Here is a 72,089-nt window from a genome sequence, read left to right on the forward strand (position 1 = left end):
TATATACTCTTTACATTGTTCATTGCTCTCACACATTGTACTGCATTGAATAGTTCTGAGAGTAGGTATTCTAAGGTAAGACATTATCACAACTTATCTGTAATTGTGTATTCATTTTGTTTTATTAGCCATATTCCATTACTATGATATTCCATTCCATTACCACTACCTTTCAGTGTGGATTTCTACTTTAAACCTTTCAGGGCTGTGAACCCATTGTGAAAGATGACCCATTGTGGAACAGGTTTAGCTATGTCAATAACAGTGTTACGGAGTTACTCCGAGTAGAAGCGGTCATTCCTGAGGACCATGCGTTCTACACCTGCACCATGACCTTTAACTTGGAAGGGCTCAGCGGCAGGATCTCAGAGACCATCAACGGTATGGTGGACGGTGAGTTTTGTTGGCACAGCTCATAAAGGTTGTCCCTAACCACAGATTATTACCATATACCCCCAATCCTTACCACAGCCATTACAGAGATACAGTGCCTTCAGAAAGTATTCACACCAGTTGACTTTCTCCACATCTTGTTGTGTTACATAGTGGGATTAAAAGGGATTTAATAGTCATTTTTTGTTAACAATCTACACAAAATACCCTGTAATGTCAAAGTGTAAGAAAAAGTCTAACATTAAAAAAAGAAAAAAATAGAAAAATAGAACACTAATATATCTGATTACATAAGTATTCAACTCCCTGAGTCAATATATGTTAGAATCACCTTTGGCAGAGATTACAGCTGTGAGTATTTCTGGGTAAGTGTCTAAGAGCTTTCCACACCTGGATTGTGCAACATTTCCCCATTATTCTTTTCAAAATTCTTCAAGGTCTGTCAAGTTGGTTGTTGATCATTGCTAGACAACCATTTTCAGGTCTTGCCATAGATTTTCAAGCAGATTTAAGTCTAAACTGTAACTCGGCCACTCAGGAACATTCACTGTATTCTTCGTAAGCAACTTCAGTGTAGATTTGGCCTTGTGTTTAAGGTTATTGACCTGCTGAATGGTGAATTCATCTCCCAGTACCTGGTGGAAAGCAGACGGAACCAGGTTTTCCTCCCTGGGTTCGTTGTTGAATCTGTGTTTGAAATTCACTGCTTGACTTAGGGACCTTACATATAATTGTACTGTATGTGTGGGGTACAGACATGAGGTAGTCATTCAAAAATCATTTGAAACACTGTTATTGCACACAGAGTGTCACGATCGTCAAAAGGAGCGGACCAAGGTGCAGCGTGGAATGCGAACATACTTTATTTATATTCACCACACGAACAAAAACAACAAAACGATACGTGAAGTCCTTGGTAACAAACACAAACCAACACGGAACAAGATCCCACAAAACACAACTGCCAAACGTCTGCCTAAGTATGGTTCCCAATCAGAGACAACAAGCAACAGCTGATTCTCGTTGCCTCTGATTGAGAACCACCCCGGCCATCACAGAAACACATGAACTAGATACTGAAATAATGAACACAAAACATAGACTCTACACACCCTGGCTCAACATAAAAGAGTCCTTAGAGCCAGGGCGTGACACAGAGTGAGTCCATGCAACTTATAATGTGACTTGTTAAGCAACATTTTACTCCTGAACTTCTTTAGGCCTGCCATTACTAAGGCATTGAATACTTCTTGACTCAAGACATTTCATCATTTTTAATTAATTTGTAAACATTTCTAAAAACATTCCACTTTGACATTATGGGGTATTGTGTGTAGGCCATTGATACAAAAATCTAAATTGCATCAATTTCAAATTCAAGCTGTAACACAACAAAACGTGGAAAAAGTCAAGGGGTGTGAATACTTTCTGAAGGCACCGTATATGACCCTGAATCAGAGGTTATGAGTTCATAGAGGCTGCTTTGAAACTTTGCTCTTTGAGAGCTTAGAAAGGGTTGTTTTCTATAGGGTCAGGTGACTGAATATTTCTGTGTCTTTCTATGATGTTTATGAATCATTGTCATAATTTCAGTGCAGTATTGCCTGGAGCCCAAAGTGGTTGTACCTGCCAATGAGATCATCAAAGCAGATCTGGGTGAGTAAACCACTAGAGAACGTGTGTGTGTGTGTGTGTGTGTGTGTGTGTGTGTGTGTGTGTGCGCGCGTGCGTGCGTGAGTTTATTATTTATTTTCATTCATGATCCAAATAAAGAATTCAATGTTTGCCCCCTAGGTTCTTCCTTCAGTAAGATGTGTCGGGTGTTTGTGCCGAGTGTGGGGAATAAATGTTGCACGGATTTGAATTGGAAAGCTAGCAATAACTCCATTTCCAAAATTGTCTCAGAGCGCATCTTTCAGGAATCACAAAGGTAGGTTGAGACAACACAACAGTATCGCAATACACACTGTAAGAATTCTACAAATGTGTTGCTTTTTAACCATTTTCATGTAGACTTGATTGTGTTTTTTTTTTTTTTTTTTTTTCCACCTTTATTTAACCAGGTAAACCAGTTGAGAACAAGTTCTCATTTACAACTGCGACCTGGCCAAGATAAAGCAAAGCAGTGCGATAAAAACAACAACACAGAGTTACATATGGGGTAAAACAAAACAAAGTCAAAAATACAACAGAAATAAATACATATACAGTGTGTGCAAATGTAGCAAGTTATGGAGGTAAGGCAATAAATAGGCTATAGTGCAAAATAATTACAATTAGTATTAACACTGGAATGATAGATGTGCAAGAGATGATGTGCAAATAGAGATACTGGGGTACAAATGAGCAAAATAAATAACAATATAGGGATGAGGTAGTTGGGCGGGCTAATTTCAGATGGGTTGTGTACAGGTGCAGTGATCGGTAAGGTGCTCTGACAACTGATGCTTAAAGTTAGTGAGGGAGATAAGTGTGTTTTGGATCATTGTCTTGCTGCATGACCCAGCTGCGCTTCAGCTTCAGCTCACAGACGGATGGCATGACATTCTCCTGTAGAATTCTCTGATACAGAGCAGAATTCATGGTTCCTTCTATTAAGTCAAGTCGTCCAGGTCCTGAGGCAGCAAAGCATCCCCAAACCATCACAATACCACCACCATGCTTGACTTACAGTATGAGGTTCTTACTGTGTAATGCAGTGTTTGCTTTTCGCCAGACATAATGGGACCCATCTCATCCAAAAAGTTGACTCAAGTTTGCCAAAAAGCACCTGAACCATCAAGACTCTTTGAAGAATGTTCTATGGACAGATGAGTCAAAAGTATAACTTTTTGGACGACATGGGTCCCATTACGTTCTACAGGAGAATGTAAGGCCATCTGTCTGTGAGCTGAAGCTGAAGCACAGCTGGGTCATGCAGCAAGACAATGATCCAAAACACATATTCAAGTTTACTTGAAAATGGTTAAAAAGCAACACATTTGAAGTTTTGTAATTTACTAGTCAAAGTCCAGACCTAATTCCAATTGAGATGTTGTGGTAGGACTTGAAACTAGCAGTTCATGCTTGAAAACCCAAAAATGTTGCATGCAAGAGTGGGCCAAATTCCTCCACAGTGATGTGAGAGACTGATCAACAACTACAGGAAGCATTTGGTTGCAGTCATTGCAGCTAAAGGTGGCACAACCAGTTATTGAGTGTAAGGGGGCAGTTACTTTTTCACACTTGCATAACTTTGTTAATTAAATAAATAAAATAAGTATAATTTTTGGGTTTGTTATTTGTACACTCAGGTTCCTTTATCTAATATTAGGTTTTGGTTGAAGATCTGATAACATTCAGTATAAAAAATATGCAAAAATAGAGAAAATCAGAAAGGAGAAAATACTTTTTCACGGCACTGTATATGCCTGTATTCTGTGTCATCCAGATGGATGTTCTACTGTATAGTATCTAAACTGTTGGTATCGTATCAGGTATACCACTGAGATTAAGATAGGCTCCATATACCTTAATACATAGTGCTTGCTTTGAAACTTTGGAACTTCACAAAATCAAATCAAATCACATTTTATTTGTCACATGCGTCGAATACAACAGGTGTAGACCTTACCGTGAAATGCTTACTTACAAGCCCTTAACCAACAATGCAGTTCAAGAAATAGAGTTAAGAAAATATTTACTGAATAAAATAAAGTAAAAAATCAAATAAAAAGTAACAATAAAATAACAATAACGAGGCTAAATACAGGGTGTACCGGTACCAGGTCAATCAGCGGGGGAACAGGTTAGTCGAAGTAATTTGTACATGTAGGTAGGGGTAAAGTGACTATGCATAGATAATAAACAGCGAGTAGCAGCAGTGTAAAAACAAAGGGAGGGCGGGGTGTCAATGTAGATAGTCCAGGTGGCCATTTGATTAATGTTGACACAAAGGAACTTGAAACTCTCGACCAGCTCCACTACAGCCCTGTCGATGTGAATAGGAGCGTGTTTGGCCCTCCTTTTCCTGTAGTCCACGATAGCTCCTTTGTCTTGATCACGTTGAGGGAGAGGTTGTTGTCCTGGCACCACACTGCCAGGTCTCTGACCTCCTCCCTTTAGGCTGTCTCATCGTTGTCGGTGATCAGGCCTACCACTGTTGTGTCGTCAGCAAACTTAATGATGGTGTTGGAGTCGTGCTTGGCCACGCAGTCATGGGTGAACAGGGAGTACAGGAGGGGACTAAGCATGCACCCCTGAGGGGCCCCAGTGTTGAGGATCAGCTTGGCAGATGTGTTGTTGCCTACCCTTACCACCTGGGGGCGGCCCGTCAGGAAGTCCAAGATCCAGTTGCAGAGGGAGGTGTTTAGTCCCAGGGTCCTTAGCTTAGTGATGAACTTTGTAGGCACTATGGTGTTGAACGCTGAACTGTAGTCAATGAACAGCATTCTCACATAGGTGTTCCTTTTGTCCAGGTGGGAAAGGGCAGTGTGGAGTGCGATTGAGATTGCGTCATCTGTTGATCCATGGGGGCGGTATGCAAATTGGAGTGGGTCTAGGGTTTCCGGGATGATGGTGTTGATGTGAGCCATGACCAGCCTTTCAAAGAACTTCATGGCTACCGACGTGCTACGGGACGGTAGTCATTTAGGCAGGTTACCTTCGCTTTTCTGGGCACAGGGACTATGGTGGCCTGCTTGAAACATGTAGGTGTTACAGACTTGCTCAGGGAAAGGTTGAAAATGTCAGTGAAGACACTTGCCAGTTTGTCCATGCAGGATCTGAGTACACGTCCTGGTAATCCGTCTGGCCCCGCGGCCTTGTGAATGTTGACCTGTTTAAAGGCTACGGAGAGCGTGATCACACAGTCGTCTGGAACAGCTGGTGCTCTCATGCATGCTTCAGTGTTGCTTGCCCCGAAGCGAGCATAAAAGGCATTTAGCCCATCTAATAGGCTCGCGTCACTGGGCAGCTCGCTGCTGGGTTTCCCTTTGTAATCCGTAATAGTTTGCAAGCCCTGCCACATCTGACGAGTATCAGAGCCGGTGTAGTAGGATTCAATCCTAGTCCTGTATTGACGCTTTGCCTGTTTGATGGTTAGTCTGATGGCATAGCGGGATTTCTTCCAGTCTGTGCTAGCAAAACAGTGACAGCCAGTGACTGATGTGGTGTACTCCTCAATGCCATCGGAAGAATCCCGGAAGACATTCCAGTCTGTGCTAGCAAAATAGTCCTGTAGCTTAGCATCTGCTTCATCTGACCACTTTTTTATTGACAGAGTCACTGGTGCTTCCTGCTTTAGTTTTTGCTTGAAAGCAGGAATCAGCAGGATAGAATTATGGTCAGATTTGCCAAATGGAGGGCGAAGGAGAGCTTTGTATGCGTCACTGTGTGTGGAGTAAAAGTGGTCTAGGGTTTTTTTCCCTCTGGTTGCAGATGTGATATGCTGGTAGAAATGAGGTAAAATGGATTTAAGTTTGCCTGCATTAAAGTTCCTGGCCACTAGGAGCGCCGCTTCTGTCCTGCCGATGCACGGAAATCCAGCCAACTGTATATTATCCGTGTCGTCGTTCAGCCACGACTTGGTGAAACATAAGCTATTACAGTTATTAATGTCCCGTTGGTAGGATAGTCTAGAACGGAGCTCATCCAGTTTATTCTCCAGTGATTGCACGTTGGCCAATAGAACGGATGGTAGAGGCGGGTTCCGAAAAATTCTCACAAGGCACCCGATCTCCGCCCCCTGTACCTCTGTCTTTTCTTCACACGAATGACGGGATTTGGGCCTGGTCTCGGAGAAACAGTATATCCCTTCTGTAAGACTCATTAAATAAAAAAATCTTTGTGCAGTTCGAGGTGAATAATCACTGTTCTGATATCCAGAAACTATTTTCGGTCATAAGAGACGGTAGCAGCAACATTATGTACAAAAAAGGTTACAAACAATGGAAAAAACCACACAAAATAGCACAGTTGGTTAGGAGCCTGTAAAACGGCACCCATCCCCTCAGGCGCCAATAACAGTGTATGTTATGTTAACTGTTGCCATGATGGTTTGATTGTGCGTTCACAAGGGGGAACTTGTCTGTCTCCCCCCCAGAGCAGGGAGTGGAGAGAAGAAGAGGAGGAGGGTGTATGGTTGGAGCGTCATTTGAATTTCTTGATGGTGGAAGAGGAAGACTTTTACATCAACTACACGTGTTTGGTTTCCAGTGACAGAGGCATTTCTTTAGCCTTCTTCATACTACAGCCTACAGGTTAGACAATACTGTCTGGAGGATAACATAAAGGTGTTTCAAAAGAGATCACACACATATTATCCTGTCCCTTTACCCTTGTTTTGATAGTGTATTATAACAACTGCAACCTCACCACTTTTGAAAAAACTGTTATAAATGCTATCTTCTCTCTTTTTCTGCACAGATCCAAACTACCTGCTCCCTATTGGGGTACTACTGACCAATGCTGTCGCTCAGGAGGATGTTCCCGCTTCTCTACACAAACACAGGTACGCAATGAGAGACACTTTACCGCACATATACTGCGCAAGCACACTCATGGAAACATTAATAGAAACATGCCTGAGCGCGCACACGCAGACATGCACACACTCATGCACACACACACACTATCTGCAGACTCATTGCATACTGTGCTTTCACGAAATGGAAACTCGCACTAACATAAATATACATTCCTACACCAGATAAAGACAGATATGCACATACAGCATGTCTCCCCACAAACCCCCAGGCCCACACTTAAACCCACACACACACGCATGTTGCATTGCTTGTGTTAGGTTCTGAACAAACTGAGTAAAAACTCAAACGGACAACTAGAAAAAGCTCAAACAAAGTTTATTCACCCACTGGGTCATACAGCTGCAAAGACAAAGATGTTTACACAATCACATATATTTATACCTTCCTACTAGGCGGAGTCAACCCCTTGCATATCTAGACAGCCAATACATCTCTGTTGCTAGTCAGGAACGTATTTGGTTCCTCTCATTGGTGTAGCCTCCTGCTAGAACCTTCATGGGCATGGAAATATACAGTTGAAGTTGGAAGTTTACATACAGTCATTAAAACTTGTTTTTCAACCACTCCACAAATTTCTTTTTAACAAACTATAGTTTTGGCAAGTCGGTTAGGACATCTACTTTGTGCATGACACAAGTAATTTTTCCAACAATTGTTTACAGACAGATTATTTCACATATAATTCACAGCAATTCCAGTGGGTCAGAAGTCTACATACACTAAGTTGACCGTGCCTTTAAAGTTGGCTTGCAAGCTGAAGAACACCATCCCAACTGTGAAGCACGGGGGTGGCAGCATCATGCTGTGAGGGTGCTTTGCTGCAGGAGGGACTGGTGCACTTCACAAAGTAGATAGCATCATGAGGAAGGAAAATTATGTGGATGTATTGAAGCAACATCTTAAGACATCAGTCAGGAAGTTTAAGCTTGGTCGCAAATGGGTCTTCCAAATGGACAATGACCCCAAGCATACTTCCAAAGTTGTGGCAAAATGGCTTAAGGACAACAACGTCAAGGTATTGGAGTGGCCACCACAAAGCCCTGACCTCAATCCTATAGAACATTATGGGCAGAACTGAAAAAGCGTGTGCGAGCAAGGAGGCCTCTTACACCAGCTCTGTCAGGAGGAATGGACCAAAAGTCATCCAACTTATTGTGGGAAGCTTGTGGAAGGCTACCCGAAACGTTTGACCCAAGTTAAACAATTTAAAGGCAATGCTACCAAATACTAATTGAGTGTATGTAAACTTCTGACCCACTGGGAATGTGATGAAATAAATAAAAGCTGAATAAATCATTCTCTTTACTATTATTCTGACATTTCACATTCTTAAAATAAAGTGGTGATCCTAACTGACCTAAAACAGGGAATTTTTACTAGGATTAAATGTCAGGAATTGTGAAAAACTGAGTTTAAATGTATTTGGCTAAGGGGTATGTAAACTTCCGACTTCAACTGTATGTGTGTGACAGGACTGACTGTTCCTCCTCACCAGTGGCGGCTCCTGAAAAAATTCTCAGGAGGGGCAATTTTTCTGATGATTTAGGTGACCTACACACGTGCACGAGTCCGTGCACGCGATTCCAGATATCTTTACCTCTGAATAAACTGCCTTTATTATACCATATCCACCCTGTCCAAAGTCTCTACTTGGTCTCAGTTCTCCAGTAAACTTGTGATTATCAACAGTACACAACGGTAACAAACAATTGGGGGAACTCACGGGGCAGATAGTAACCACTTAAAAGGAAGCGATTCCCAAACCTTCCATAACAAAGCCATCACCTACAGAGAGATGAACTTGGAGAAGAGTCCCCTAAGTAAGCTTGTCCTGGGCCTCTGTTCACAAACACAAACAGACCCCACACAGCCCCAGGACAACAACAACAACAACACAATTAGACCCAACCAAATCATGAGAAAACAAAAAGAGAATTACTTGACACATTGGAAAGAACAAACAAAAAAACAGAGCAAACTAGAATGCTATTTGGCCCTAAACAGAGAGTACACAGTGGCAGAATACCTGACCACTGTGACTGACCCAAACTTAAGGAAAGCTTTGACTATGTACAGACTCAGTGACCATAGCCTTGCTATTGAGAAAGGCCGCCGTAGGCAGACCTGGCTCTCAAGAGAAGACAGGCTATGTGCACACTGCCCACAAAATGAGGTGGAAACTGAGCTGCACTTCCTAACCTCCTGCCAAATGTATGACCATATTAGAGACACATATTTCCCTCAGATTACAGCGATCCACAAAGAATTCGAAAACAAACCCAATTTTGATAAACTCCCTTATCTACTGGGTGAAAAACCACAGTGTGCCATCACAGCTGCAAGATTTGTGACCTGTTGCCACAAGAAAAGGGCAACCAGTGAAGAACAAACACCATTGTAAATACAACCCATATTTATGTTCATTTATTTTCCCATTTGTACTTTAACTATTTGCACATTGTAACAACACTGTATATATACATAATATGACATTTGAAATGTCTTTATTCTTTTGAAACTTCTGAGTGTAATGTTTACTGTTAATATTTATTGTTTATTTCACTTTTGTTTACTATCTACTTCCCTTGCTTTGGCAATGTTAACACACGTTTCCCATGCCAATAAAGCCCTTAAATTGAATTGAATTGATAGTAAGGTCGCAATGACACAGAAAGCAGTTCAATGTCGGGGTACAGAGTCGCTCTCTTACCAGGATCGCGGTCCGCTCTGACCAGGGTGAAGGTGGCCGGCTCCACTTCTCTGTCCGGGACTCTGTCATCCAGCCAAGTCTCCCAGCTGTATTGGGATTCAGCTGCCAGCAGCGTTTTCATTATTTAGTCCGTTCGTAGCGGGTATGTACACGATCAACAAGATCAGTCCAAAACCAACCACTGGAAATCCATGGTTGGCAGAATGTTTGTAAACTAAGTCTACAAATTAAAAACATAAAATAACGCCGCACTGCAGGTCGCAACAGAGACGCTGCTGGCCGCCATTGTCTTAGTTACGTTCAACGTTACGTCACGTATGACGAAAGCGCGTAAGTGCAAGCCCACAGACACCCATAGAGAATGTATTGAAAGCTTTGAAATGTGAAAAAAATAGATTTTACATGACAGGCTATGAGAGACTTCTGGGCGATTTTCAACTTGACTGAAATCGCCCCAAAAACGGGCGGGGCCATTTGAAGCACGACTTTAGCCTGATTTGACATTTAGTGGCTGGCAGATCAGACGTGAACACTGATAACTGCTGTTGCCGTGATATAATTGATTAGAAAAAAAATCCCTTCCTTTTCCCGTTTGGAAGTGCGTCGCCCATATCGCCCTATTGAAGAAGCCGTCCCTGCTCCTCACTTCATCTGACCTGACCTCGGGCCGAATTCCTCACTCCTCCCTACTCCACGGCTGTCCTACCTTAGCAGTGACTGAAACCAGACTGTTGTCCTTTGCCTCTCTCTATAGGGTACATGAGATTTAAGAATAAAATTTTCCAACAGAATGTAAGCTCTGCACTCCCCTTTCTCACTCAGTAACTTTCCATACACCCGGTTCTAATATGGTAACATGAATAAGTATATTCCAAGCTAGAATCCAACACTTGTTTCCCACTCCCCACCTGACCACAAGTAAAATCAGTAGCAAGTGTAGCAATGTATTGTAGCACATCCCACAGCTATGCAAGCACAGCATTTTCCATGACTCAGAGGAAACAGAGAGGAAGTTTGATACAAGGCACTAAATAGGCCATGTAACCATAAAACACAAGCAACTATGGTGTCATAAATAACCAAGCCTCCTCTGTTAGGCAGGTTTGTGGAGGCTTTTGCTCTAGCCCAGCACTAACACATCTATTTTGTTTTACCTGTCCCTATCCTGCATGTGGCAGACTCTGATGGGAAGTTGTATGATGCGTACGTAGCATACACATGTTGCCCTCCACATGTTGCCCCAGGTTCTGGAGGGGAGGTGTGGCTACAGGCTGTTCATACTGGGCCGGGACAGCCTACCAGGGGAAGGTATGACATCTCAGCTCGACCCTGAGGCTCCAGGTTCCAGAAGACTAAGTTAGCCTTGGCATTAGTACATAAGTAGCATGATGATGAAATATGTGAAACCTTTCTGAAATCATAAAGACCTTCAGAAACCATTTCAATGGTAGAACAATGTTTTAATAACAATTTTCCCTGCTCCCTGACCCCCTCTTCTCCTCCCTCCTCCCTTTCCCCCTCTTCTCCTCCCTCCTCTCTCCTCCCTTTCCCCCTCTTCTCCTCCCTCCTCCCTTTCCCCCTCTTCTCCTCCCTCCTCCCTCTCTAGCCATAGTAGATGCAGTGGAGGAGAGCATGCTGGCAAGCCGGCGTCTCCTCCTGGTCTACTCTGGCTCTACGTTCTGCAGTGGAAGCCACAGTGACAGCAGCAGTGGTGTCCTGGAGGCCTGGCAGAGCTTCGAGAGGCAGACGGCCATGCACCGTGCCCTGTTGGAGGGCTCCCTTAAGGTGGTCCTTGTGGAGCTGGAGGAGGTCTCCCCCACACAGCTGACCCTCTTCCCTGAGTCGGTGCGCCACCTCCGGGAGCGCCAGGGCGCCGTCTGCTGGTGGAAGAGTAGCAGAGGGTTGAGGTGTGGGAGGTGGGGAGAAGAGGAGGAGGTGGAGGAGAAGAGAGGGGAGCTGGCTTCGTCCCCTCTCTCCTCACCCTCTCTTTCCTTGTCCTCATGCTTCTGGAAGGAACTGAGGTATTATATGCCAGTGAGGGGCACGAGGACGAGGTGACCAGAGAAGAACAGCCTGATGAAGTTGTGATGGGATGGATGGGCTTTGGAGAGGACAGTGTTAGACATAACGAGGAAATCTGTTGAATGAAAGGACTTCTGGTACCTGACTCTCTCAACACATTTTCATGAAAAATTATTGAATCCAGTTATTTATGTGTGACTGATACCGGTGTGGAACAGCTGGTCACTCTTAAAGGATTCTGAATGATTACCTTGCCAATAGGATGATTGAATATTATTGTCTTGCAGACAATTATTTTTTAGTGTGAGTTTCCTCCTAATACAGGATGTGGTAGGAATCCTAAGGGTCATCATCATCACACCTGTTAATACTTATTTTCTATAACTTCGTGTGAAATCTATTTCTTATTGCAACGGCAAGTAAAATATGCCCTTTGTGTTTTATAGAAACGCAAGGTGTTTAATGTGAATGATGTTTTGCTTACAGCTAATGTTTTTTATACTGTCTATGTTTTCATGTTTTCTATTGTTTTCTAAAAATACATTTTAATCTATTTTAGAATAAGGCTGTAATGTAACGAAATGTGGAAAAAGTCAAGTGATCTGAATACTTTACGAATGTACTGTATGTCATGAGGTCCACCTGGCTACCACAACACACTGTCTTCAGTAAGGTTTGTGGTCCCCACGGAGAAGCAACTCCACCATGGGGCTCATGTTGTCTCAATTGCACTGGCTCTTTAACTAGTCCCCACCATGCAGCTCTGCCTGGAGGCCCTCTAAAGCCTTGTTCACACTGCAGGCCTTAAATGGATACATCAGGATTTTGGCAATGAGGCCCTTTATCTACTTCCCCAGCGTCAGATGAACTTGTGGATATCATTTTTATGTGTCCAGTATGAAGGAAGTTAGAGGTAGTTTCGCAAGCCAATGCTAACTAGCGTTAGCGCAATGACTGGACGTCTATGGGTATCTGCTAGCATGCTTCTCTTCTGGGAAGGCTTTCCACTAGATGTTGGAACATTGCTGCAGGGACTTGATTCCATTCAGCCACAAGAGCATTAGTGAGGCTTGGCACTGATGTTGGGCGATTAGGCCTGGCTCTCAGTCAGTGTTCCAATTCATCCCAAAGGTGTTCGATGGGGTTGAGGTCAGGGCTCCGTGAATGCCACACCGATCTAGACAAAACATTTCTGTACGGACTTCGCTTTGTGCACGGTGGCATTGTCATGCTGAAACAGAAAAGGGCCTTCCCTAAACTGTTGCCACGAAGTTGGAAGCACAGAATCATCTAGAATGTCAATGTATGCTTTAGCGTTAAGATTTCTCTTCACTGGAACTAAGGGGCCTAGCCCGAATCATGAAAAACAGCCCCAGATCATTATTCCTCCTCCACCAAACTTTACAGTTGGCACTATGCATTGGGGCAGGTAGCGTTAGTCTGTCGGACTGCCAGATGGTGAAGCGTGACACATCACTCCAGAGAACACAATTCCACTGCTTCAGAGTCTAATGGCGGTGAGCTTTACACCACTCCAGCCGACTCTTGGCATTGTGCATGGTGATCTTAGGCTGCTCAGCCATGGAACCCATTTCATTAAGCTTCCGACGAACAGTTATTTTGCTGACGTTGCTTCCAGAGGCAGTTTGGAACTCAGTAGTTTCAGCTACGCATTTCAGCACTCGCCGGTCCCTTTCTGTGAGCTTGTGTGGCCTACCACTTCGCCGCTGAGCCGTTGTTGCTCCTAGACATTTCCACTTCACAATAACAGCACTTACAGTTGACCGGGGCAGCTCTAGCAGGACAGAAATTGGACTAACTGACTTGTTGGAAAGGTGGCATCCTATGATGGTGCCACGTTGAAAGTCACTGAGCTCTTCAGTAAGGCCATTCTACTGCCAATGTTTGTCTATGGAGATTGCATGGCTGTGTGCTTGATTTTATACACTAATACACTAATTTGAAGTATGATATTGTGCATATTGTGTCTGATATATCCTACCAGCTCTCACAGCCTCACATCAGAATTAGACGTTCATCCATGTTTCTCAAACATAGAATTTAGAAGTTGTTCCAAACGTCAAATTTCAAAGGTTAGGTTTAGGCGTTAACTCCAAATGTTTAACTCAGAATGTTTAAGGTAAGGGTTAAGGTTTGGGATAGGCTTAAAACAAAAATAAATAAAACAAAAACAACTTTCTATCGCTGGATTCAAATTTACAACCTTTGGAACAGAGGCAGATGCTTACACCCGTCCGCCATCCCTGTCCACAATGCTGTAGCAAAACCTGCTTGAAGGTAACAGCGCTCACTGTTGCCCCTAGTGGCCGGTTTCCACGTCATCTCCTGATGTCCTCAGACATGGAGGGACGTCAAATTCTGACTTGTATGACGGGTGACCAGGCTGGATTTATCACCACCTTCAAGAAAAGTAACTTTGAATATGTCAAGATAAGAGAATATTCTGCGTCATTGCCGCAACGGCTATAACTCATCTGGAATTGCTTCTATTTAAAAGAATATGTCTCAACATGTTGTGTTTGGAATTCATCAAATGATAACTGATCATATTATCCAAGTAAATTTGTTTTATATCTCTCCATGTACGTTATCATTAAACTCACTTACTGCACCTGTTTCCTGACTCCCTGCGTCTCCGTTACGGAATTCTGCCTCTACAAATGGAAGCAGCAGGTAATCAAGACATCTCCCAGATGGTAGGTGAACAGGGACGCCTACTTTGCCAACACCACGACCAGCTGGCGCAACTGGGGACGACTATAGATGAGGTCCTCCGCGTTCTTCAACACCTCGACATTACCCAAGGGGCGTCACCTCCAACTAGCGGAGGATTCTCTACCACGAGTCGACCCAGCGAGCTAGCACCCCAGCCCATCCAGCAGTCCTCCCAGGTCAACGATGTCCGATTGTCCCTCCCGGACAAATATGATGGGACTCCATCTAAATGCCGTGGCTTCCTACTCCAGTGCTCCCTCTATTTCGCCCATCAGATGGGAGCCCCCACCACCGATACGTCGAAAGGACCGACAGGGGGAGTGGGCCCGATTCCTCGAGGGGTGCCCCGCCTATGCCGTCAAATCCCTCCTGGGCTCCCGACGTCGTGGGGGTCGGCTCCAGTACCTGGTGGACTGGGAGGGGTACAGTCCAGAGGAGCGGTGTTGGGTCCCGGTGGACGACATTCTAGATCCCAACATCATCAGATATTTCCTTCTTCGCTGTCCGGACCGGCCCGCTCCTCGCCCTCGGGGCCGTCCCCCTGGCTGCCGTCCCCCTGTGGCTGGAACCGCGCGTCAGGGGGGACTTCATCACACCTGGACTTCATCACTACCTTGATTACTCCCCATTTATCTACAGTGGCTTGCGAAAGTATTCACCCCCCTTGGCATTTTTCCTATTTTGTTGCCTTACAATCTGGATGTGATGGGTGATTTGAAGGAGTCAGGCGCAGGAGGGTAAATCACAGAATAACAGGATTTATTCCGGAATACAGAGTTACGCAGTAAAGCGTCAAAACTGTCCTGTGCGCAAAACAGGTGCACTGGAACCAACAAGGCACATGGGGAAAATAACCTGGCGATACAAAATACAAGGAGCTCCACCGAGCTTCACTATCCTCACAATAAACAATCACACACAAAGACAAGTGGGCAGAGGGAATACTTGTACAGGTACTGATGAGGGGATATGAACCAGTTTTGTGTAATAAACAAGACAAAACAAATGGAATGATGAGATGAGGAGTGGCAGTGGCTAGAAGGCCGGTGACGACGAACGCCGAAGCCTGCCCAAATAAGGAGAGGAGGCAGCCTCGGAGGAAGTCGTGACAGTACCCCCCCCCCCTTGACGCGCAACTCCAGCAGCGCGTCGACACCGGCCTCGGGGACGACCAGGAAGACGCGGAGCAGGGCGAGCCGGATGGCGACGGTGGAAATCCTGCAACAGGGAGGGATCGAGGATATCTCTCACCGGGACCCATCACCGCGCCTCCGGACCGTACCCCTCCCAATCCACAAGGTACTGAAGGCCCCCCACCCGACGCCTCGATTCCAGGATGGAAGGGACGGAGTACGCCGGGACCCCCTCGCTGTCCAGAGGGGGCGGAGGGACCTCCCGCACCTCAGACACATGGATTTTAATACGGTAATCTGGAGGGCGTAATGACATACAAGTAACCTCGTTTATTCTCCTCAAGACTTTGAACGGCCCCACAATCCGTGGGCTCAGCTTCTGGCAGGGTAGGCGGAGGGGTAGATTCCGGGTCGAGAGCCATACCCAATCACCCGGTACAAAGACCGGGACCTCACTGCAGTGGCGGTCAGCGTTGGCCTTCTGGCAACGCATGGCGCGTTGGAGGTGGACATAAGCAGCGTTCCACGTCTCCTCAAAGCGCTGAAACCAGTCATCCACCGCAGGAGCCTCGGTCTGGCTCTGATGCCACGGTGCCAGAACCGGCTGATAACCTAAAACACATTGAAATGGCATTAGGTTAGTGGAGGAGTGGCGGAGAGAGTTCTGGGCATATTCGGCCCATGGCAAGAACACCGACCACTCCCCTGGCCGCTCCAGGCAGTAGGACCTACCCACATCCTGGTTCACCCGTTCCACCTGCCCATTAGACTCGGGGTGAAAACCGGAAGTCAGGCTGACTGAGACCCCCAGACGTTCCATGAACGCCTTCCAGACCCTGGATGTGAACTGGGGACCCCGGGTCAGACACTATGTCCTCTGGAAACCCCATAGTGCCGATAGACGTGTGTAAACAGGGCCTCCGCAGTCTGCAGGGCCGTGGGGAGACCGGGCAGCAGATGGAGGCGGCAGGCTTTGGAAAAGCGGTCCACAACGACCAGGATGGTGGTGTTAACTTGACAGAGGGGAAGATCAGTAAGGAAGTCAATACACAAGTGTGACCATGGCCGTTGTGGAACTGGTAAGGGCTGTAACTTACCTGCTGGGAGGTGCCTAGGTGCCTTACTCTGGGCGCACACTGAGCAGGAGGAGACATACACCATCACGTCCTTAGCCAAGGTAGGCTACCAGTACTTTCCGTTCAGACAGCGCACTGTATGACCGATACCTGGGTGACCAGAGGAGGGGGTAGTGTGTGCCCAATAGATCAGACGGTCACGGACAAGAGAAGGCACGTACTGCAACCCAGCTGGACACTGAGGTGGAGATGGCTCTGTGTGTAATGCCCGCTCTATGTCCGCGTCCATCACCTATACTACCGGCGCCACAATACAGGAGGCCGGGAGTATGGGGGTGTTGTCTATGGACCTCTCCTCTGTGTCGTACAGCCGTGACAGTGCGTCTGCCTTCACTTTCTTCGTACCCGGAATGTATGATAGAGTAAAATCAAACCGGGTGAAGAATAGGGCCCACCTGGCCTGGCGAGGGTTCAGCCTCCTCGCTGCCCAGATGTACTCCAGGTTATGGTGGTCCGTCCAGACGAGGAAAGGGTGTTTCGCTCCCCTTGAGCCAGTGCCTCCACACGTTCAGGGCTCGGACAACAGCGAACAGCTCCCGATCACCAACGTCGTAGTTCTGCTCCGCCGGGCTGAGCTTCTTGGAGAAGAAGGAATAGGGGCGGAGCTTGGGTGGCGTGCCCGAGCGTTGAGATAGGACAGCGCCTATCCCAACCTCGGACGCATCCACCTCCACTACCAACGTTAGTGATGGTTCGGGATGGGCCAGTACCGGGGCTGAGGTGAACAGAACCCTCAGGTTACTGAAGGCCCTGTCAGCCTCAGCAGACCAGCGGAGTCGGGACGGCCCACCCTTCAACAGAGATGTAATGGGAGCTGCGACTTTGCCAAAGCCCCGGATAAACCTCCGATAGTAGTTGGCAAAGCCAATAAAGCGCTGCACCTCCTTAACCGTGGTTGGAGTCTGCCAAATACGCCCGGCTGAAATGCGATCTCCCTCCATCTCCACACCTGAGGTGGTAATGCAGTATCCGATAAAGGAGACGGACTGTTGGAAAAACAGACACTGTTCTGCCTTGGCATAAAGGTCATGTTCCAACAGTCGGGCCAGCACTTTGCGAACCAGGGACACATGTTCGCTGCGCGTAGCGGAATACACCAGAATGTCATTGATGTAGACCACTACACCACGACCAAGCATGTCCTGAAACACCTCGTTCACAAAGGACTGGAAGACAAATGGAGCATTCATCAAACCGTACGGCATCACCAGGTATTCGTAATGCCCCGTGGTTGTGCTGAATGCTGTCTTCCACTCGTCCCCCTCTCGGACACGCACCAGGTTGTACGCACTCCGGAGATCTAATTTTGTGAAGAAGCGTGCCCCATGCATTGACTCGATCATAGATGGAATGAGGGGTAGAGGATAACTATGAAGTATAGTCCCCTTGTTCAGTGCTCGGTAATCAAGGCAAGGGCGCAGACCTCCGTCTTTCTTCTTCACAAAAAAGAAACTTGAGGCGGGCGAAGTGGAGGGACGTATGAACCCCTGACGCAGGGACTCGGAGACGTATGTCTCCATCGCCTCCGTTTCAGACTGCGACAGGGGATACACATGACTCCTGGGAGGCACAGCGTCTACCCGGAGGTTTACCGCGCAATCCCCCGCCCGATGAGGTGGTAATTTGGTCGCCTGCGTTTTGGAAAATGCGTACGCCAAATCGAGGTATTCGGGGGGAATGCGCACAGTGGAGGTAGTGTATGGACTGTCCACCGTGGTTGCACCAATGGAAACACCTAGACACCTACCCTGACACTCTCACGCCCACCACGTGAGAACCCTCTGCAGCCATGAAAAGGTGGGGTTGTGTAGTACTAACCAGGGAAGACCTAACACAACAGGGAAATCAGGAGACTCAATAATAAAATAGGTGACTTGCTCGCTATGGGTCTTGTGCGTAACCATAGTGACTGGTGCTGTAACTTCCCTAACGAACCCGGACCCTAGTGGTCGACTGTCAAGTGCTCTGATGGGGAGTGGAATGGATAGGGGAACCTATGTAATGCCTAGACTATGTGCAAATGACCTGTCCATAAAGTTCCCAGCTGCGCCTGAATCGACCAGCGCCTTACACTGGGGAACTACAATGTAATCAGGAAAGTGCATGGGTAGGGTAGAGTGTGCAGCAGAGGGCTCTGAACGAGTGTGGGTGTTCGATACCTGGGGTGACGCGAGAGTGCCCTGCCTGCCGCCTCAAGACCCAAAAGAACGCCATGACAGCGTGCAGGAGAAAGTCCTCTCGTTCCACTAGAGGGACACTGGGGCTGTCATCCTCCGCTTTCCCGGATCGCCGCTCCACCCAGCTCCATCAGCTCGTGATCCGGGTTGGGGGGGTGGAACGGGCAGGCCCCTTCCAGGACGTCCTCTAGCAGCCAGCAGGTTGTCCAACCGGATGGCCATGTCCACCAGTTGATTAAAGGACAACATGGTGTCCCGGCAGGCTAGCCCTCTTCGGACGTCCTCTCGTAGATGGCACCAGAAGTGGTCAATGAGGGCCTGCTCGTTCCACCCAGGCCCAGCCGGGGTCCTGCGCGGTCCTTGTCCCCTGCCTCAGGTGGACCAGCCGCTTGCCCGCCTCACTACCTTCGGGCGGGTGATCGAAGACAGACCGAAAGAGGCGAGTGAACTCCCCGTAGTTGTCCAACGAGGCTCCTCTTTCACTCCAGACTGCATTGGCCCACTCCAGGGCTTTCCCCTAGAGGCAGGAGACGAGGGCAGACACCTTCTCCCGCTCCGATGGGGCCGGGATGATGGTAGAATAATATAGCTCCAGTTGTAGGAGGAGTCCCTGGCAGCTGTCCCGTCTAAATCCCGTGGTCGGAATATATGGATCCCTCTGGGTGCTGAGATGTGGGTGGCTGGATCTGATACAAAATACAAGGAGTACCACGAGCTTCACTATCCTCACAATAAACAATCACACACAAAGACAAGGGGGCAGAGGGAACACTTATACAGGTACTGATGAGGGGATATGAACCAGGTGTGTGTAATAAACAAGAAAAAAAATAGAATGATGAGATGAGGAGCGGCAGTGGCTAGAAGGCTGGTGACGACGAACACCGAAGCCTGCCCGAACAAAGAGAGGGGGCAGCCTCGGATGAAGTCGTGACACTGGAATTAAAATGGGTTTTTGGGGGGTTTGTATCATTTGATTTACACAACATGCCTACCACTTTGAAGATGCAAAAATATTTTTTCTTGTGAAACGAACAAGAAAGAAGAAAAAAAAAAAGGAAAACTTGAGCGTGCATGACTATTCACCCCCCCAAAGTCAATACTTTGTAGAGCCACCTTTTGCAGCAATTACAGCTGCAAGTCTCTTGGGGTATGTCTCTATAAGCTTGGCACATCTAGCCACTGGGAGCTTTGCCCATTCTTCAAGGCAAAACTGCTCCAGATCCTTCAAGTTGGATGGGTTCCACTGGTGTACAGCAATCTTTAAGTCATACCACAGATTCTCAATTGGATTGAGGTCTGGGCTTTGACTAGGCCATTCCAAGACATTTAAATGTTTGCCCTTAAACCACTCGAGTGTTGCTTTAGCAGTATGCTTAGGGTCATTGTCCTCCTGGAATGTGAACCTCCATCCCAGTCTCAAATCTCTAGAAGACTGAAACAGGTTTCCCTCAAGAATGTCCCTGTATTTAGCGCCATCCATCATTCCTTCAATTCTGACCAGTTTCCAAGTCCCTGCCGAAGAAAAACATCCCCACAGCATGATGCTGCCACCACCATGCTTCACTGTGGGGATGGTGTTCTTGGGGTGATGAGAGGTGGTTGGTTTGCGCCTGACATAGCGTTTTCCTTGATGGCCAAAGAGCTCAATTTTAGTCTCATCTGACCAGAGTACCTCCCGAGTGGCGCAGTACCTCCCGAGTGGTGCAGTGGTCTAAGGCACTGCATCGCAGTGCTAGCTGTGCCACTAGAGATCCTGGTTCGAATCCAGGCTCTGTCGTAGCCGGCCGCGACCATGAGACCCATGGGGAGGTGCACAATTGGCTCAGCGTCGTCCAGGGTAGGGGAGGGAATGGCCGGCAGGGATGTAGCTCAGTTGGTAGAGCATGGCGTTTGCAATGCCAGGGTTGTGGGTTCGATTCCAACGGTGGGCCAGTATGAAAAAATAATAATAATAATAATGTTTGCACTCACTAACTGTAAGTTGCTCTGGATAAGAGCGTCTGCTAAATGACTAAAATGTAAATGTAATGTTTGGGGAGTCTCCCACATGCCTTTTGGCGAACACCAAACATGTTTGCTTATTTTTTTCTTTAAGCAATGGCTTTTTTTCTGGCCACTCTTCTGTAAAGCCCAGCTCTGTGAAGTATACGGCTTAAAGTGGTCCTATGGACAGATACTCCAATCTCCACTGTGGAGCTTTGCAGCTCCTTCAGGGTTATCTTTGGTCTCTATGTTGCCTCTCTGATTAATGCCCTCCTTGCCTGGTCCGTGAGTTTTGGTTAGTGGTGTTGCAGACTCTGGGGCCTTTCAGAATAGGTGTATATATACTGAGATCATGTGACAGATCATGTGACACTTAGATTGCACGCAGGTGGACTTTATTTAACTAATTATGTGACTTCTGAAGGTAATTTGTTGCACCAGATCTTATTTAGGGGCTTAATAGCAAAGGGGGTGAATACATATGCACGCACCACTTTTCCGTTATTTATTTTTAGAATTTTCTGAAAGAAGTTCTTTTTTTCATTTCACTTCACTAATTTGGACTATTTTGTGTATTACATTTTACATTTTAGTCATTTAGCAGACGCTCTTATCCAGAGCGACTTATAGTTAGTGAGTGCATACATTTAAAAAATGTCATACTGTCCCCCCGTGGGAATCGAACCCACAACCCTGGCGTTGCAAACGCCATGCTCTACCAACTGAGCTACATCCCTGCCGGCCATTCCCTCCCCTACCCTGGACGAAGATGGGCCAATTGTGCGCCGCCCCATGGGTCTCCCGGTCACAGCCGGCTACGACAGAGCCTGGATTCGAACCAGGATCTCTAGTGGCACAGCCTTAGACCACTACAGCCTTATGTCCATTACATGAAATCCAAATAAAAATCCATTTAAATTACAGGTTGTAATGCAACAAAATAGGAAAAACGGCAAGGGGGATGAATACTTTTGCAAAGCACTGTAGCACTCATCGGGTCAGGCAGTATTGGTTATGTTTTCTTGTCCATACGCTTCCCTTGTTTTCGATCTGTCCATGTTCTTAATCATGAAACTCACTACTGCACCTGCTTCCTCTCTCCCTGCGTCTCCGTTACATAAATCCATGTCTTGTTGAATAAAATGGCCACAGTCAATACCAGTTTATGGTTCCTGACAAAAGTAGAACATTATTTATGTAAATACAAGTTTCTTTCAAGAAACTAAAAATAAAAATAAAAGCCAAAAGTGCCAGTAGTTGCAGAACCACCCATATACAAACTTTATTTGTGTAGTGTAAGGATCTGTATTTATTTTCTTAGTCAACCTTTTGTTCTTGAATGTAGCCATGTTTCTCTGTGTTCTTGAACGTAGCCCTGTCTTTCATTTTTGTTCATTGATTTCACCTGTGTTTGTTACTCACCTGGTCTCATTAGCTCCTTATTTAGTTCAGTTCATTCTGTTTGTGCCTTGTGAGGTATTGTTCATTTTGACTCTACTAAACCTTTTCCTAGTTCGTTTGTGACAACCAGTTATAGCCTTCAGTCCTAGTTTTGGATTCTCCTGCCTGTTAGCCTACCTGTGTATGACCATTGCCTGCCTGTGAACACGATTCCTGCCTTTTGTGAAGGCGAAATAAACACCTGCCGCGCTCTGTGCGTGAATCTACACCTTTTTCTCCCTGACTATTCATTACATGTAGTATCTTATTTATTGTTGGTTTCATAAATTTAAGTTGACCTATTTCCCTTGAGATCAGCAAGACTAAAATCAAACCAAAATGAGAGACGAATAAGAGAAAGTTGGTGGTTGCATAGTACCCCCCCCCCCACCTGAGTATTAACCGTTGTGTGTTTGAGCAAGAGTTTGTGTGCACCTGTGGTTGTGTGACTGCACGATAGGTTCCAAGAAGTGCCTCTATGTTACTGTGAATCTCTGTGGGAGAAGCCACTTCCTAGCTCCAGAACAGAAGCAGGGCAGGGCCCCTAGAATGCAGGGGTATCATGCATATTCTGACTCACTCCTGTACCTCTGCTTGGTTAGGACTGGGGATTCTCAAATCCAGCTGAGGTTTCACACCTCAAGAAAACAACCCACCGCATTGTCTTGTCAACCTGAATAGTATTCCTTAAAATGACACTTCAGCGAGCCTGAAACCATACTCACGGCGTGAAGAGGTGCACCTTGGGTTTATCATCTCTAAGAAGGTAAATTAATTAATATAAGTATTGCAATTGTTACTGCAAACTGTTGGTACACTTGTGCTTATTATGTATGTAGCCATTAGGAAGGATTAACAGCAGGTTTCAAGTTAGTTCTGATAATAGAGTAAAACGTTTTCCAGAATGGTCCAGCAGCTATGTCATGAGGCCCACCTGGCTACCACAACAGACTGTCTGTAGTATTTGTATTTATTAGGGATCCCCATTAGCTGCTGCCAAGGCAGCACCTACTCTTCCTGGGGTTGAAATATATTAAACCATTTACATTATATATAAAACAGTACATCATATGACATTATTACACCACTACCTATCTACAATACAAAATGTTTAATACCACCATACAACAATATCACAATGTTTGCGTATGTATGTGTCTACCCTTGTGTGTGTCTCTTCACAGTCCCCGTTGTTCCATAAGGTGTATTTGTACCTGTTTTTTAAAATCGGATTCTACTTTTTGCATCAGTTACCTGATGTGAAAACAATTATATAAGAGCGTCTGATAAATGGCTAAAATGTAGTGTGGAATAGAGTTCCATGTAGTCATGGCTCTATGCAGTACTGTGCACCTCCCATAGTCTGTTCTGGACTTGGGGACTGTGAAGAGAACTCTGGTGGCATGTCTTGTGGGGTATGCATGGGTGTCCGAGCTGTGTGCCAGTATTCCAAACAGACAGCTCGGTACATTCAGCTTGTCGACACCTCTTACAAAAACAAGCAGTGATGAAGTCAATCTCTCTTCCACTCTGAGCCAGGAGAGACTGACATGCATGTCATTAATGTTAGCTCTCCATGTACTTTTAAGGGCCAGCCTTGCTGCCCTGTTCTGAGCCAACTGCAATTTTCCCAAGTCCCTCTTTGTGGCACCTGACCACACTACTGAACATTAGTCTAGGTGCGACAAAACTAGGGCCTGTAGGACCTGCCTTGTTGATAATGTTGTTAAGGCAGAGCAGCGCTTAATTATGGACATTCTTCTCCTCATTTAAATACTGTTGTATCAATATGCTTTGACCATGACAGTCTACAATCCAGGGTTACTCCAAGCAGTTTAGTCACCTCAATTTCCACATTATTCATTATGAGATGTAGTTGAGGTTTAGGGTTTAGTGAATGATTTGACCCAAATACAATGCTTTTAGTTTTGGAAATATTCAGGACTAACTTATTCCTTGCCACCCATTCCGAAACTAACTGCAACTCTTTGTTAAGTGTTGCAGTTATTTCAGTTGCTGTAGTAGCTGACGTGTATAGTGTTCAGTCATCCGCATACATAGACACACTGGCTTTACTCAAAGCCAGTGGCATGTCGTTAGTAAAGATGGAAAAAAGCAAGGGGTCTAGACAGCTGCCCTGGGGAATTCCTGATCCTACCTGGATTTTGTTTGAAAGGCTTCCATTAAAGAACACCCTCCTGTGTTCTGTTAGACAAGTAACTCTTTATCCACATTATAGCAGGGGGTGTACAGCCATAACCCATACGTTTTCCAGCAGCAGACTATGATCGATAATGTCAAAAGCTGCACTAAAGTCTAACGTCCTTCTCTATAAGCATGCTGAAAGTTTGCTGTCAATTTGTTTACAGTAAAATTGTATCCGGTCAAACACAATTTTTTCCAATAGTTTACTAAGGGTTGGTAACAGGCTAATAGTAAGGTTTGTGGTCCCTACAATGAAGCTATACACAGGGAGTACCGGTACCAGATCAATGTGCAGGGGTATGAGGTAATTGAGGTAGATATTTACATGAAGACAGAGTAGAGTGGCTAGGCATCAGGATAGAGAGTAAAATAAAGAATAGAGTAGCAGCAGCATAGAATGAGTGTGAAAGTGTGTGTGTATGTGTGTTTGTGTTGTGTCGGTATAGGTGTGTTTGTGTTGTCGGTATAGGTGTGTGTGTGTGTTATGTGTGTCAGTGTAGTGTGTGTGTGTGTGTTTATCATGGTTCCCCTACTGGCGGCCCGCTGGCCGAATTTGGCCCGTGGATGACATTTTTTATATATACTGATATACAGTACCAGTCAAAAGTTTGGACACACCTACTCATTCCAGAGTTTTTCTTTATTTTTACTATTTTCTACATTGTAGAATAATAGTGAAGATATCAAAACTATGAAATAACACACATGGAATCATGTAGTTACCAAAAAAGTGCTAAACAAATCAAAATATATTCAAATAGCCACCCTTTGCCTTGATGACAGCTTTGCACACTCTTGGCATTCTCTCAACCAGCTTCATGAGGTAGTCACCTGGAATGCAGTTCAATTAACAGGTGTGCCTTCTTAAAAGTTAATTTGAGTTATTCTTCAACAATCAATGGGTGTATATCATTAATTTATACATCAAAAAATGGATGTAGCAACTAAGGATTCCAGCTTTAACCATTATTTTCTTGTAAAATCCATATTCTTTGAGGTTTCAGGATTTTGAGGAACTCACTGTCCTGGTGCCTCATTTATCAAAGTGCATATGCACAAAAAATATTATAATCATTGCATGCACCACTTTTCCCGCAAAAATGTGTTTCTCAAATTTGAACTTGACAGGAAAGTACGCGTATCACCACGCAAATCTCAGACCACGGGTACGCACAACTTCTAGTGGTTGAAGAATTGTATTACAAGCAAATATTTTTTTATTTTTTTATTATCGGGGAAATTGAGTTGTTTGACAGTCAGGAATTAGAGAGCATTGTTTTGAAGGTTTGGACACCCTCCACAAATTAATTCCTCCTTTCCTCAGTCAGGAAGTTGTGCTATGTGTGCAAGTGACAGAAATATTAACGTTTTCTGTCTTACCATGTGTTATAGTGTTAAGAGTTGTGTTAGTTATTGCTGGTTACTACTCTGTATGATCATGGTGTAAAATGCGTGGGCCATGCACGTGTTAGAGAGAGAGTGTGCAGAGCTGTGGCCTTGCATGATGACTAAAGAGTAACCTACTAAAAGGTCAACCTTCAACCCCAGGAGTGGAATTTCCAGTCTTGTGTAGTGGTGTGTGTGGTTGACTTCAGAGTAAAGTGTTGACTAGGGTTCAGTCAGTTCACATTTTGTGTTTTTTGAAACTCAAATGATATCAAATAAAAAATCTAATGAAATGTTATTTGTCACATGCGCCGAATACAACATTGTTTGTAACTTATTTTGTACATAATGTTGCTGCTACCATCTAATATGACCGAAAAGAGCTTCTGGACATCAGAACAGCGATTACTCACCTTGAACTGGATGAATAATTTTCCTTTAATGAGTCTTTGAGAGGGATTCGCTCCAGACACCCGACAGGGCCCTCATCCCCGTCATTCGCAGTAGGAAAAAAAGGAGATATCGCGGAAGGAGGGTGCTTGGTAAGGAGCCGGCGATACTATTGGCCAATTTACAATCGCTTGATAATAAAGTGGACGAACTACAGGCACGTATATCCTACCAACAGGACATTAAAAACTGTAATATCTTATGTTTCACCAAGTCGTGGCTGAACAAAGACATGAATAACATACAGCTGGCGTGTTATACACTGTATTGGCAGGATAGAACACCAGCCTCTGGTAAGACAAGGGGTGGCGGTCTATGTATATTTGTAAACAACAGCTGGTGCACGATATCTAAGGAAGTCTCGAGGTTTTGCTCGCCTGAGGTAGAGTATCTCATGATAAGCTGTAGACCACACTATCTACCAAGAGAGTTTTCATCTATATTCTTCGTAGATGTCTATTTACCACCACAAACCGATGCTGGCACTAAGACCGCACTCAATTAACTGTATACGGCCATAAGCAAACAGGAAAACGCTCATCCAGAGGCAGCGCTCCTAGTGGCTGGGAACGTTAATGCAGGGAAACTTAAATCAGTTTTTCCTAATTTCTACCAGCATGTTAAATGTGCAACCAGAGGGAAAAACACTCAAGACCACCTTTACTTCACACACAGAGACGCGTACAAAGCTCTCCCTCGCCCTCCATTTGGAAAATCTGACCATAATTCTATCCTCCTGATTCCTGCATACAAGCAAAAACTAAAGCAGGAAGCACCAGTGACTCTGTCAATAAAAAAGTGGTCAGATGAAGCAGATGCTAAGCTACAGGACTATTTTGCTAGCACAGACTGGAATGTCTTCCGGGATTCTTCCGATGGCATTGAGGAGTATACCACATCAGTCACTGGCTTCATCAATAAGTGCATTGATGACGTCGTCCCCACAGTGACTGTACGTACATACGCCAATCAGAAGCCATGGATTACAGGCAACATCCGCACTGAGCTAAAGGGTAGAGCAGCCGCTTTCAAGGAGTAGAACTCTAACCCGGAAGCTTATAAGAAATCCCGCTATGCCCTCCACTACAAAGGGATGCACAGCCGCGAGCTGCCCAGTGACACGAGCCTACCAGACGAGCTAAATCACTTCTATGCTCGCTTCGAGGCAAGCAACACTGAAACATGCATGAGAGCATCAGCTGTTCCGAATGACTGTGTGATCACGCTCTCCATAGCCGATGTGAGTAATACCTTTTAAACTGGTCAACATTCACAAGGCCGCAGGGCCAGACGGATTACCAGGACGTGTACTCCGAGCATGCGCTGACCAACTGGCAAGTGTCTTCACTGACATTTTCAACCTCTCCCTGTCTGAGTCTGTAATACCAACATGTTTCAAGCAGACCACCATAGTCCCTGTGCCCAAGAACACTAACGTAACCTGCCTAAATGACTACCGACCCATAGCACTCACGTCTGTAGCCATGAAGTGCTTTGAAAGGCTGGTCATGGCGCACATCAACACCATTATTCCAGAAACCCTAGACCCACTCCAATTTGCATACCGCCCCAACAGATCCACAGATGATGCAATCTCTATTGCGCTCCACACTGCCCTTTCACACCTGGACAAAAGGAACACCTATGTGCGAATGCTATTCATTTACTACAGTTCAGCGTTCAACACTATAGTGCCCTCAAAGCTCATCACTAAGCTAAGGACCCTGGGACTAAACACTTCCCTCTGCAACTGGATCCTGGACTTCCTGACGGGCCGACCCCAGGTGGTAAGGGTAGGTAACAACACATCGCTGATCCTCAACACGGGGGTCCCTCAGGAGTGCGTGCTCAGTCCCCTCCTGTACTCCCTGTTCACTCATGACTGAATGGCCAGGCAAGACTCCAACACCATCATTAAGTTTGCCGATGACACAACAGTGGTAGGCCTGATCACCGACAACGACGAGACAGCCTATAGGGAGGAGGTCAGAGACCTGGCCGTGTGGTGCCAGGACAACAACCTCTCCCTCAACGTGATCAAGAAAAAGGAGATGACTGTGGACTGTTGTCATATGCTCTAATGTCAACTGTTACACAGTCTGCATGACAACTTATGTCATATGTTATTACATGCTACAAATAACCAGATGTTATAAAATGTTATGTCATTTACCAACCTCTGTGTCACATTATTTAATTAAATAATGAGCGTCATAACCATGTCATATGGCTTTACAAAGTGTGCACAGACACCTTCAGTATAGTTACATTAATTTGAGGTCTTATGAAACAGTTACTGGATGAATGTGCTTATACCACAGGATGAGTTGAGTATCATAAAATGTTACCATTCAAATGATCTCCAAGAAACATGGGCAAATGGGAGCACAGATGTAGGCCTACTAAGGATATATGTTTTTCAAGGAGACTGCTCTGAGTTGTAGCTACAAATTGGACCACATCGAGATATAATAAAGCACACATTATAATACCAACATCTAACTTAATTAATCCATCCTCTTTCTCTCCGTTTGTTGGCACCATTCATTTTTAATCTTAGTGAACACCTTTCTCTATCTTTATCTTTCTGTCACTTTGTTTTAATCTCTCCATCAGTGTGTTTTGATGTGGTGGTTGTGCTGAGAAGTAGAGAGATCATTTCCTGTATCGCACAAGCAGTCATTATGGTCGACTCAATGTCAAGGGCTGAGGTTAATGTGGTGTGGGAGTCAGGCGCAGGACACCGAAGCTAGTCCAACAAAGTTTACTAGTGCAACACAAGGCAAAATACAATCAACGGCCTCAACATAAAACAGAGGCGAGCGATTACGCAAACTGTGCGTAAACTACAAAACAACAAACAGCGAAAACACGCAGCACTAACGGACAGGCGAATAACAACACACAAACTAACCAACACAAGACAGGCAACTTATAGGACACATAATCAGACACAAACGGACACAGGTGCAATAGACAGACAAAAGCAATCAAACATCGAAACATCTAACGGTGGCAGCTAGTACTCCGGGGACGGCGAACGCCGAAGCCTGCCCGAGCAAGGAGGAGGAGCAGCCTCGGCAGAATCCGTGACACTCAACATCAATCCGATTCTGGCGCCTACTAGCACTCTTGTTTGATGGGCGTCATAACCATGGGCAAATGGGAGCACAGATGTAGATTTCATTCTGGCGCCTACTAGCACTCTTGTTTCCACATCCTTTAGTGCTTCTGTCAAGGCACAGCCTTATCACTGTAGCCTAGCAGTTAACAGCGCTGGGCCAGTAACTGAAAGATCGCTGGTTCGAATCCCTGAGCCGGCTAGGTGAAAAATCTGTTGATGTGCCCTTGAGCAAGGCACTTAGCCCTAATTGCTCCTGCAAGTCGCTCTGGATAAGAGTGTCTGCTAAATGTCTAAAATATATATTTTTAAATGCATATCGTCAATGGCACATCATCCAGAATAGACACTATGATGTTACCCAATATAAAGCAAAGATATCGAACTAAACTCCATGTAGTAGCAGAATGTACATTTGATATCACAAGTGGACAAAGGTAGTGTGACACCTCACAGTTGATAACTTAGTTGTAATAACAGCTGTTATACAGTTAAACAGTTATACACCTCCACTGTGAAGTGTGTCTGTCAGACTTAGTATAAACTGGCCAGTCAACCAAACATCCCCCCTTGATAAAGAGTCAAGCTTGTATTGAAGGAGGGAATTGAAAACTCCAAGACTCAAGTCATGCAGTGAGTCAATCCAGACCAGCTGGGAACAGGAATCTTAGCTTTCAAAACACTGACCTCAAGACTCTTGTGCTGCACAGTATCATCACTCCAGGGATGGCCAACCCTGCTCCTGGACAGCTACTGAGTATGCACTTTTGCTATAACACACCTGATGTTTGACATTTTACTGAACTGTTAGGATCTAGTAATGCAAGCATTTCGCTGCGCCCACTATAACATCTGCTAAACTGTGTATGCGAGCAATAAACTTTGATTAGATTTTTTTGATTCAACTAATCAATATATTGGTGAGCATCTAGTAGAATCAGGTGTTCTTGTTAAGGGTTTGAATGCAGCAGGGTAGTTCTCCCGGGTTAGTGTTGCTCACCCCGGGTGATCATTTTCTCTCTCCGTTACAGTTGTTTTATGTTTTACCTTTAGTCATCCAGTTAACACCAGAGCCCTGGAGATGTCAGTCAATCTTTCTGTGGTGGAATGGGGAATGTGTCTGGCCCTGCTCCAGGTATGAGGTATGAGGTATTAGCCCACCTGCCTGCCTGCCTGCCATGGGCTGTGGTTGTTGACTACCGTGGTGACTCCTGTAGTCAAATATAATTTGTTTTCCGTAAAGGCCTGCCCCAGATTGCCTCTACACAGCAAATTCCCCTATGGACTTCACCAAGTGAGATCCTAAGTGAACATGTTATCATTCAAATGTAACTATTTAAGACTATTCAAAATCATGTTTTTCATGAAATTTGATGATATTTGAAGGAAAGCAGATCAAAGTATGATGACCAAAGTACAGTGCCTTGCAAAAGTATTCTTCCCCCTTGGCGTTTTTCCTATTTTGTTGCATTACAACCTGTAATTTAAATTGATTTTTATTTGGATTTCATATAATGGCCATACACAAAATAGTCCAGATTGGTGAAGTGAAATGAAAAAATAACTTGTTTCAAATAATTCTAAAAAATAAATAACGGAAAAGTGGTGCGTGCATATGTATTCACCCCCTTTGCTATGAAGGCCCTAAATAAGATCTGGTGCAACCAATTACCTTCAGAAGTCGCATAATTAGTTAAAAAAGTCCACCTGTGTGCAATCTACAGTGAGGGAAAAAAGTATTTGATCCCCTGCTGATTTTGTATGTTTGCCCACTGACAAAGACATGATCAGTCTATCATTTTAATGGTAGGTTTATTTGAACAGTGAGAGACAGAATAACAACAATAAAATCCAGAAAAATGCATGTCAAAAATGTTATAAATTGATTTGCATTTTAATGAGGGAAATAAGTATTTGACCCCTCTGCAAAACATGACTTAGTATTTGGTGGCAAAACCCTTGTTGGCAATCACAGAGTTCAGATGTTTCTTGTAGTTGGCCACCAGGTTTGCACACATCTCAGGAGGGATTTTGTCCCACTCCTCTTTGCAGATCTTCTCCAAGTCATTAAGGTTTCGAGGCTGACGTTTGGCAACTCGAACCTTCAGCTCCCTCCACAGATTTTCTATGGGATTAAGGTCTGGAGACTGGCTAGGCCACTCCAGGACCTTAATGTGCTTCTTTTTGAGCCACTCCTTTGTTGCCTTGGCCGTGAGTTTTGGGTCATTGTCATGCTGGAATACCCATCCACAACCCATTTTCAATGCCCTGGCTGAGGGAAGGAGGTTCTCACCCAAGATTTGACGGTACATGGCCCCGTCCATCGTCCCTTTGATGTGGTGAAGTTGTCCTGTCCCCTTAGTGTCAGCGTTGATGTGGATGCGGTTGAGGAGTCAGACGTAGGACGCATAGGCTGAGTCAAACAAGACTTTACTAACTGTATAACAATACAAAATAAAGGACCTCAACAACAAGGAGGCGAGCGACAACGCAAATACAGTGCGTCACTATACACAAAGTCCAGAGTACAGCACAAGCGACACCAACTGACAGGCGGAAAATAACACACAAACTAACAAACACAAAGCAGGAAACTTATAGGACACATAATCAGACACAAACGGACACAGGTGCAACAGACAGACCAAACCAATCAAACATCGAAACATCTAACGGTGGTAGCTAGTACTCCGGGGACGACGAACGCCGAAGCCTGCCCGAGCAAGGAGGAGGAGCAGCCTCGGCAGAATCCGTGACAGTACCCCGACCCCGGCCTCAGGGACGACCAGGAGGACGCGGAGCCGGGCGCGTGGGATGACCACGGTGGAACTCAGTCAGGAGGGATGGATCTAGGATATCCCTCTCTAGGCACCCAGCACCGTTCCTCCGGGCCGTACCCCTTCCACTCCACGAGATACTGGAGACCCCCCATCCGACGTCTCGAGTCCAAGATGGTCCTGACCGTGTACGCCGGAGCTCCCTCGATGTCCAGTGGGAGCGGAGGGGTCTCTCCTATCTCACCTTCCTGGAGTGGACCAGCTACCACCGGCCTGAGAAGAGACACATGGAACGAGGGGTTAATATTCTTATAATCAATAGGCAGTTGTAACCTGTAACACACCTCGTTCAATCTCCTCAGGACTTTAAAAGGCCCCACAAACCACAGACCCAGCTTCCGGCAGGGCAGGCGGAGGGGCAGGTCTCGAGTCGAGAGCCAGATTCGATCTCCCGGTGTGTACACCGGTCCCTCACTGCGGTGGCGATCGGCGCTCGCCTTCTGTCGACGGATGGCCCGCTGCAGATGGACATGTGCAGCGTTCCATGTCTCCTCCGAGCGCCAAATCCACTCATCCACCGCAGGAGCCTCGATCTGGCTCTCGTGTCAAGGTGCCAGAACCGGCTGATACCCTAACACACACTGGAAAGGGGTTAGATTGGTGGAGGAGTGGCGGAGAGAGTTCTGTGCCATCTCTGCCCAGGGGATATACCTTGACCACTCCTCCGGCCGGCCCTGGCAATAGGACCTCAGAAACCTACCCACATCCTGGTTGACTCGTTCTACCTGCCCATTGCTCTCTGGGTGGTAACCCGAGGTAAGGCTCACCGAGACCCCCAAGCGTTCCATGAACGCCCCCCAGACTCTGGAGGTGAACTGGGGACCTCGGTCAGACACTATATCCTCGGGAACCCCATAGTGCCGGAAAACGTGGGTAAATAGGGCCTCAGCGGTCTGTAGGGCAGTAGGAAGACCCGACATTGGAAGGAGACGACAGGCCTTGGAAAACCGATCCACAACGACCAAAATGGTGGTATTCCCCTGGGAGGGGGGAAGGTCGGTCACAAAATCCACCGAGAGGTGGGACCATGGTCGTTGTGGAACGGGCAGGGGATGTAACTTTCCCCTGGGCAGGTGTCTAGGCGCCTTACACTGGGCGCACACCGAGCAGGAGGAGACATAAACCCTCACATCCCTAGCTAACGTTGGCCACCAGTATTTCACGCTAAGGCAGTGCACTGTCCGGCCAATACCTGGATGTCCAAAGGAGGGTGATGTATGAGCCCAATAAATAAGGCGATCACGAACCTCGAGCGGAACGTACATCCGCCCCACAGGACACTCTGGGGGAGTAGGGTCGGTACGCAATGCCCGCTCGATCTCTGCATCGACCTCCCACACCACCGGAGCCACCAGACAAGACTCCGGCAGTATGGGAGTAGGCTCAATGGACCTCTCCTCTGTGTCATACCGCCGGGACAGGGCGTCTGCCTTACCGTTCTGGGACCCTGGGATGTATGTGATCTTAAAAACAAACCGGGTCAGGAACATGTTCCACCTAGCCTGACAAGGGTTTAATCTCCTAGCTGCCCGGATGTACTCCAGGTTACGGTGGTCAGTCAGAATGAGGAAAGGGTGTTGAGCCCACTCAAGCCAATGCCTCCACACCTTTAGGGCCTGAACCACGGCTAACAGCTCCCTGTCCCCTACGTCATAATTACGCTCCGCCGGGCTGAGCTTCTTAGAATAGAACGCACAGGGGCGGAGTTTAGGTGGCGTGCCGGACCGTTGCGACAGAACTGCCCCAATACCGGCCTCTGACGCGTCTACCTCAACTTGGAATGGTAAAGCGGGGTCCGGATGCGCCAGCACCGGAGCCGAAGTGAACAGGTTCTTCAGTTTAACAAATGCCCTGTCCGCTTCAGCTGACCACTGCAAACGCACCGGGCCCCCCTTCAGCAGGGACGTAATGGGAGCTGCCACCTGTTCAAAGCCCCGGATAAACCTCCGGTAGTAATTAGCAAAACCCCAAAACTGCTGCACCTCCTTTACAGTGGTTGGAGTTTGCCAATTACGCACGGCCGACACACGGTCAACCTCTATCTTCACACCAGACGCGGACAATCGATAACCCAAAAAGGAGATGGACTCCTGGAAAAACAAGCATTTCTCTGCCTTGACATACAAGTCATGCTCCAACAGCCTCCTCAACACTCGACGCACCAGGGCTACATGCTCGGCTCGTGTAGAAGAGTACACTAGGATGTCGTCGATGTATACTACCACACCCTGCCCATGCATGTCCCGGAAAATCTCGTCCACAAAGGATTGGAAGACTGAAGGAGCATTCATTAACCCGTATGGCATGACGAGATACTCGTAATGACCCGAGGTGGTGCTAAATGCTGTTTTCCATTCATCTCCCTCCCTAATGCGCACCAGATTGTACGCGCTCCTGAGATCCAACTTTGTGAAGAACCGCGCTCCGCGTAATGACTCAGTCATAGTCGCAATCAGAGGAAGAGGATAACTGTACTTAACCGTGATCTGATTGAGACTACGGTAATCAATACACGGGCGCAAACCCCCGTCCTTCTTCTTCACAAAGAAGAAACTTGAGGAAACCGGGGAAGTGGAGGACCGTATGTATCCCTGTTCCAAGGACTCGGCTATGTAAGTCTCCATAGCCGCTGTCTCCTCTTGAGACGGGATACACACGGCTCCGCGGAAGTGCCGCTCCTGTTTGGAGATCTATCGCACAATCCCCCTGTCTATGAGGTGGCAGCCGTGTTGCCCTAGTCTTGCTGAACACAAGTGCTAAATCCTCATATTCAGGGGGAATGCGCATTGCGGGCACTTGGTTCGGACTCTCCACCGAGGTCGCCCCTAAGGAAACACCTAGACATCTCCCCACACACTGGGCAGACCACTCCATAAGAGCCCTCTGTTGCCACGCAATGGTAGGATCATGGGCGCTTAACCAGGGAAGCCCCAGCACCATGGGATACGCAGGAGAGTCGATCAGATAAAACTGAATGATCTCCTCATGACCCCCCTGCGTAGTCATCTTAAGTGGTGCTGTGACTTCTCTAATCAACCCCGACCCCAGCGGCCGGCTGTCTAGAGCATGAACAGGGAAGGTGGCTTCCACCGGCCGAAGGGGAATTCCTAACCTAAAACAAAATTCACGATCAACAAAATTCCCAGCTGCGCCTGAATCTACTAGCGCCTTATGCTGGGAATGAGGTGCCACCTGTGGAAATCTCACAGGTATACACAGGTGACCAACAGAGAGCTCTGGGTAAGTGGGGCGCCTACTCACCTGAAATGACTCCCCAGTGCGTGACCTGTTGTCCCCTCTCCCAGGAGACCCTCCCCAGCACCTAGCCGCAGTGTGCCCTCCACGGCCACAGTTGGTGCAGGGGACGGTCCCCCTCGGGTTCACTCTCCTCCTCTCTCTAGCGCCAGCACCCCCGAGCTCCATGGGAATCGGCTCGGAGGTGCTGGAGGGTGGAGTGGACGACCCCCATTCGGGACGTCCGCGGGTAGCCAGCAGGGTGTCGAGACGGATGGAAATGTCCACCAACTGGTCGAAGGATAGGTTGGTGTCCCTGCAGGCCAGCTCATGACGAACGTCCTCTCATAGGCTGCACCGATAATGGTCGATGAGGGCCCTCTCATTCCACCCCGCATCCGCCGCTAAAGTCCGGAACTCCAGGGCGAACTCCTGTGCACTCCTCTTCCCCTGTCGGAGGTGGAACAGACGCTCCCCCGCCGCCTTCCCCTCAGGTGGATGATCGAACACAGCCCTGAAGCGGCGGGAGAACTCCGCGTAGGTGATGGTGGCGGCGTCTATTCCCCTCCATTCGGCGTTGGCCCACGCCAACGCCTTGCCGGATAGACAGGAGATGAGGGCGGAGTCGCTCTCGTATCCCGAGGGCGCCGGGTGTATGGTGGCCAGGTAGAGTTCCACCTGCAGGAGGAACCCCTGACACCCGGCTGCGGTACCATCATATGCCCTCGGGAGCGAGAGCCGAATGCCACTGGGTTCCGGTGCTGGGAGAGGAGGACTGGCCGATGGTGATGGTAAGGTGTGCGAAGGTGTGGGCACCTCTCCAGTGACCAAACGGCGCAGAGTGTTGGACACCTCGTTCATGGCGGCCCCAAGTTGCCGGATCATGGGGTCTTGATCGCTGATCCGTTCCTCCAGCGACTTGGGTGCCGCCGCTGCTCCTGCTGACTCCACAGCAGGTGTGTTATTCCGTCAGCGTTGATGTGGATGCGGTTGAGGAGTCAGACGCAGGACGCATAGGCTGAGTCAAACAAGACTTTACTAACTGTATAACAATACAAAATAAAGGACCTCAACAACAAGGAGGCGAGCGACAACGCAAATACAGTGCGTCACTATACACAAAATCCAGAGTACAGCACAAGCGACAACAACTGACAGGCGGAAAATAACACACAAACTAACAAACACAAAGCAGGAAACTTATAGGACACATAATCAGACACAAACGGACACAGGTGCAACAGACAGACCAAACCAATCAAACATCGAAACATCTAACGGTGGTAGCTAGTACTCCGGGGACGACGAACGCCGAAGCCTGCCCGAGCAAGGAGGAGGAGCAGCCTTGGCAGAATCCGTGACACTTAGCAGAAAAACACCCAGAAAGCATAATGTTTCCACCTCCATGTTTGACGGTCGGGATGGTGTTCTTGGGGTCATAGGCAGCATTCCTCCTCCTCCAAACAAGGCGAGTTGAGTTGATCCCAAAGAGCTCGATTTTGGTCTCATCTGACCACAACACTTTCACCCAGTTCTCCTCTGAATCATTCAGATGTTCATTGGCACACTTCAGACCGGCCTGTATATGTGCTTTCTTGAGCAGGGGGACCTTGCGGGCGCTGCAGGATTTCAGTCCTTCACGGCATAGTGTGTTACCAATTGTTTTCTTGGTGACTATGGTCCCAGCTGCCTTGAGATCATTGACAAGATCCTCCCGTGTAGTTCTGGGCTGATTCCTCACCGTTCTCATGATCATTGCAACTCCACGAGGTGAGATCTTGCATGGAGCCCCAGGCCGAGGGAGATTGACAGTTCTTTTGTGTTTCTTCCATTTGCGAATAATTGCACCAACTGTTGTCACCTTCTCACCAAGCTGCTTGGCGATGGTCTTGTAGCCCATTCCAGCCTTGTGTAGGTCTACAATCTTGTCCTTGACATCCTTGGAGAGCTCTTTGGTCTTGGCCATGGTGGAGAGTTTGGAATCTGATTGATTGATTGCTTCTGTGGACAGGTGTCTTTTATACAGGTAACAAGCTGAGATTAGGAGCACTCCCTTTAAGAGTGTGGTCCTAATCTCAGCTCGTTACCTGTATAAAAGACACCTGGGAGCCAGAAATCTTTCTGATTGAGAGGGGGTCAAATACTTATTTCCCTCATTAAAATGCAAATCAATTTATAACATTTTTGACATGCGTTCTTCTGGATTTTTTTTTTGTTATTCTGTCTCTCACTGTTCAAATAAACCTACCATTAAAATTATAGACTGATCATGTCTTTGTCAGTGGGCAAACGTACAAAATTAGCAGGGGATCAAATACTTTTTTCCCTCACTGTATGTGTCACATGATCTGGCACATGATCTCAGTATATATACACCTGTTCTGAAAGGCCCCAGCGTCTGCAACACCACTAAGCAAGGGGCACCACCAAGCAAGGGGCACCATGAAGACCAAGGAGCTCTCCAAACAGGTCAGGTACAAATTTGTGGAGAAGTACAGATCAGGGTTGGGTTATAAAAAAATATCAGAAACTTTTAACATCCCACGGAGCACCATTAAATCCATTATAAAAATGTTTAAAGAATATGGCACCACAACAAACCTGCCAAGAGAGGGCCGCCCGCCCACCAAAACTCACAGACCAGGCAAGGAGGGCATTAATCAGAGAGGCAACAAAGAGACCAAAGATAACCCTGAAAGAGCTGCAAAGCTCCACAGCGGAGATTGGAGTATCTGTCCATAGGACCACTTTAAGCCGTACACTCCACAGAGCTGGGCTTTTTACGGAAGAGTGACCAGAAAAAAACCCATTGCATAAAGAAAAAAATAAGCAAACATGTTTGGTGTTCACCAAAAGACATGTGGGAGACTCCCCAAACATATGGATGAAGGTACTCTGTTCAGTTGAGACTAAAATTGAGCTTTTTGGCCATCAAAGAAAATGCTATGTCTGGCGCAAACCCAAAACCTCTTATCACCTCGAGACCACCATCCCTGGTGGTGGCAGCATCATGCTGTGGGGATGTTTTTCATTGGCAGGGACTGGGAAACTGGTCAGAATTAAAGGAATGATGAATGGCGCTAAATACAGGGAAATTCCTGAGGGAATGTCACGTTCGTTCATAGACGGGTCAGACCAAGGCGCAGCGTGATATGCATACATGTTTATTAAATGAATAAACACAACGACAAAACAATAAACCAACGATACGTGACGTTCTACGGTACACACAACAAACCTCACACGGAACAAGATCCCACAACCCACTAGTGCCAATAGGCTGCCTAAGTATGGTCCCCAATCAGAGACAATGAGCGACAGCTGCCTCTGATTGGGAACCACACCTGCCAACATAGATCTAGACATACTAGATCCTACAACATAGAACAAACACAACAAGGAATATACACACCCTGACTCAACATATAAGCGTCCCCTGAGTCAGGGCGTGACAGTACCCCCCCCCAAAGGTGCGGACTCCGACCGCACAACATAAACATAACAGGGTAGGGGCCGGGTGGGCATTCTGCCTCAGAGGCGGATCCGGCTCAGGCCATGACGACCTCTCACTCTTCGCCTCCCAGTTGCGCCCCTGGTCTGGTCTAGACCTCGGCGCGTTGCTTCCCCTCTCCTTCCTCCCACTACACTCCAAGCCCTGTCTGGACCCTGGTGTGGGAGACCCCGAACCTGGAGAGGGGCTGACGTCTGGGTCTGGACTGGAGCCGCTGACCGGAGCTGGACCGGGCACCGGTGGAGCGGACTGCTCAGGCTCCGGACTGGAGCCGCTCACCGGAGCTGGATCAGGCACCGGTGGAGCGGACTACTCTGGCTCCGGAGTGGAGCCGCTGACCAGAGCTGGACTGGACCCCGGTGAAGTGGATTGCTCTGGCTCCGGAGTGAAGGCATGTTTGCATAGGGACGTGGTTTATATAGCCAGAAAGCTACTCTACTGGTGCCAAATTTGACTTTAGGGTGTCATCAAATATAAATAAAAGTTTTCCCTGTTTATCTATGGCAAAGATACTTATATGTTTCCCCTTTCATCTGTGACTGGTGTTAGCTTACTACTGGCTAGCTAGGTTTTCAGCCAGCATGGAACAAAGGGGGGAAGGGTCATTCAAAACGCTGACGCAGTTGTCAAGTCAACACATCCATCAGTGCTCTTGTGAACTGCGTCACAAGAGACATGCCAAACAAGAGATGTATAAAAAATAATTGATATCATTGATGCAATTTCATTGTTTGAGTTGCTTTGTGTATCACCAAATTTGCATGAGATGATTTTGCTGCAACACTGCTCACTGCATCCAAGTTGCTTGACATGGGAGTTTCAAAGAGCTGTCAGTCAAGGCGAGATCATGAATATAAGCTCCCTGCACACTCAGCCTCTTTTCAAACTTCCTGGTAGTTAGCCATGACAGAAAAAGTACTTTTCAGAATTACTGTTCAATACCTTTAACACAATACAATATGTATTTCTTAAGGCCTCATGAGGGCTTACACTCTAAAACATCCTGGGTTGTTTGGATGACCCAACTGCTGGGTTGCAGGCATTGGGTCACTTATTTTGGTTGTTTTTTTAAAAGAGCAAGGTTGGTTTGGTGATGCTGGGTTATTGAGATTTTACAGAGGGGGTCAAATCATAATAAGACTGGAGGCTTGGCGTAGTAGGGGCGTGGCTTTCAGGAAGTTATTTTTGTCCACCCATGAGAGTAAATGTAATTCCGGTTAATCTGTTCTGTTGAATTTTTTCATTTATTATTATTATTATTATTATTTTTATTTTTTTGGGGGGAATGGATCAGCTTAATATTGCAGATAGATTGTATCTTCTATCAATGTAATTGTCTGCATCACTTCCAATCCCCCATGTTTATTTTAATTTTTTATATATATATTATAATATAATATAATATGCCATTTAGCAGACGCTTTTATCCAAAGCGACTTACAGTCATGCGTGCATATATCTTTTTTTGTGTATGGGTGGTCCCGGGGATCGAACCCACTACCTTGGCATTACAAGCGCCGTGCTCTACCAGCTGAGCTACAGAGGACCTTCATTACTTTTCAACCCCACCATCCTTTCCCTACTTGGAGTAAATTAGTGAACAACAACGCCCAGGCCTCTACTTCCGGTCTATACTTACTATCTACACCTTATGGACAGAGTTAATCTTACAATAATTCTATTATATATTTTATTTATTTTTTTGCTCCTGAACTTCTTCTACTCTCAACCTCTCCGATCATTTTCATGATGTCCATCCGGTTTGCTTCTAAATGCCATATCTTTCTAACTGTGCTCTTTCCCAAAAGCTCCCAACATACAACCTATATACTTATTATGGACACAGTATGCTTACATTATTAGCTATCTTTGTTATTATTTGTTGTTATTTGTTATTAGTCCCATCCTTCAACTCTATTCAATACCTCCCATCTATCTCTTAACACCATCCATATAGGATTTCTATTTGCCATATATATTTCAACCGTACTGTGATGTTTTACAAAAGTTCTGAACCTTTCTATTCTCATTGCTTCTACAGATTGTGAATTAAAAATAAACAATTTTGCTAAAAGTATTATTATATTATTGATTGATTGACTATGACTTTTAAGATCACCCAGTAATGCTATCTGCAAGGTTAGTTCCAGGTAAATATTGCAATCCTTTAGCCATTCCTGGACCTGTGTCCAAAAACAAGCTACAAATGGACAGAACCAAAACAAATGATCTAATGATTCTGTCTCTTCACAGCAAAATCTGCAGAGCTGGGAAGATTGTATCCCCCATATAAATAACATTCTATTGGTAGCAAGAATTTTATATAACAATTTAAATTGAAAGATTCTAATTTTTGAATCCGGTGTCGTTTTGCGTGTCAGTTCATAAACACTATGCCATGGGATCGGTACGTCAAATATCTCTTCCCAACTATTTTGCAATCTATATGGGACGGCTGTCAATCCTTTGGTCCTTAAGTGAAACTGATATATTTTTTTATTTATCACAGTTTTCCTTAACCAATTATGTTTTTTAATGTTAGGCCGACAGACAAGTTCCTTACTTTCTCCCCCTTCAACTTTCCTCCTTTTCTGTTGAATTGTTAGCACATGTCACGGTTGAACACTTACATATTTGTAGTTATAATTAAGCCTACAGAAGTATATGAGTTCCTTAAAAGCCTATGCAAATCATAATGTGATATCCCCAATGGTATAGTAACCACTTTAGTGTAATATGTAAATAATAATGTTCATATTTTTGTATTAGATTATGTGACGTGCAATAATTTTCAAGGAAAATTTGACATTGCAGTCTACAAAATTAACATGATCGACAGGACTGACATTTACTCTCACGGATGGCCAAAAATAACTATCTAAATGCCACACACCTAATAAGCCACACCTCCTGAAAATAAGCTATGGATTACATAAAAAAAGATAGAACTGCTTGGTCAACCCAGAAAGAAAGTGAATAAAAACCCAATGGATGGTTAAATTAACCCATGTTTGGATACTCGGAAAAACCCAACATGTTGGGTTATTCATGCAACCTGTCACATTATGCTGGCTTGCAAAGTGATGTCTAATTCTGATAGAAATCCAGCAACCCACAACCGACAACTTGCATTCAGAATTCCTGCCAGGGTTGGGAAAAGTGAAATATGAGACTACCTAAAACATCTAAACTGGAACAACCTTTTCAGTAACGGCTAAATAAGTCCAAGTAACATATCGGATTAGTTTAGAATATGTATGACATTTATATCTGAGATGCATAACATTAATTAATCAATGTACATGCAAAAACATAGATATATCATTTCTTTTATGTTTTTTAAATCAACCTGAAATAGAGCACGCTGTGAAATATGATTATGATGGGTGTGGTTTTGGTTCAACTCTGGTTATTAACACCAACATTGAGTGTTAATTCAACATTTATTTGTTATGTTCAGAGTGTAGGCCCTTACCATTAGAGCATATGAATTACATATTGTATTGTGTTAAAGAATAAACCATTTATGATAACATTTTTGCTCAGGATATCACTTGGTGAAGTCCCTAGGACTGAAAATGGATGAATGCAACAACCATGTCTCTGTCACTAACAAATACGGTCATGGATAGTACTGTAACTCTACAATTCACTTGAAAGGCAAGGCACTCTGGGAAAAAAATAAGGCTTTACACCAAGCAGTGTGTTAATTGAACACTTTCCAGTGTCTATAGGGGTCCACACTTTCAGTGTTAATTTATAACTCCCAGTCTATAATTTGCTGTGTAGCTCTGGTGTGTGTTTGTGTGGGAAACAGAAATTCAGTTGACAAGTAAGGGATTCAGTGGATGGTCAGAAAGAAGCATGATACGTTTGTGTGTGAGATCATTTCTTTTGCTGAAGATTTTGGATAGTGTGATGTGACCCTTGATTCTGATAGTTTGTTTGAGCCTATTATGGCAATGCCTGACTAAAACTCACAAGTGATTCTGTGTGTCTCTTTGTTTCAGCTATGGATTGGAGTCAGATGTTGCAGCTCTCACTCTTCTCACTCCTCTGTCTCACTGGCAACTCCAAGGCAGTAGGAGGTAAGTAGCATGAACTTTACCCACATAATTCATCAGCCATTAATTAATCAATCAATCAATCAATCATGTTACGAGGACAGCTAGAAGTACAGATTGAATTAAACTGTATGAATTGAACAGCTCTATAGGCAGAAACATGGTCCTTCACTTTGTCATGACTTAACTCTGACCTCTGGTGGGTGTTGATGGAATTAAATCATTTGAAACAGCAGCCCTGAAAATATCTATGTTTCTTGTTGTTCTGAAAGGTTAAGCACACAGCAAATTCTCCAGTTAAAAAAAAACACAGAGTTTTAAAGGTCCTGAACAGTCATTCTGAAAATTACTTTTTCTCTCATGGGTAACTACCAGGAAGTTTAAAAAGTCAGGCTGAGTGGGCGGGGAGCTTATACTCATTAGCTCGCCTTGACTGACAGCTCTTTGAAACACCTATGTCAAGCAACTTGGATGCAGTGAGCAGTGTTGCAGTAAAATCATCTCAAGCATATTTGGTGACACAAAAAGCAACTCAAACAACATTGAAATTGCATCAATGATGTCATTTATATATATATATATCTCCCGTTTGGCATGTCTTTTGTGATGTGTTTCACAGCAGCACTGACGGATGTGTTGACATGACAACTGAGTCAGAGTTTTGAATGACCCTTCTCCCCCTTTTGTTCCATGCTGGCTGAAGACCTCGCTAGCCAGTAACTAGCTAACACCAGACACAGATGAAAGGGGAAACATATAAGAATATTTGCCATAGATTGATAGGGTAAACTTGTAATTATATTTGCTGACACCATTCAGTCACATTTTGGCGCCAGTAGATTAGCTATCTAGATGTATAAACCACGCCCCTCTGACCCGATGTTGGTTAAAAGGCGGTACTTATTTGAGTTAGGTAAGAGAATATCATGTTACAGTACCAGTGGTGTATTAAAATGAGAGTTAAGGTGATGTCACGTTGTCCCCTAAATAATGATTCCAAGTGTTTGACATGGGGGAGGGGACCAGTAACTTTATGATCAAACTTTATCATTGTATAACTTATCATACTTTAGTCATCATACTTTGATCTGGTTTCCTTCAAATATCATCACATTTCATGAAAAACATCATTTTAACTATTCATGACCTTTAAATCAACACTGAAAGTGTTGTCTATGGACCCCATATAAACACTGGAACAGTGTTAAATTAACTTATGGATTAGTGTAAAGCCTTATTCAAATATTTCCCAGAGTGCCTTGCCTTTTGAGTAAATTGTAGAATTATCACCAATGACTATATTTGTTATTGACAGAGACATGGATGATGTATTCATCCATTTTCGGTCCTATGGACTTCACCCAGTATTAGGTGAGATCCTAAGTGAATGTTATCATTAAAAATATATGTTTAACACAATACCACACGTCATTTTGAGGGCCTAGTTTTACCCTTTTTTTGGGGCCTGAAACTCATACATATAACTTTGAACTAAAACCACGTCATTATTATCATATTTCCCAGCAGGCTCTATTGCAGGTTGATATTTCAGAATTGTTTGTTTCAATATCTATGTTTGTGCACATACATTGATTGACTGATTAATCTTGTGCTACACAAAGATAAATGACATACATTTTTATAAACTAATCCAATTAGTTAATTCAAATCAGTTAGTTCCTAATGTTCCTAACCCGGTACTCTGAATGCAGATTTCAGGTGAATAATTATTCCAACTGTTGGATCTCCACCCACTGATTGGATTCCAATAGGAATTACATATCACCTTGCAAGCTAGCATAATGTGACTTGCAGGCCTGATGTGGCTTGTAAACCATGGGTTTCAGGCCCTTGTGTTACACTCTCAGAATAAAAGGTTTACATTTGTGACTAAAGGGATACAAACACTTATTTCTCTTTGTGTAGCATAAGATTAATCAATCAATCAATGCACCTGCACAAATATAGATATTGAAACAAACAATTCTAAAAACAATCATCCTGCGATAGAGCAAGCTGGGAAATATGATTATGATGGGCATGGTTTTAGTTCAAAGTGACGTGTATGAGTTTCAGGCTCCTTTATTTGGTTAAAACTATGCCCACAAAATAAAGCCTTATGAAATAAATACAGTGCACAACTATTCAGACCCCTTCACCTTTTCCACATTTTGTTACATTACAGCCTTATTCTAAAATTGATTAAATACTAATTGTTCCTCATCAATCTACACAAAATACCCCATAATTACAAAGTGAGAAAACAGGTTTTTAGAAATGTTTACCAAAAAAAATAAACAAGTATTTACATAAATATTCAGACCCTTTGCTATGAGACTCGAAATTGAGCTCAGGTGCATCCTATTTCCATTGATCATCCTTGAGATGTTTCTACAACTTGATTGGAGTCCACCTGTGGTAAATTCAATTGATTGGACATGATTTGGAAAGGCACACACCTGTCCCACAGTTGACAGTGCATGTCAAACCAAGCCATGAGGTCAAAGGAATTGTCCGTTGAGCTCCAAGAAAGGATTGTGTCGAGGCACAGATATGGAGAAGGGTACCAAAACCTTTCTGCAGCATTGAAGGTCCCCAAGAACACAGTGCCCTCCATCATTCTTAAATGGAAGAAGTTTGGAACCACCAAGATTCTTACTATAGCTTGCAGCCTTGCCAAACTGAGCAATCAGGGGAGAAGGTTCTTGGTTAGGGAGGTGACCAAGAACCTGATGGTCACTCTGACAGAGCTCCAGAGGTCCTCTATTGAGATGGGAGAACCTTCCAGAAGGACAACCATCTCTGCAGCACTCCACCAATCAGGCCTTTATGGTAGATAGGCCAGACGGAAGCCACTCCTCAGTAAAAGGCACATGACAGCCCGCTTACGTTTACATTTTACATTTTAGTCATTTAGCAGACGCTCTTAGCCAGAGCGACTTACTGGCCCCCCGTGGGAATCAATCCCACAACCCTGGCGTTGCAAACGCCATGCTCTACCAACTGAGCTACATCCCTGCCGGCCATTCCCTCCGCTACCCTGCACGACGCTGGGCCAATTGTGCGCCGCCCCATGGGTCTCCCGGTCACGGCCGGCTACGACAGAGCCTGGATTCAAACCAGGATCTCTAGTGGCACAGCTAGCACTGCGATGCAGTGCCTTAGACCACTGCGCCACTCGGGAGTTTGCCAAAAGGCACCTAAGGACTCACAGACCAAGAGAAACAAGATTCTCTGGTCTAATGAAACCAAGATTGAACTCTTTGGCCTGAATGCCAAGTGTCCCGTCTGGAGGAAACCAGGCACCACTCATCACCTGGCCAATACCATCCCTACGGTGAAGCATGGTGGTGGCAGCATCTTGATGTGGAAAGGTGAACGGAGCAAAGTACAGAAGAGAGATCCTTGATGAAAACCTGCTCCAGACCTCAGACTGGGGCGTTGGTTCACCTTCCAACAGGACAACGACCCTAAGCACACAGCCAAGACAACGCAGGAGTGGCTTCGGGACAGGCCTCTGAATGTCCTTGAGTGGCCCAGCCAGAGCCCGGACATGAACCCGATCGAACAGCTCTGGAGAGACCTGAAAATAGCTGTGCAGCCCCATGTAACCTTACAGAGCTTGACAGGATCTGCAGAGAGGAATGGGAGAAACTACCCAAATACAGGTGTGCCAAGCTTGTGGCATCATACCCAAGAAGACTCGATGCTGTAATCGCTGCCAAAGGTGCTTCAACAAAGTACTGAGTAAAGGGTCTGAATATTTATGTAAATGTAATATTTCAGTTTTTAATTTTTTATTGATTTGCAAAAAAAATGTAAAACCTGTTTTTGCTTTGTCAATATGGGGTATTGTGTGTATATTGATAAGGAAAAAAACACATTTATTTAAGGCTGTAACGTAACAAATGTGGAACAAGTGAAGGGGTCTGAATACTTTCCGAATGCACTGTATGGCATTGTGTTAAATATATATATATATATTTTATGACAACATACTCATTTAGGATCTCACTTTTTGAAGTCCGTAGGACCAAAAATTGATGAATGCAACAACCATGTCTCTGTCACTTACAAATACAGTGGTGGTAACTCTACAATTTGCTTGAAAGGCAAGGCACTGTGGGAATATTTGAAAAAGGCTTTACACTAATCAGTGTGTTAATTTAACACTGTTCTGGTGTCTATATGGGTCCACAGACTCAACACTTTCAGTATTGATTTAACACCATCAGTGTTCTTAGTTATTATTTGTTTTACTGGATAATTTGTTGTGAAGAGATATATTTTGAAGGGACCATCTCTGTAAAGACTCTGTCTATGCATACTACATGACACGCGTAATAATTGCATAATTTCTTTGCCGTGCATCATTTCTCCAACATGTGTTTTTCTTTAAGAGGTGGCCTCAATAAAAAAGATGGTGGTCCGCAAACAGTCCCTGTGCCGCATGTTTGTCTTTACTTTACTTTATATACTCTTTGTGTGCAGATCTCTGTGAGGACAAAGGACGAGAGGTTGAGCGGGTGTTTTCAGTTTCCGGTGATGCTGCCATGTTAACATCCACCCTGGTGGACCTCAATGTGTTTGACAACGGCAGCATCCCCTATAACATCTCATGGTATGACCCAAGGACTGGGAGAGAGCTGACCAGGGAGACAAGAAAGACTCTGCCGCGGGGAAAGACACTGTGGATTTTTAACATCGCGATGGAGGATGCTGGAAACTATGAGTGTGTTGTGAGGTAGGGGCAATACTTTTGTCTGCTGTGTGTGTGTGTGTGTGTGTGTGTGTGTGTGTGTGTGTGTGCTGTAAATCTTTCCTGTTACCTTTGATAAACAGACTACCCTCCCAGTGCTATAAGAAATCGGCCTTACTGATTGTGAACCACACCAACCCAGAAGAATGCGGTCGACCAGTAAAGGCCTACCAGAACCTGACCAACAAAGCCACCGGTTTTCTGAACTGCCCATTGAGTGACCATATCAGGGAAGTGGACAATTACTCCATTCAGTGGTACAAGGTGAGTCCTATGGGGTAAACAGACAGTGCAGTGCAATGGGAGAGTGTTGAGAGGGAACGCCTGACAGCAGGGGTGGACTGGCCATGCCGGATGGGCTGGTACATTTTTAGCCCAATGGGATTGTCTTTTTTTTATATTTTTTTACATAATTATAATTATCTGGCTAATAACCAAATTAGTTCACCCAAAGTTCACCCAAATTACAAGGACATTGGTTTCCTTACCCTGTAGGCCAGTCTATGGACAAGGTATAACAACAACGTGCTTTGGTTTGGTTTCCCTTGCACTGTTGTCACATGGAAGCGTTTTGGCATTTGTGGCACAAATCTCATTCAAGTCATTTGACCGATATTGGCATTTGTCGCGCATCAGTATGAAAAATGTATGCACTCACTAACTGTAAGTCGCTCTGGATAAGAGCGTCTGCTAAATGACTAAAACGTAAAATGTAATCATGTTCAAATCAATTTGAGATACATTTGGACATGATGTAGTCCCCTGTAGCTCAGTTGGTAGAGCATGGTGCTTGCAACTCCAGGGTTGTGGGTTCGTTCCCCACGGGGGGCCAGTATGAAAATGTATGCACTCACTAACTGTAAGTCACTCTGGATAAGAGCGTCTGCTAAATGACTAAAATGTAAAAAATGTCAATGTAATAATGGGGTCCACAGTGACAAAAATGGGCCTTTTGGGGGCCTCAAGGAAAGAAAATGGGCCAATGTCGGGGCCTCAAGGGAAAAATGGTCTGGTGTGTCAGAAATGCCAGGGCGGATTTCTGGTCCCAGTCTGCCCCTGCCTGACAGTGCTGGAAAGCCTGTTTGAACTCTTTCTTTTCAGTCATTCAGTCTGTCTCTATGTATTCTTAATTTCTGTTTAAAACTATAGGAATGTGGGGTTATTACTACTAGTGACTACATTTGAACAATGTTCCATCAGATACGGTATATACTCTTTACATTGTTCATTGCTCTCACACATTGTACTGCATTGAATTGTTCTGAGAGTAGGTCTTCTAAGGTAAGACATTATCACAACTTATCTGTAATTGTGTATTCATTTTGTTTTATTAGCCATATTCCATTACTATGATATTCCATTCCATTACACTACCTTTCAGTGTGGATTTCTACTTTAAACCTTTCAGGGCTGTGAACCCATTGTGAAAGATGACCCATTGTGGAACAGGTTTAGCTATGTCAATAACAGTGTTACGGAGTTACTCAAAGTAGACGCGGTCATTCCTGAGGACCATGCGTTCTACACCTGCACTATGACCTTTAACTTGGAAGGGCTCAGCGGCAGGATCTCAGAGACCATCAACGGTACGGTGGACGGTGAGTTTTGTTGGCACAGCTCATAAAGGTTGTCCCTAACCACAGATTATTAACATATACCCCCAATCCTTACCACAGCCATTACAGAGATACAGTGCTTTCAGAAAGTATTCACACCCGTTGACTTTCCCCACATCTTGTTGTGTTACATAGCGGGATTAAAAGGGATTTAATAGTCATTTTTTGTTAACAATCTACACAAAATACCCTGTAATGTCAAAGTGTAAGAAAAAGTCTAACATTAAAAAAAGAAAAAAATTGAAAAATAGAACACTAATATATCTGATTACATAAGTATTCAACTCCCTGAGTCAATATATGTTAGAATCACCTTTGGCAGAGATTACAGCTGTGAGTATTTCTGGGTAAGTGTCTAAGAGCTTTCCACACCTGGATTGTGCAACATTTCCCCATTATTCTTTTCAAAATTCTTCAAGGTCTGTCAAGTTGGTTGTTGATCATTGCTAGACAACCATTTTCAGGTCTTGCCATAGATTTTCAAGCAGATTTAAGTCTAAACTGTAACTCGGCCACTCAGGAACATTCACTGTATTCTTCGTAAGCAACTTCAGTGTAGATTTGGCCTTGTGTTTAAGGTTATTGACCTGCTGAATGGTGAATTCATCTCCCAGTGCCTGGTGGAAAGCAGACGGAACCAGGTTTTCCTCCCTGGTCTTCGTGGTTGAATCTGTGTTTGAAATTCACTGCTTGACTTAGGGACCTTACATATAATTGTACTGTATGTGTGGGGTACAGACATGAGGTAGTCATTCAAAAATCATTTGAAACACTGTTATTGCACACAGAGTGTCACGATCGTCAAAAGGAGCGGACCAAGGCGCAGCGTGGAATGCGAACATACTTTATTTATATTCACCACACGAACAAAAACAACAAAACGATACGTGAAGTCCTTGGTAACAAACACAAACCAACACGGAACAAGATCCCACAAAACACAACTGCCAAACGGCTGCCTAAGTATGGTTCCCAATCAGAGACAACAAGCAACAGCTGATTCTCATTGCCTCTGATTGAGAACCACCCCGGCCAACACAGAAACACATGAACTAGATACTGAAACAATGAACACAAAACATAGACTCTACACACCCTGGCTCAACATAAAAGAGTCCCTAGAGCCAGGGCGTGACACAGAGTGAGTCCATGCAACTTATAATGTGACTTGTTAATGTCACACCCTGGCTCTGGGACTCTATATGTTGAGCCAGGGTGTGTTCTTTCTGTTGTGTTTATTTCTATGTTGGCCAGAGTGACTCCCAATCAGAGGCAACGAGTGTCAGCTGTCGTTGGTTGTCTCTGATTGGGATCCATATTTAAACTGTCTGTTTTCCATTTGTGTTTGTGGGTTTTTGTTCCGTGTTGGTCATTGTTACCGTGGACTTCACGAGTCATTTCTTGTTTTGTTTATTGTGGTCTATTATCACTAAAGATAATAAAGTTGAACCATGTTCGTTCATCACGCTGCGCCTTGGTCTATTCCTTACGACGAACGTGACAGAAAAACCCACCAAGTAAGGACCAAGCAGCGTGTCCCGGGGCAGAACTTGGACTGGACATGGGAGGAAGCGCCGGGAGAGGCCCTGGCGAAAGAGGAGCAGCGGCGTCAGCAGTGTCAACGTCGGACAGGCGAGAGGCAACCCCAGAAAATTTTTAGGGGGGGCACACGGCATGGACGATGGGGCTGACGGAGGCAGAAGAGGGGCGGATTCAGAAGGCCACCAGGTTACGGGTACACCGCCCTGTACGTCCTGTGCAGATGCCTCACACAGAGTGTGTGAGGGTAGGCATTCAGCCAGGACGGGTTGTGGCCGCCCTTCACTCCAGGTCTCCTATCCGTCTCCACAGCCCGGTTCGGCCTGTCCCTGCTCCACACACCAAGCCTACGGTGTGCGTCGCCAGCCCAGTCCGGCCTGTCCCTGCTCCACGCACCAAGCCTACGGTGTGCGTCGCCAGCCCAGTCCGGCCTGTCCCTGCTCCACGCACCAAGCCTACGGTGTGCGTCGTCAGCCCGGCCCGGCCTGTTCCTGCCACTCGCACCAAGTCTATGGTGCGCGTCGCCAGCCCGGCCCGGCCTGTCCCTGCTCCACGCACCAAGCCTATGGTGCGCATCGTCAGCCCGGCCCGGCCTGTTCCTGCCACTCGCACCAAGTCTACGGTGCGCGTCGCCAGCCCGGCCCGGCCTGTTCCTGCCACTCGCACCAAGTCTACGGTGTGCGTCGCCAGCCCGGCCCGGCCTGTTCCTGCCACTCGCACCAAGTCTACGGTGCGCATCGCCAGCCCGGCCCTGCCTGTTCCTGCCCCTCGCACCAAGCCTACGGTGCGAGTCGTCAGCCTGGTCCAGCCCGTTCCTGCTACTCGCACCAAGCCAGGGGTGCGAGTCGTCAGCCTGGTCCAGCCCGTTCCTGCCACTCGCACCAAGCCAGGGGTGCGAGTCGTCAGCCTGGTCCAGCCCGTTCCTGCCACTCGCACCAAGCCAGGGGTGCGAGTCGTCAGCCTGGTCCAGCCCGTTCCTGCTACTCGCACCAAGCCAGGGGTGCAAGTCGTCAGCCTGGTAAGGCCCGTCGCTGCTCCACGCACCAAGCCAGGGGTGCGAGTCGTCAGTCCGGTGAGGCCCGTTCCGGCTCCACGCACCAAGCCAGGGGTGCGCATCGTCAGCCCGGTCCGGTCCGTTCCGGCTCCACGCACCAAGCCAGGGGTGCGTATCGTCAGCCCGGTCCGGCCCGTCGCTGCTCCACGCACCAAGCCAGGGGTGCGAGTCGTTAGTCCGGTGAGGCCCGTTCCGGCTCCACGCACCAAGCCAGGGGTGTGCATCGTCAGCCCGGTCCGGTCCGTTCCGGCTCCACGCACCAAGCCAGGGGTGCGTATCGTCAGCCTGATCCGGCCCGTTGCTGCTCCACGCACCAAGCCAGGGGTGCGCATCGTCAGCCCGGTCCGGTCAGTTCCTGCCTCACGCACCAAGACAGGGGTGCGCGTCGTCAGTCCGGCACAACCCGTGCCTGGGTCATCGGTGCCAAATCAGGTACCGCTCAACTGCTCCACAACGGAGCTGAAGCTAGCCGCTCCTGCTACGTCCAGGTCAGTTCCAGCCAGCGGGGCCAGACCGGACCAGGGGCGCTATGGGGGGTTTATTGGAGGGTGGTGGGCAAGCCCGGAGCCAGAACCGCCGCCGAGGAGGAATGCCCACCCAGCCCTCCCCTGTTTTGCTCTTATTGAGGCGCGGTCGCAGTACTGTCACACCCGGGCTCTGGGACTCTATATGTTGAGCCAGGGTGTGTGTATTCTATGTGTTATATTTCTATGTTGGGGGTTCTAGTTCGTCTGTTTCTATGTTTGCCTGAGTGACTCCCAATCAGAGGCAACGAGTGTCAGCTGTCGTTGGTTGTCTCTGATTGGGAGCCATATTTAAACTGTATGTTTTTCAATTTGTGTTTGTGGGTTTTTGTTCCGTGTCGGTCATTGTTACCGTGGACATCACGAGTCGTTTCTTGTTTTGTTTTTGTTGTCTATTATCACTAAAGATAATAAAGTTAAACATGTTCGTTCATCACGCTGCGCCTTGGTCTATTCCCTACGACGATCGTGACAGTTAAGCAACATTTTACTCCTGAACTTATTTAGGCCTGCCATAACTAAGGCATTGAATACTTCTTGACTCAAGACATTTCATCATTTTTAATTAATTTGTAAACATTTCTAAAAACATTCCACTTTGACATTATGGGGTATTGTGTGTAGGCCATTGATACAAAAATCTAAATTGCATCAATTTCAAATTCAAGCTGTAACACAACAAAACGTGGAAAAAGTCAAGGGGTGTGAATACTTTCTGAAGGCACTGTATATGACCCTGAATCAGAGGTTATGAGTTCATAAAGGCTGCTTTGAAACTTTGCTCTTTGAGAGCTTAGAAAGGGTTGTTTTCTATAGGGTCAGGTGACTGAATATTTCTGTGTCTTTCTATGATGTTTATGAATCATTGTCATAATTTCAGTGCAGTATTGCCTGGAGCCCAAAGTGGTTGAACCTGCCAATGAGATCATCAAAGCAGATTTGGGTGAGTAAACCATTAGAGAACGTGTGTGTGTGTGTGTGTGTGTGCGCGTGCGTGCGTGAGTTTATTATTTATTTTCATTCATGATCCAAATAAAGAATTCAATGTTTGCCCCCTAGGTTCTTCCTTCAGTAAGATGTGTCGGGTGTTTGTGGAGAGTGTGGGGAATGAATGTTTTACGGATTTGAATTGGATAGCTAGAGAAAACTCAATTTCCAAAATTGTCTCAGAGCGCGTCTTTCAGGAATCACAAAGGTAGGTTGAGACAACACAACAGTATCACAATACACACTGTAAGAATTATACAAATGTGTTGCTTTTTAACCATTTTCATGTAGACTTGATTGTGTGTTTTGGATCATTGTCTTGCTGCATGACCCAGCTGCGCTTCAGCTTCAGCTCACAGACGGATGGCATGACATTCTCCTGTAGAATTCTCTGATACAGAGCAGAATTCATGGTTCCTTCTATTAAGTCAAGTCGTCCAGGTCCTGAGGCAGCAAAGCATCCCCAAACCATCACAATACCACCACCATGCTTGACTTACAGTATGAGGTTCTTACTGTGTAATGCAGTGTTTGCTTTTCGCCAGACATAATGGGACCCATCTCATCCAAAAAGTTGACTCAAGTTTGCCAAAAAGCACCTGAATCATCAAGACTATTTGAAGAATGTTCTATGAACAGATGAGTCAAAAGTATAACTTTTTGGACAACATGGGTCCCATTACGTTCTACAGGAGAATGTAAGGCCATCTGTCTGTGAGCTGAAGCTGAAGCACAGCTGGGTCATGCAGCAAGACAATGAACCAAAACACATATTCAAGTTTACTTGAAAATGGTTAAAAAGCAACACATTTGAAGTTTTTTAATTTACTAGTCAAAGTCCAGACCTAATTCCAATTGAGATGTTGTGGTAGGACTTGAAACTAGCAGTTCATGCTTGAAAACCCAAAAATGTTGCATGCAAGAGTGGGCCAAATTCCTCCACAGTGATGTGAGAGACTGATCAACAACTACAGGAAGCATTTGGTTGCAGTCATTGCAGCTAAAGGTGGCACAACCAGTTATTGAGTGTAAGGGGGCAGTTACTTTTTCACACTTGCATAACTTTGTTAATTAAATAAATAAAATAAGTATAATTTTTGGGTTTGTTATTTGTACACTCAGGTTCCTTTATCTAATATTAGGTTTTGGTTGAAGATCTGATAACATTCAGTATAAAAAATATGCAAAAATAGAGAAAATCAGAAAGGAGAAAATACTTTTTCACAGCACTGTATATGCCTGTATTCTGTGTCATCCAGATGGATGTTCTACTGTATAGTATCTAAACTGTTGGTATCGTATCAGGTATACCACTGAGATTAAGATAGGCTCCATATACCTTAATACATAGTGCTTGCTTTGAAACTTTGGAACTTCACAAAATCAAATCAAATCACATTTTATTTGTCACATGCGTCGAATACAACAGGTGTAGACCTTACCGTGAAATGCTTACTTACAAGCCCTTAACCAACAATGCAGTTCAAGAAATAGAGTTAAGAAAATATTTACTAAATAAAATAAAGTAAAAAATCAAATAAAAAGTAACAATAAAATAACAATAACGAGGCTAAATACAGGGTGTACCGGTACCAGGTCAATCAGCGGGGGTACAGGTTAGTCGAAGTAATTTGTACATGTAGGTAGGGGTAAAGTGACTATGCATAGATAATAAACAGCGAGTAGCAGCAGTGTAAAAACAAAGGGAGGGCGGGGTGTCAATGTAGATAGTCCAGGTGGCCATTTGATTAATGTTGACACAAAGGAACTTGAAACTCTCGACCAGCTCCACTACAGCCCTATCGATGTGAATAGGAGCGTGTTTGGCCCTCCTTTTCCTGTAGTCCACAATAGCTCCTTTGTCTTGATCACGTTGAGGGAGAGGTTGTTGTCCTGGCACCACACTGCCAGGTCTCTGACCTCCTCCCTTTAGGCTGTCTCATCGTTGTCGGTGATCAGGCCTACCACTGTTGTGTCGTCAGCAAACTTAATGATGGTGTTGGAGTCGTGCTTGGCCACGCAGTCATGGGTGAACAGGGAGTACAGGAGGGGACTAAGCATGCACCCCTGAGGGGCCCCAGTGTTGAGGATCAGCTTGGCAGATGTGTTGTTGCCTACCCTTACCACCTGGGGGCGGCCCGTCAGGAAGTCCAAGATCCAGTTGCAGAGGGAGGTGTTTAGTCCCAGGGTCCTTAGCTTAGTGATGAACTTTGTAGGCACTATGGTGTTGAACGCTGAACTGTAGTCAATGAACAGCATTCTCACATAGGTGTTCCTTTTGTCCAGGTGGGAAAGGGCAGTGTGGAGTGCGATTGAGATTGCGTCATCTGTTGATCCATGGGGGCGGTATGCAAATTGGAGTGGGTCTAGGGTTTCCGGGATGATGGTCTTGATGTGAGCCATGACCAGCCTTTCAAAGAACTTCATGGCTACCGACGTGCTACGCGACGGTAGTCATTTAGGCAGGTTACCTTCGCTTTTCTGGGCACAGGGACTATGGTGGTCTGCTTGAAACATGTAGGTGTTACAGGCTTGCTCAGGGAAAGGTTGAAAATGTCAGTGAAGACACTTGCCAGTTTGTCCATGCAGGATCTTGTCCAAAGCAGGAATCAGCAGGATAGAATTATGGTCAGATTTGCCAAATGGAGGGCGAAGGAGAGCTTTGTATGCGTCACTGTGTGTGGAGTAAAAGTGGTCTAGGGTTTTTTTTCCCTCTGGTTGCAGATGTGATATGCTGGTAGAAATGAGGTAAAATGGATTTAAGTTTGCCTGCATTAAAGTTCCTGGCCACTAGGAGCGCCGCTTCTGTCCTGCCGATGCACGGAAATCCAGCCAACTGTATATTATCCGTGTCGTCGTTCAGCCACGACTTGGTGAAACATAAGCTATTACAGTTTTAATGTCCCGTTGGTAGGATAGTCTAGAACGGAGCTCATCCAGTTTATTCTCCAGTGATTGCACGTTGGCCAATAGAACGGATGGTAGAGGCGGGTTCCCCACTCGCCGAAAAATTCTCACAAGGCACCCGATCTCCGCCCCCTGTACCTCTGTCTTTTCTTCACACGAATGACGGGATTTGGGCCTGGTCTCGGAGAAACAGTATATCCCTTCTGTAAGACTCATTAAATAAAAAAATCTTTGTGCAGTTCGAAGTGAATAATCACTGTTCTGATATCCAGAAACTATTTTCGGTCATAAGAGACGGTAGCAGCAACATTATGTACAAAAAAGGTTACAAACAATGGAAAAAACCTCACAAAATAGCACAGTTGGTTAGGAGCCTGTAAAACGGCACCCATCCCCTCAGGCGCCAATAACAGTGTATGTTATGTTAACTGTTGCCATGATGGTTTGATTGTGCGTTCACAAGGGGGAACTTGTCTGTCCCCCCCCCCCCCCCCCCCCCCTCCCTCCCCCCCAAACCAGGGAGTGGAGAGAAGAAGCGTTGAAGGGTGTATGGTTGGAGCGTCATTTGAATTTCTTGATGGTGGAAGAGGAAGACTTTTACATCAACTACACGTGTTTGGTTTCCAGTGACAGAGGCATTTCTTTAGCCGTCTTCATACTACAGCCTACAGGTTAGACAATACTGTCTGGAGGATAACATAAAGGTGTTTCAAAAGAGATCACACACATATTATCCTGTCCCTTTACCCTTGTTTTGATAGTGTATTATAACAACTGCAACCTCACCACTTTTGAAAAAACTGTTATAAATGCTATCTTCTCTCTTTTTCTGCACAGATCCAAACTATCTGCTCCCTATTAGGGTACTACTGACCAGTCTGGTATTGGTGTTTACTGTTAGTGTTGTTATTTACCATCGCTTCAAGATCGACATCGTGCTGTCGCTCAGGAGGATGTTCCCGCTTCTCTACACAAACACAGGTACGCAATGAGAGACACTTTACCGCACATATACTGCGCAAGCACACTCATGGAAACATTAATAGAAACATGCCTGAGCGCGCACACGCAGACATGCACACACTCATGCACACACACACTATCTGCAGACTCATTGCATACTGTGCTTTCATGAAATGGAAACTCGCACTAACATAAATATACATTCCTACACCAGATACAGACAGAAATGCACATACAGCATGTCTCCCCACAAACCCCCGGGCCCACACTTAAACCCACACACACACGCATGTTGCATTGCTTGTGTTAGGTTCTGAACAAACTGAGTAAAAACTCAAACGGACAACTAGAAAAAGCTCAAACAAAGTTTATTCACCCACTGGGTCATACAGCTGCAAAGACAAAGATGTTTACACAATCACATATATTTATACCTTCCTACTAGGCGGAGTCAACCCCTTGCATATTTAGACAGCCAATACATCTCTGTTGCTAGTCAGGAACGTATTTGGTTCCTCTCATTGGTGTAGCCTCCTGCTAGAACCTTCATGGGCATGGAAATATACAGTTGAAGTTGGAAGTTTACATACAGTCATTAAAACTTGTTTTTCAACCACTCCACAAATTTCTTTTTAACAAACTATAGTTTTGGCAAGTCGGTTAGGACATCTACTTTGTGCATGACACAAGTAATTTTTCCAACAATTGTTTACAGACAGATTATTTCACATATAATTCACAGCAATTCCAGTGGGTCAGAAGTCTACATACACTAAGTTGACTGTGCCTTTAAAGTTGGCTTGCAAGCTGAAGAACACCATCCCAACTGTGAAGCACGGGGGTGGCAGCATCATGCTGTGAGGGTGCTTTGCTGCAGGAGGGACTGGTGCACTTCACAAAGTAGATAGCATCATGAGGAAGGAAAATTATGTGGATGTATTGAAGCAACATCTTAAGACATCAGTCAGGAAGTTTAAGCTTGGTCGCAAATGGGTCTTCCAAATGGACAATGACCCCAAGCATACTTCCAAAGTTGTGGCAAAATGGCTTAAGGACAACAACGTCAAGGTATTGGAGTGGCCACCACAAAGCCCTGACCTCAATCCTATAGAACATTATGGGCAGAACTGAAAAAGCGTGTGCGAGCAAGGAGGCCTCTTACACCAGCTCTGTCAGGAGGAATGGACCAAAAGTCATCCAACTTATTGTGGGAAGCTTGTGGAAGGCTACCCGAAACGTTTGACCCAAGTTAAACAATTTAAAGGCAATGCTACCAAATACTAATTGAGTGTATGTAAACTTCTGACCCACTGGGAATGTGATGAAATAAATAAAAGCTGAATAAATCATTCTCTTTACTATTATTCTGACATTTCACATTCTTAAAATAAAGTGGTGATCCTAACTGACCTAAGACAGGGAATTTTTACTAGGATTAAATGTCAGGAATTGTGAAAAACTGAGTTTAAATGTATTTGGCTAAGGGGTATGTAAACTTCCGACTTCAACTGTATGTGTGTGACAGGACTGACTGTTCCTCCTCACTTCATCTGACCTGACCTCGGGCCGAATTCCTCACTCCTCCCTACTCCACGGCTGTCCTACCTTAGCAGTGACTGAAACCAGACTGTTGCCCTTTGCCTCTCTCCATAGGGTACATGAGATTTAAGAATAACATTTTCCAACAGAATGTAAGCTCTGCACTCCCCTTTCTCACTCAGTAACTTTCCATACACCCGGTTCTAATATGGTAACATGAATAAGTATATTCCAAGCTAGAATCCAACACTTGTTTCCCACTCCCCACCTGACCACAAGTAAAATCAGTAGCAAGTGTAGCAATGTATTGTAGCACATCCCACAGCTATGCAAGCACAGCATTTTCCATGACTCAGAGGAAACAGAGAGGAAGTTTGATACAAGGCACTAAATAGGCCATGTAACCATAAAACACAAGCAACTATGGTGTCATAAATAACCAAGCCTCCTCTGTTAGGCAGGTTTGTGGAGGCTTTTGCTCTAGCCCAGCACTAACACATCTATTTTGTTTTACCTGTCCCTATCCTGCATGTGGCAGACTCTGATGGGAAGTTGTATGATGCGTACGTGGCATACCCCCGTCTGTTTGGGGATGGGGGCGGAGCCTGTGGGGAGGCAGAGATGTTTGCCCTCCACATGTTGCCCCAGGTTCTGGAGGGGAGGTGTGGCTACAGGCTGTTCATACTGGGCCGGGACAGCCTACCAGGGGAAGGTATGACATCTCAGCTCGACCCTGAGGCTCCAGGTTCCAGAGGACTAAGTTAGCCTTGGCATTAGTACATAAGTAGCATGATGATGAAATATGTGAAACCTTTCTGAAATCATAAAGACCTTCAGAAACCATTTAAATGGTAGAACAATGTTTTAATAACAATTTTCCCTACTCCCTGACCCCCTCTTCTCCTCCCTCCTCCCTTTCCCCCTCTTCTCCTCCCTCCTCTCTCCTCCCTTTCCCCCTCTTCTCCTCCCTCCTCCCTTTCCCCCTCTTCTCCTCCCTCCTCCCTCTCTAGCCATAGTAGATGCAGTGGAGGAGAGCATGCTGGCAAGCCGGCGTCTCCTCCTGGTCTACTCTGGCTCTACGTTCTGCAGTGGAAGCCACAGTGACAGCAGCAGTGGTGTCCTGGAGGCCTGGCAGAGCTTCGAGAGGCAGACGGCCATGCACCGTGCCCTGTTGGAGGGCTCCCTTAAGGTGGTCCTTGTGGAGCTGGAGGAGGTCTCCCCCACACAGCTGACCCTCTTCCCCGAGTCGGTGCGCCACCTCCGGGAGCGCCAGGGCGCCGTCTGCTGGTGGAAGAGTAGCAGAGGGTTGAGGTGTGGGAGGTGGGGAGAAGAGGAGAAGAGAGGGGAGCTGGCTTCGTCCCCTCTCTCCTCACCCTCTCTTTCCTTGTCCTCACGCTTCTGGAAGGAACTGAGGTATTATATGCCAGTGAGGGGCACGAGGACGAGGTGACCAGAGAAGAACAGCCTGATGAAGTTGTGATGGGATGGATGGGCTTTGGAGAGGACAGTGTTAGACATAACGAGGAAATCTGTTGAATGAAAGGACTTCTGGTACCTGACTCTCTCAACACATTTTCATGAAAAATTATTGAATCCAGTTATTTATGTGTGACTGATACCGGTGTGGAACAGCTGGTCAATCTTAAAGGATTCTGAATGATTACCTTGCTAATAGGATGATTGAATATTATTGTCTTGCTGACAATTCTTTTTTTGTGAGTTTCCTCCTAATACAGGATGTGGTAGGAATCCTAAGGGTCATCATCATCACACCTGTTAATACTTATTTTCTATAACTTTGTGTGAAATCTATTTCTTATTGCAACGGCAAGTAAAATATGCCCTTTGTGTTTTATAGCAACGCAAGGTGTTTAATGTGAATGATGTTTTGCTTACAGCTAATGTTTTTTATACTGTCTATGTTTTCATGTTTTCTATTGTTTTCTAAAAATACATTTTAATCTATTTTAGAATAAGGCTGTAATGTAACGAAATGTGGAAAAAGTCAAGTGATCTGAATACTTTACGAATGTACTGTATGTCATGAGGTCCACCTGGCTACCACAACACACTGTCTTCAGTTGCCACGAAGTTGGAAGCACAGAATCATCTAGAATGTCAATGTATGCTTTAGCGTTAAGATTTCTCTTCACTGGAACTAAGGGGCCTAGCCCGAATCATGAAAAACAGCCCCAGAATATTATTCCTCCTCCACCAAACTTTACAGTTGGACACTATGCATTGGGGCAGGTAGCGTTCGTCTGTCGGACTGCCAGATGGTGAAGCGTGACACATCACTCCAGAGAACACAATTCCACTGCTTCAGAGTCTAATGGAGGTGAGCTTTACACCACTCCAGCCGACTCTTGAAGGTAACAGCGCTCACTGTTGCCCCTAGTGGCCGGTTTCCACGTCATCTCCTGATGTCCTCAGACATGGAGGGACGTCAAATACTGACTTGTATGACGGGTGACCAGGCCGGATTTATCACCACCTTCAAGAAAAGTAACTTTGAATATGTCAAGATAAGAGAATATTCTGCGTCATTACCGCAACGACTATAACTCATCTGGAATTGCTTCTATTTAAAAGAATACGTCTCAACATGTTGTGTTTGGAATTCATAAATTGATAACTGATCATATTAACCAAGTAAATTTGTTTTGTATCTCTCCATGTACGTTATCATTAAACTCACTTACTGCACCTGTTTCCTGACTCCCTGCGTCTCCGTTACGGAATACTGCCTCTACAAATGGAAGCAGCAGGTAATCAAGACATCTCCCAGATGGTAGGTGAACAGGGACGCCTACTTTGCAAACACCACGACCAGCTGACGCAACTGGGGACGACTATAGATGAGGTCCTCCGCGTTCTTCAACACCTCGACATTACCCAAGGGGCGTCACCTCCAACTAGCGGAGGATTCTCTACCACGAGTCGACCCAGCGAGCTAGCACCCCAGCCCATCCAGCAGTCCTCCCAGGTCAACGATGTCCGATTGTCCCTCCCGGACAAATATGATGGGACTCCATCTAAATGCCGTGGCTTCCTACTCCAGTGCTCCCTCTATTTCGCCCATCAGATGGGAGCCCCCACCACCGATACGTCGAAAGGACCGACAGGGGGAGTGGGCCCGATTCCTCGAGGGGTGCCCCGCCTATGCCGTCAAATCCCTCCTGGGCTCCCGACATCGTGGGGGTCGGCTCCAGTACCTGGTGGACTGGGAGGGGTACAGTCCAGAGGAGCGGTGTTGGGTCCCGGTGGACGACATTCTAGATCCCAACATCATCAGATATTTCCTTCTTCGCTGTCCGGACCGGCCCGCTCCTCGCCCTCGGGGCCATCCCCCTGTGGCTGGAACCGCGCGTCAGGGGGGACTTCATCACACCTGGACTTCATCACTACCTTGATTACTCCCCATTTATCTACAGTGGCTTGCTAAAGTATTCACCCCCCTTGGCATTTTTCCTATTTTGTTGCCTTACAATCTGGATGTGATGGGTGATTTGAAGGAGTCAGGCGCAGGAGGGTAAATCACAGAATAACAGGATTTATTCCGGAATACAGAGTTACGCAGTAAAGCGTCAAAACTGTCCTGTGCGCAAAACAGGTGCACTGGAACCAACAAGGCACATGGGGAAAATAACCTGGCGATACAAAATACAAGGAGCTCCACCGAGCTTCACTATCCTCACAATAAACAATCACACACAAAGACAAGTGGGCAGAGGGAATACTTGTACAGGTACTGATGAGGGGATATGAACCAGTTTTGTGTAATAAACAAGACAAAACAAATGGAATGATGAGATGAGGAGTGGCAGTGGCTAGAAGGCCGGTGACGACGAACGCCGAAGCCTGCCCAAATAAGGAGAGGAGGCAGCCTCGGAGGAAGTCGTGACAGTACCCCCCCCTTGACGCGCAACTCCAGCAGCGCGTCGACACCGGCCTCTGGGACGACCAGGAAGACGCGGAGCAGGGCGAGCCGGATGGCGACGGTGGAAATCCTGCAACAGGGAGGGATCGAGGATATCTCTCACCGGGACCCATCACCGCGCCTCCGGACCGTACCCCTCCCAATCCACAAGGTACTGAAGGCCCCCCACCCGACGCCTCGATTCCAGGATGGAACGGACGGAGTACGCCGGGACCCCCTCGCTGTCCAGAGGGGGCGGAGGGACCTCCCGCACCTCAGACAAATGGATTTTAATACGGTAATCTGGAGGGAGTAATGACATACAAGTAACCTCGTTTATTCTCCTCAAGACTTTGAACGGCCCCACAATCCGTGGGCTCAGCTTCTGGCAGGGTAGGCGGAGGGTTAGATTCCGTGTAGAGAGCCATACCCAATCACCCGGTACAAAGACCGGGACCTCACTGCGGTGGCGGTCAGCGTTGGCCTTCTGGCAACGCATGGCGCGTTGGAGGTGGACATGAGCAGCGTTCCACGTCTCCTCCGTGCGCTGAAACCAGTCATCCACCGCAGGAGCCTCGGTCTGGCTCTGATGCCACGGTGCCAGAACCGGCTGATAACCTAAAACACATTGAAATGGCATTAGGTTAGTGGAGGAGTGGCGGAGAGAGTTCTGGGCATATTTGGCCCATGGCAAGAACACCGACCATTCCCCTGGCCGCTCCAGGCAGTAGGACCTACCCACATCCTGGTTCACCCGTTCCACCTGCCCATTAGACTCGGGGTGAAAACCGGAAGTCAGGCTGACTGAGACCCCCAGACGTTCCATAAACGCCTTCCAGACCCTGGATGTGAACTGGGGACCCCGGGTCAGACACTATGTCCTCTGGAAACCCCATAGTGCCGATAGACGTGTGTAAACAGGGCCTCCGCAGTCTGCAGGGCCGTGGGGAGACCGGGCAGCAGATGGAGGCGGCAGGCTTTGGAAAAGCGGTCCACAACGACCAGGATGGTGGTGTTAACTTGACAGAGGGGAAGATCAGTAAGGAAGTCAATACACAAGTGTGACCATGGCCGTTGTGGAACTGGTAAGGGCTGTAACTTACCTGCTGGGAGGTGCCTAGGTGCCTTACTCTGGGCGCACACTGAGCAGGAGGAGACATACACCATCACGTCCTTAGCCAAGGTAGGCTACCAGTACTTTCCGTTCTGACAGCGCACTGTATGACCGATACCTGGGTGACCAGAGGAGGGGGTAGTGTGTGCCCAATAGATCAGACGGTCACGGACAAGAGAAGGCACGTACTGCAACCCAGCTGGACACTGAGGTGGAGATGGCTCTGTGTGTAATGCCCGCTCTATGTCCGCGTCCATCACCTATACTACCGGCGCCACAATACAGAAGGCCGGGAGTATGGGGGTGTTGTCTATGGGCCTCTCCTCTGTGTCGTACAGCCGTGACAGTGCGTCTGCCTTCACGTTCTTCGTACCCGGAATGTATGATAGAGTCAAATCAAACCGGGTGAAGAATAGGGCCCACCTGGCCTGGCGAGGATTCAGCCTCCTCGCTGCCCAGATGTACTCCAGGTTATGGTGGTCCGTCCAGACGAGGAAAGGGTGTTTCGCTCCCCTTGAGCCAGTGCCTCCACACGTTCAGGGCTCGGACAACAGCGAACAGCTCCCGATCACCAACGTCGTAGTTCTGCTCCGCCGGGCTGAGCTTCTTGGAGAAGAAGGCATAGGGGCGGAGCTTGGGTGGCGTGCCCGAGCGTTGAGATAGGACAGCGCCTATCCCAACCTCGGACGCATCCACCTCCACTACCAACGTTAGTGATGGTTCGGGATGGGCCAGTACCGGGGTTGAGATGAACAGAACCCTCAGGTTACTGAAGGCCCTGTCAGCCTCAGCAGACCAGCGGAGTCGGGACGGCCCACCCTTCAACAGAGATGTAATGGGAGCTGCGACTTTGCCAAAGCCCCGGATAAACCTCCGATAGTAGTTGGCAAAGCCAATAAAGCGCTGCACCTCCTTAACCGTGGTTGGAGTCTGCCAAATACGCCCGGCTGAAATGCGATCTCCCTCCATCTCCACACCTGAGGTGGTAATGCAGTATCCGATAAAGGAGACGGACTGTTGGAAAAACAGACACTGTTCTGCCTTGGCATAAAGGTCATGTTCCAACAGTCGGGCTAGCACTTTGCGAACCAGGGACACATGTTCGCTGCGCGTAGCGGAATACACCAGAATGTCATTGATGTAGACCACTACACCACAACCAAGCATGTCCTGAAACACCTCGTTCACAAAGGACTGGAAGACAATTGGAGCATTCATCAAACCGTACGGCATCACCAGGTATTCGTAATGCCCCGTGGTTGTGCTGAATGCTGTCTTCCACTCGTCCCCCTCTCGGACACACACCAGGTTGTACGCACTCCGGAGATCTAATTTTATGAAGAAACGTGCCCCATGCATTGACTCGATCATAGATGGAATGAGGGGTAGAGGATAACTATGAAGTATAGTCCCCTTGTTCAGTGCTCGGTAATCAAGGCAAGGGCGCAGACCTCCGTCTTTCTTCTTCACAAAAAATAAACTTGAGGCGGGCGAAGTGGAGGGACGTATGAACCCCTGACGCAGGGACTCGGAGACGTATGTCTCCATCGCCTCCGTTTCAGACTGCGACAGGAGATACACATGACTCCTGGGAGGCACAGCATCTACCCGGAGGTTTACCGCGCAATCCCCCGCCCGATGAGGTGGTAATTTGGTCGCCTGCGTTTTGGAAAATGCGTACGCCAAATCGAGGTATTCGGGGGGGAATGCGCACGGTGGAGGTAGTGTCTGGACTGTCCACCGTGGTTGCACCAATGGAAACACCTAGACACCTACCCTGACACTCTCACGCCCACCACGTGAGAACCCTCTGCAGCCATGAAAAGGTGGGGTTGTGTAGTACTAACCAGGGAAGACCTAACACAACAGGGAAATCAGGAGACTCAATAATAAAAAAGGTGACTTGCTCGCTATGGGTCTTGTGCGTAACCATAGTGACTGGTGCTGTAACTTCCCTAACAAACCCGGACCCTAGTGGTCGACTGTCAAGTGCTCTGATGGGGAGTGGAATGGATAGGGGAACCAATGTAATGCCTAGAATATGTGCAAATGACCTGTCCATAAAGTTCCCAGCTGCGCCTGAATCGACCAGCGCCTTACACTGGGGAACTACAATGTAATCAGGAAAGTGCATGGGTAGGGTAGAGTGTGCAGCAGAGGGCTCTGAACGAGTGTGGCTGTTCGATACCTGGGGTGAGGCGAGAGTGCCCTGCCTGCCGCCTCAAGACCCAAAAGAAAGCCCACGACAGCGTGCAGGAGAAAGTCCTCTCGTTCCACTAGAGGGACACTGGGGCTGTCGTCCTCCACTTTCCCGGATCGCCGCTCCACCCAGCTCCATCAGCTCGTGATCCGGGTTGGGGGGGTGGAACGGGCAGGCCCCTTCCAGGACGTCCTCTAGCAGCCAGCAGGTTGTCCAACCGGATGGCCAAGTCCACCAGTTGATTAAAGGACAACATGGTGTCCCGGCAGGCTAGCTCCCTTCGGACGTCCTCTCGTAGATGGAACCAGAAGTGGTCAATGAGGGCCTGCTCGTTCCACCCAGGCCCAGCCGGGGTCCTGCGCGGTCCTTGTCCCCTGCCTCAGGTGGACCAGCCGCTTGCCCGCCTCACTACCTTCGGGCGGGTGATCGAAGACGGACCGAAAGAGGCGAGTGAACTCCCCGTAGTTGTCCAACGCGGCTCCTCTTTCACTCCAGACTGCATTGGCCCACTCCAGGGCTTTCCCCTAGAGGCAGGAGACGAGGGCAGACACCTTCTCCCGCTCCGATGGGGCCGGGATGATGGTAGAATAATATAGCTCCAGTTGTAGGAGGAGTCCCTGGCAGCTGTCCCGTCTAAATCCCGTGGTCGGAATATATGGATCCCTCTGGGTGCTGGGATGTGGGTGGCTGGATCTGATACAAAATACAAGGAGTACCACGCGCTTCACTATCCTCACAATAAACAATCACACACAAAGACAAGGGGGCAGAGGGAACACTTATACAGGTACTGATGAGGGGATATGAACCAGGTGTGTGTAATAAACAAGAAAAAAAATAGAATGATGAGATGAGGAGCGGCAGTGGCTAGAAGGCTGGTGACGACGAACACCGAAGCCTGCCCGAACAAAGAGAGGAGGCAGCCTCGGATGAAGTCGTGACACTGGAATTAAAATGGATTTTGGGGGGGTTTGTATTATTTGATTTACACAACATGCCTACCACTTTGAAGATGCAAAAATATTTTTTCTTGTGAAACGAACAAGAAAGAAGAAAAAAAAAAAGGAAAACTTGAGCGTGCATAACTATTCACCCCCCCAAAGTCAATACTTTGTAGAGCCACCTTTTGCAGCAATTACAGCTGCAAGTCTCTTGGGGTATGTCTCTATAAGCTTGGCACATCTAGCCACTGGGAGCTTTGCCCATTCTTCAAAGCAAAACTGCTCCAGATCCTTCAAGTTGGATGGGTTCCACTGGTGTACAGCAATCTTTAAGTCATACCACAGATTCTCAATTGGATTGAGGTCTGGGCTTTGACTAGGCCATTCCAAGACATTTAAATGTTTGCCCTTAAACCACTCGAGTGTTGCTTTAGCAGTATGCTTAGGGTCATTGTCCTCCTGGAATGTGAACCTCTATCCCAGTCTCAAATCTCTAGAAGACTGAAACAGGTTTCCCTCAAGAATGTCCCTGTATTTAACGCCATCCATCATTCCTTCAATTCTGACCAGTTTCCAAGTCCCTGCCGAAGAAAAACATCCCCACAGCATGATGCTGCCACCACCATGCTTCACTGTGGGGATGGTGTTCTTGGGGTGATGAGAGGTGGTTGGTTTGCGCCTGACATAGCGTTTTCCTTGATGGCCAAAGAGCTCAATTTTAGTCTCATCTGACCAGAGTACCTCCAGAGTGGCGCAGTACCTCCCGAGTGGCGCAGTGGTCTAAGGCACTGCATCGCAGTGCTAGCTGTGCCACTAGAGATCCTGGTTCGAATCCAGGCTCTGTCGTAGCCGGCCGTGACCATGAGACCCATGGGGAGGTGCACAATTGGCCCAGCGTCGTCCAGGTTAGGGGAGGGAATGGCCGGCAGGGATGTAGCTCAGATGGTAGAGCATGGCGTTTGCAATGCCAGGGTTGTGGGTTCGATTCCAACGGTGGGCCAGTATGAAAAAAAAATAAAAAAAATAATGTTTGCACTCACTAACTGTAAGTCGCTCTGGATAAGAGTGTCTGCTACATGACTAAAATGTAAATGTAATGTTTGGGGAGTCTCCCACATGCCTTTTGGCGAACACCAAACATGTTTGCTTATTTTTTTCTTTAAGCAATGGCTTTTTTTCTGGCCACTCTTCTGTAAAGCCCAGCTCTGTGAAGTATACAGCTTAAAGTGGTCCTATGGACAGATACTCCAATCTCCACTGTGGAGCTTTGCAGCTCCTTCAGGGTTATCTTTGGTATCTTTGTTGCCTCTCTGATTAATGCCCTCCTTCCCTGGTCCGTGAGTTTTGGTTAGTGGTGTTGCAGACTCTGGGGCCTTTCAGAATAGGTGTATATATACTGAGATCATGTGACAGATCATGTGACACTTAGATTGCACGCAGGTGGACTTTATTTAACTAATTATGTGACTTCTGAAGGTAATTTGTTGCACCAGATCTTATTTAGGGGCTTAATAGCAAAGGGGGTGAATACATATGCACGCACCACTTTTCCGTTATTTATTTTTAGAATTTTCTGAAAGAAGTTCTTTTTTTCATTTCACTTCACCAATTTGGACTATTTTGTGTATTACATTTGACATTTTAGTCATTTAGCAGACGCTCTTATCCAGAGCGATTTACAGTTAGTGAGTGCATACATTTTAAAAAATTCATATTGTCCCCGCGTGGGAATCGAACCCACAACCCTGGCGTTGCAAACGCCATGCTCTACCAACTGAGCTACATCAATGCCGGCCATTCCCTCCCCTACCCTGGACGAAGCTGGGCCAATTGTGCGCCGCCCCATGGGTCTCCCGGTCACGGCCGGCTACGACAGAGCCTGGATTCGAACCAGGATCTCTAGTGGCACAGCCTTAGACCACGACAGCCTTATGTCCATTACATGAAATCCAAATAAAAATCCATTTAAATTACAGGTTGTAATGCAACAAAATAGGAAAAACGGCAAGGGGGATGAATACTTTTGCAAAGCACTGTAGCACTCATCGGGTCAGGCAGTATTGGTTATGTTTTCTTGTCCATACGCTTCCCTTGTTTTCGATCTGTCCATGTTCTTAATCATGAAACTCACTACTGCACCTGCTTCCTCTCTCCCTGCGTCTCCGTTACATAAATCCATGTCTTGTTGAATAAAATGGCCACAGTCAATACCAGTTTATGGTTCCTGACAAAAGTAGAACATTATTTATGTAAATTCAAGTTTCTTTCAAGAAACTAAAAAAAAAAAAAAATGCCAAAAGTACCAGTAGTTGCAGAACCACCCATATACAAACTTTATTTGTGTAGTGTAAGGTTCTGTATTTATTTTCTTAGTCAACCTTGTGTTCTTGAATGTAGCCATGTTTCTCTGTGTTCTTGAACGTAGCCCTGTCTTTCATTTTTGTTCATTGATTTCACCTGTGTTTGTTACTCACCTGGTCTCATTAGCTCCTTATTTAGTTCAGTTCATTCTGTTTGTGCCTTGTGAGGTATTGTTCATTTTGACTCTACTAAACCTTTTCCTAGTTCGTTTGTGACAACCAGTTATAGCCTTCAGTCCTAGTTTTGGATTCTCCTGCCTGTTAGCCTACCTGTGTATGACCATTGCCTGCCTGTGAACACGATTCCTGCCTTTTGTGAAGGCGAAATAAACACCTGCCGCGCTCTGCGCGTGAATCTACACCCTTTTTCTCCCTGACTATTCATTACAGAATACTTCACCAAAAAATTGAACGGATTCAGCGGAGCTACAGAAGCGCCTAACCCAGCAAGAGGAATGTATGGAGGAAATCTGCCATCTTCTCCATCAGCCTATCCCTACTCTTCCGATGCCAGATATCGTAACCCATAGCCCTCCTTCATTCATATCCATGCCTGGAAAGTATGACGGTTCACCTGGGAAATGTCAGGGATTTCTGATGCAATGCAGCAAATACATTGAGCACAACCCCACTAACTTTGCCACCGACAAGAGCAGGGTGGATTTTGTGTCTCTGCTCACAGGCAAAGCCCTGGATTGGGCCACCGCCATATGGACTGCCAACAGCACAGAACTCAGATCCGAGACCCATTTCCAAACCCTCTTCAAAGAGGTATTCGATCACGCTCCTTCCAGGAGACCTCCTCATAGAACTTCAACAAGGACTCAATTCAGCTGCCGAGTATACCCTCGATTTCCTCACCATGGCTGCAGGGAGTGGATGGAGTGAGGCTGCTTTACTTACGTCTACCGAAGAGGGCTCAACAGGGAACTTCAGGCGGAGTTGGCCTGTAGAGGTGACCTTCAGGATTTAAATCAATACATTCGTATCTCCATCGACCACCTCGTCGAAGAACTCTGACACCCAGGAACCTGAAACCTTCTCTTTCCATGGTTCCGTCATCCCGTTCCAGTCTTCCAGAGCCCATGCAGTTGGGCCATGCTCCTCTCCCGCGTATCAAACGTCAAAGGCGGATCCAAGAAGGGCTCTGCCTATACTGTGGAGGGAAAGATAATCTACTCAGCCATTGCCCTGTTCGCCCCCCACGGAGAGATGATAAGGGTCCCTCCGCTGCCATGCAGGTAGGCGTGTCCTTGTTTCTAAATATCTCCCAGAAGCAATTCTCCATCCCAGTGTTGATAACCGCAAAGGGGGTTACTAAGTACGTAGAGGGCTTGATAGATTCGGGCGCAGCAGGTAATTTTATTGATCACCAGCTAGTACAAGAGCTTGACATTGATCTTACACCTGTCACCCCTCTCTTAAGGATTAACGCCCTGGACGGGCAGCCATTGGGCACGGGCTTCATTACGCACCTGACACAGAGCGTCACCCTCCAGATTGGAGTCTTCCACACCGAAACCATTCAACTCATGGAACTATCATTCCCCAAACAGCCACTCATCCTCGGACACCCCTGGCTTTGCCGTCACGACCCTGCTATCTCGTGGTGACAAGGTGAACTACTGTCCTGGTCTTCTACCTGCATCACCAGTTGTCTCAGCCTACCCTGCAGAAACACCACCATTGAGGACTCTGCAGTGCCACCCACTATACCATCTGAATACGCCCAGTACAGCAAAATCAAGGCCTCCACTCTGCCACCACATCGCCCAGTGGACTGTGCTATTGACTTACTCCCTGGAGTGTCCCCACCGAAGGGCCATGTTTACCCCCTATCTATCCCGGAAAATGAGGCAATGGAGAACTACATTGATGAAGCACTCGAAAATGGTTTAATTCGTCCTTCTTCCCCGGCTGCGTCCAGCTTCTTCTTCGTTGGAAAAAAGGACGGTGGTCTCCGTCCATGTATTGATTACCGTTCCCTGAATGACGTCACGGTCAAGAACCGTTTCCCTCTTCCTTTGATCCCAGCGACCCTTGAACAAGTGGGCCACGCCAACATCTATACAACATCTTTTCCAGGATATGATCAACCGCTTTCTCATCGTCTACATTGATTACATCCTGATTTACTCCCACTCCCTGAAGGAACACATACAGCATGTACAAAAGGTTCTTCAACGGCTCCTTGACCATAACCTTTATGTGAATTCTGAAAAGAGCACCTTCCATGTAAACTTCCTCGGTTTCGTACTGACACCTGGAGGGGTCCGCATGGATGAGAACAAAGTCACCACTGTCAATAACTGGCCCAAACCCACCAATGTTAAGGGACTCCAACGTTTCATTGGGTTCTCCAACTTCTATCGCCAGTTCATTCGGAACTTCAGTTCTACTGCCGCTCCCCTCACTGCCCTTACCAGCCAAAAGACCCGGACTCTTCAAATGACTGATACCGCCCTGACTGCTTTCAACAACTTGAAATGCCTCTTCACCTCAGCTCCTCTCCTTCGCCAACCTGATCCGACCCTTCCTTTCACCCTGGAGGTGGATGCCTCCAAAGTAGTAGGAGCCATACTCTCTCAGTGGGTTGCAA

General features: G+C 46.4%; 1 protein-coding gene and 1 pseudogene across 2 annotated transcripts in view; both read left to right on the forward strand.

Annotated features, from left to right (window-relative positions):
• Positions 1-11,864, forward strand: part of LOC311125553 (interleukin-1 receptor type 1-like) — a 13,335-nt pseudogene extending 1,471 nt beyond the window's left edge. Inside the window, exons 3-9 of the transcript in view lie at positions 204-393; positions 1,987-2,049; positions 2,188-2,323; positions 6,481-6,632; positions 6,799-6,883; positions 10,809-10,938; positions 11,237-11,864. The product of the transcript in view is annotated as an interleukin-1 receptor type 1-like (transcript). The remainder of the gene's footprint in view (positions 1-203; positions 394-1,986; positions 2,050-2,187; positions 2,324-6,480; positions 6,633-6,798; positions 6,884-10,808; positions 10,939-11,236) is intronic.
• Positions 11,865-43,016: 31,152 nt separating this feature from the next.
• Positions 43,017-60,543, forward strand: LOC311125552 (interleukin-1 receptor type 1-like; the record flags this gene model as incomplete). Its single annotated transcript, XM_084199586.1, has 10 exons — positions 43,017-43,092; positions 47,560-47,812; positions 47,911-48,091; positions 49,236-49,425; positions 53,441-53,503; positions 53,620-53,755; positions 56,974-57,125; positions 57,292-57,435; positions 59,495-59,668; positions 59,967-60,543. The coding sequence occupies 10 exons, from the start codon at positions 43,017-43,019 to the stop codon at positions 60,404-60,406; spliced, it is 1,809 nt and encodes a 602-aa protein (XP_084055712.1). The 3' UTR covers positions 60,407-60,543.
• Between the last annotated feature and the right edge of the window lie 11,546 nt (positions 60,544-72,089).

This window comes from Coregonus lavaretus (assembly GCF_964263955.1).
Source record: "Coregonus lavaretus genome assembly, contig: HAP1_SCAFFOLD_705, whole genome shotgun sequence".
Classification (NCBI taxonomy): Eukaryota; Metazoa; Chordata; class Actinopteri; order Salmoniformes; family Salmonidae; genus Coregonus; species Coregonus lavaretus.